Source organism: Gymnoscopelus microlampas, assembly GCF_963454915.1.
Source record: "Gymnoscopelus microlampas genome assembly, chromosome: 10".
Lineage (NCBI taxonomy): Eukaryota > Metazoa > Chordata > Actinopteri > Myctophiformes > Myctophidae > Gymnoscopelus > Gymnoscopelus microlampas.
Window position 1 is genome coordinate 3,358,354 of NC_139947.1, and position 65,928 is coordinate 3,424,281.

Consider the following 65,928-nt stretch of genomic DNA (forward strand, 5'->3'; position numbering starts at 1 on the left):
CTTTAAAGATCTCTGAGATTGGGATGACTTTTTTTTATTTTCTTAAACCATGTGGCCTCCTAATATAGTGCCTCATGCTATTTTTGTTTGTATTGTACTCTGCCATCGGCAGGTTGGCATTTGTAGGTGCCTGCACTTTAACAGTCTCCGAGATTGGGATGACTGGTGTTTACCTATTGTTATAGCCTGTTGTTGAACAGGCTATAGAGCATCGCAGTTCCGCCACTTCCTGGTGCCGGAAGTAAATACTCGATGCATTTTTCCCATTGACTTTTCCAAAAATATTTATATCAATCAATTTAAGCCTAGAATCAAGCTATCCAGGATAGCGGTGAATCATGACCATAAAACCTTTTTTTCTGTGATTTTATTTTATTTTATATGTAATGATATGATATACTATATTTAATAAATACCCTTTGTTTTGCCGTTTTCAAAAAAGTTTTTTCACAGAATCAAACGTTTTATGGTCATGATTCACCGCTATCCTGGATAGCTTGATACTAGGCTTAAATTAATTTATATAAATATTTTTCGAAAGGTCAATGGGAAAAATGCATTGAGTATTTACTTCCGGCACCAGGAAGTGGGCGGGAACTGCTCTATAACAATAGATGTTGAATTGTAAATAAAACAGTACATACCTATCCTGTACAACTTTACTACAGGTTGCAGCATTGCATCAAACAGTCCATGTCTCTGGTCCATCTCTCTCTGTTCTTCTGACCATGTTAATGATCTTTTGGAGGCCATCTCTCTTGATAGCGTAGATCTCTCCCTGTGGTGCTCTGTGGAAATCATCGACAGAATAAAACATTGTTATCATTCATCAAGTAACCTCACATTTAATCAAATTAAACTATTGCAGAGTGCTAACATACGGTGTAAAAGCTTTAATCCACTATAATAGAGACATAAAATGCCTCCGATACATTACAATCTCAGTTTTAAATGTGGTTTAAAAACTATTTTTTTCTTCTTTTCTTTTTTTTTTACACGACAAGAGTGTCTGACACTCTCACACTACAAGACTTGTAGGTCAGAATTAAAGTATTTCTGAGTTTTGCAAAAGCCACTGAGAGCGATCAGTTCAACACTGAATACGTCATAAAGCGTACTGATGAGGTAATAAAACGATACCGATTAATAATGATACATAATCCGCCTTTATTTGACCTCTGTGATAGGAGTGATCATCAAAGTAGGGGCTGCTCAACTACAATTTTATTTTAACTATGGCGTCCAAAAAAACACACACACACACACACACACACACACACACACACACACACACACACACACACACACACACACACACACACACACTGTGTACATGTATCGTATGCAGAACAAACGTATTCAGTCAGTTTAGTGGCACACACACACGCGGCAGGTTAACAACGTGGTATGTCACTCACTGTCTTCTCAATCTCATCCCACGTTACTCTATCTGGGTTAAATGTCCTCTTTGTGTATTCAGGTTGAAAACGACAGACTGACCCTCAAAACGTCCAACTGGTTTAAATTAAACTTTCACTAGAAAACGTCTGTTTACTGTTTAATGGGCGGACTCTAGACTTTACTTGAAGCTCGCTTAGCATTAGCGTTAGTCCACAAAACAAACGGTCTTTGAACTAAATGTGTAAATTCCTCCTGTTTTCACAACTTTACACAAACTGTCGTACAAAGACAATCTCAGCTAGCATTAGCATTAGCCCACAAAACAGTCTTTGAACTTCGTGTGTAAATTCCTCCTGTTTCACAACGTGCCAGCCTGTCACACTTACACAAACAGTCGCACAAAGACACACTCAGACAGAAGTTACACAAAGGTTTGTTCACTGCACACTTCTATTATAACTTCTATTATAACACAGACTTTCTCTGCATCACGTTCGTTCACTCTCTGCTCTGTTGTTGCTAGGTAGATAGATAGTGTTTCAACCCGGACGAGAGAGAAGAACGGACACGGTTCTCGTCCTTCCCTCTATCTCGTCCTGGTTGAAACACTGTCACTGCTATGAGTTCCCCTCAGATTGTTATTTAGCACCATAAATGATGGTTTAGAATCTGAACCGTCAACATGATCTCTATTCTCTACACTATAGAATCTATAGTGTAGAGATCATGTTGATGGTTTAGATTCTAAACCATCATTTATGGTGCTAAATAAGTGTATATAAACAAAAGACACTACCCGAGACCAACAGTAGGGGGCATCAATATACCAACTGGCGTCTAGACAAAGTGGTCGTCAGAAGAACATACCCACAATGCAGTAGTGAAAACAACATGGTGTGTTCACTGGCTGTTGTTGACACTTTAAAATACCATAGATTTATACAAAAGACACTTCAAAAATACAATAGATTTATATTAAAGACACTTTAAAATACCATAGATTTATATAAAAGACACTTTAAAATACCATAGATTTATATTAAGGTAAAATACAAAGACAACTAAAACGTGTCGTTTCTAAACAGTGTCGTCGTTAAGCAGCAGGAGGACGTTTGTTAGCAGCTCAACCACTGAAACAGGTAGCAGGTAAAGATCAACTCATTCATGTTGGGTTTCATTTGTATTTATTGACTCAATATGGAATATAAATCTAATTGCTGCTACTTGCTAGATTGTGATCACATAACCAGTACTCAAAGCAGCTATACATACATTGTTTTGCTACATAATGTTGTTGATTTAACTATTATCATTGTAATGGTTAATCTAAGCAAAGAGGTGCAAACGTCGCTTGTGAGTAGCCTTGGATCAAGAATACGGTCATTGGTCATAATGATATGTCTTGGAGTTATTTCAAAATAGTCTTTGCACTTTTGCACTTTGGGTCCGTACATCTACTTAAACGTTCAGGTTTCAAATATAAAGTGCTTACCTCATGGCCACGGATGTTCCAATTATGTTCAGGCCATCAGAAGTACCCGTATCTTCCGTATTGTTCAATAAAAAGCAATTTAATCCGATCTGTGTCAGATATTCTCCGTATGCTTTCAACTGCGTGGCCCTATCGGTTGGGAGGTGTATTGCACTCTGATAAATTAGAACTATGAGGAAAATGGCCACCGATCAGGATTAAAATGCTTTTTATTGAACAAAACGGAAGATACGGGTACTTCTGAGGGCCCGTATATAATTGTAACTTCCGTGGCCATGGGGTAAGCACTTTATATTTGAAATCTGAACGTTTATGTAGATGTACGGACCCCAAGCGTGAAAGTGCAACGACTATTTTTGAACCTACTCCAAGACTCTCAGATAATATATGAATATACAACAGTCATGTATCAAGGCTAGTACACATGAGTAGGATCTTTACTGTGTCCACAGTAATGTTAATGTGATTGTCAAGTGAATTTAAACATTAAGTGTAAACATTTGTAATGCTGTACAGTGTTGCCAGATTTTGTGAGAGAAACCAACCAGATCTATGAAAACAAGCCTAAAAGGCATATGCAGCAGATATTTTTAAGCAGCCCATCTACAAGTTGTGAACTTGTAGATCTGCTATTTTCTAGAGAATCTTGAAACATTTTAATGGGGGGGGGGAGACAAATTCATATTAATTTTGGGGTTCCTAGCTTGACATGACAGTGTTTGAGAACCACTGGTTTAAATAACATTAGGGAAGCAAGCCCTAATAAGCAACTGGACTTTAGAAACAAGGCCCAAAAACCACAACCCGCAACTACCAATATTTACAAGCGACTTTACAGAAAAACAAGCCCAAAGTCGCTTATAATATTAGCAGACATGGCAACACTGATGGCGACACTGATGCCATTATCACTAGCGTGTCAGGCCTAGAATGACCCATCCAGGTAATGCATGGAATTGAAAATAGTTTCCCTGTCTTGTTCATGGGCTGCTCTATTGCTATTTGTTTTTTTTTTCCCTCATCAGATTCCTTGAAAAAGGCTCTCCGTAACCATCTTTCCATCATCTTTTTTTATTAAATTATTTTAATTTAGAGTAGCCAATTATTTGTACCCTTTCTCCCCAATTTAGTCGTTTTGCCAATTGATTCCTCCCCACACACATTTATATGTTGTCACTGCTGTCGTATCCTACTGACTCACCTGCCAGTGAGGAGCCCCCACCAGGAGGACGTAGAGCCTTCGTCCTACTCCTCCCGCCCAACACTCCCCGCTGACAGGTGCCGCCCCAGCCCGTAGTAGTACGTGCAATGACCAATATCACCCTCCCCGTCAGGCTTCCCTCCCCCGAACATAGGCCAATTGTGTTCGTGTAGAGGCGCCTGACAAAGCCGGTTGCACCACGGTGGATTCAAACCCACAACCTATCTTTCCATCATCTTGACTAGATCTTAACTAAACATTTACACACAGTTTAGGAAGGGGCGAAAGTGCACCGATGGAAATGAAAGGGTTGCACTGGATTCATGACGCAAGACAAAACGAGTATTGTGTGAAATGTTGTTTTATCTTGTGTTCATAATTGTTGGAAGCCAAAATTGTAATTGACAGTAGAATTTGAATAATTAAGCAGCCCAACTTTGATGCCTTCAATCGAGGTCAAATCAAAGGCTGCTTACATGATCAAATACAATTCCCCATCCTTACTTGTGATTGTGAACACAAGTTGTTACTTGGGGATGTATTTTGGGTCACATCCTAGTCTTTGAACTGCACTTATTGGCTACTAGTACTCACCTTATTCACTTTACACCATTATTTGCATAGTTGGAATCACTCTTTTGATACATTTCCCTTGTGTAATCTAAAGTTAAGTGTGATGTCTTCTACACTACTGTATATAAACTGTATATACCATTATCCTTGCATACAACGTTCATATGTTGTTTGACTTTAATAACTGGAGACTTCTGTGCCTAGTCATTAATGTCCTTTTTCAATTCCTTCATTTCAGACCAGTGTGTGGAGTCCAGACTGCAGGTGAAGATGAACTCTCCAGACTCAGCCAGGGACATTTCTATTAAACAGGAGGAACCTGAAGACCACCCACACCTCAGTAAGGTTTATGTGCTTTCTCTTTCTTTCATATTTTCTGTTCTGTTGTAGAGCTGTTACAATAATAACACAGATTTTCAATGGGCCTTTTTCCTCAGCTTTGAGGTTTAACCACTTGAATCCTAGCATCCGTATTCTGGGGAAAACATTCACTGGAATTAACTGATCTTCAAGATCTCTTGCTTGTAGATCAGCTGTTTTTCAGCTTTACTCCCAAATCAAAGCCCACACGGGTTGACACTAAGGTCTCAGAGCATGTTCTACTTGTCCACAGGTCTTGCCCACTTGCCCGAAAAGTAAATCGTCCATTATAAAATGACAGGTAAAATTTGAATTACAGTTCAATTTGACACTTATTTCTTTACTTTCTACTTGTGAATTCTGGGGCTGCGTGATAAAAAATGTCATACCTCAATATTTATGCCAAATATCTAAATAGCTATGAATATGACTATTCGTACTTGTTATACTTGTTATACTACTTATTGTATATATTTAAGTGTAGCAATAGTGAAAACAGCACATTATAGGCCAACAGTGCTCTCATTTTACATTCTACAAACCAGAAGACACATACTTTCCCATAACTTGACAATGTGCTCTTCTTTTGAAGTCCAACTACCGAAAGTCAAGGGTTTACGTTTGTCTGACTTGACACATGCTAAGCTTTGACCTTTCAATAAACAAACGGAGGGACTGGGCTGGCACTGCGGTTTTGAACCTGACATAAGCTGCTTGCTGCATTGTTGTACTTTCACACGTCTGTTAGGGACTAGGGAACCTCAGCACATGTGACAAAAGTCTGTGTTTTTTTTATATCGTGGGTGGGATGCATGCAGCCGATCCCGTGCTCATCTCACGCACACACTCGCCCGTAGTAGAGTTAAATACCGGTAGTCGCAATGTTTTTTCTACTGGGGAAAAAAGGCTTGAATGAGCTGAAATTGAAACAACACTTGTGAACTTGTAGTTTCTCTAGAGTGTCAATTGATAGTAGTAACTTGGCAACGGCCCCCCATCCCCCCTCCCCCCCCCCCCTCTCCCCCTCTCCCCCCCCCCTTCTGTGACGCACGCAACACTGCCTCTCACATGAGCGGACCGCTTTAAATAACTCCCAAAACCCTGCAATACCACATGGTTCCGTGGCGCGCAACGTTAAAGGAGAGAGCCAGACCAAAATAGTATTGCATTTGATGTGCCCATAATCAGTCACCAACATACCTGATGCAGTTGACTTTTTTCATAGAAGCCCCTGTTCTCCGTTCTGCAGCCCCCCCCCTCCGCCTCGTTAAAACATACAGATGAAATGGTTTTATCCTTCAGTTTGACCCAAAGGCTCTCTTTCCATCATCTTGGCTACAGCTAAACATCTCAGTCTAACTGTAACTGAGAATGAGTTTGGGTTATTAGGAAGGGAGTGAAAGTGCACTGATGAAAACTAAAGGATTGCACTGGATTTGTACAAAACACAAGACAAAACGAGTGCAACATTTGAAATTGAATGTGGCACAATATTATTTATTTTTTTTCATATTTTTTTCCCCAGAATTGTAAGAAGCCAAAGTAAAAAAAAGAAACATTGATTAATTGAGGCAGTCCTACTTTGATCACTCCCCCCACAGAGGTCAAATAAAGGCTGCTTATGTGACATATATTCTCCCATCCCTACTTGTGAACATTAGTTGTAACTTGGGGATGTATTTTGGGTCACAACGCAGTGTTTTAACTACACTTCTTTGCACCCTGTGCTTCCTCTGTTTACATTAAACCATTTCGACAACTCATGACACATCAAAGTCTGTATGGCCCTATAGTAATCACTCTGTGCATGGTGCATGTTTGAAGGAACATGAATAACAGATTGTCTACTGTCACCTTATTCACTTCAGGCCATTACTTGCATCGCAGGATCTTTTGACACATTTCCATGCGTAGTATAAAGTTATGCATGATTCCCTAATATGAATCCTATAATCTTTGCACCCAAGATTCATATGTTGGAGAGTTGGGCTTAGGCCATTTTGCCTTAAGCGTCTGCAAATATTATTGTTATTCTTGACACCCCTAGGTCACTGATTAAAACAAAAGGATTGCACTGGATTTGTACAAAACACAATTAAACAAGAGCATCATTGTGAAATTGAATGTGGCACAATATTATTATTACTTTTTAAATATTTTTTTCATAATTGTAAGAAGCCAAAGTAGAAAAAAATAAAATGAACATTGATTAATTGAGCACTCCTACTTTGATCACTCCCCTCACAGAGGTCAAATAAAGGCTCCATAGGTGATTTTTGCCTCTGCCAGCAGGGGGGTTAAAGGAAATATATGAACGTATGCTTTTATATACTGTATATATAACTATATGTTTATCATATATGTGACATATTTGAAAATGGCTCTACATATATATGTAACAAGTTGAGGTGCAAAAGGTCTAAGTACCTGTATCTTCCGTATTGTTCAATAAAAAGCATTTTAATCCGATCGGCGTCCATGTTCAAGTTTTTGGTTTTTTTTTTTGTAATGTATCAAAGTGCAATACCCCTCCCAACCAAGAGGATTGCATAGTTGAAATCATCTGAGAGAATTCGGAGAAAATGGCCGGCGATCAGATTAAAAAGCTTTTTATTGAACAATACGGAAGATACAGGTACTTGGACCTTTTGCGCCTCAACTTGTTACATCCGTGGCTCGGGGGTAAGCACTTTATATTTTAAACGTTTATGTATTAAAGTCCTCATTCAATTCCGTCATTTCAGACCAGTGTGTGGAGGCCAGACTGCAGGCGAAGATGAACTCTCCAGACCCAGTCAGGGACATTTCTATTAAACAGGAGGAACCTGAAGACCATCCACACCTCAGTAAGTTCCATGTGCTCTTTCTTTCTGTCATTCTGTTTTCTTTTCTTTCTGTTGTAGAACTGCCACAATTTATCATTTTCACTAATACATTAACCATTGCATAAATATCTTGACAGTGATAATAATAATGCTGACATGTAGCTATCATTAAATTATCTCTCAAATTCATTGTTATTCATTTGTCTCATTACCGTAACCAAAAGCACACCTCTTTTGCGCAAATGCAATACTAGAGAAAAAACTGTGCCATATAACTTTATTATAGTACAGTCTAGTGGAAAAATACTTTATTGATCAGCGTACATAAATTTGGCGCTGATCGTTAAAATGGTTTCCGAAATCTTTCCTGGACGCACACAGACAGATTTACAGACTCGCAGACCTATTTCTAGACGTGCAGAGAAAATCATTTTACATAGATTTTAAGCTATGACCCAACTTTCACCCGACATTTCAAGCTTTCACGTGTGGAGATGTTTCTGTTTCATGATGTCATGCACTTAACCACATGTTAACCACAAAGACAACACACAAGCCCTTGCAGATGCACAGCCAGAAACTGAGCCCTGTTGGGTGTTTTTGTATACCTGAGTGTACAAATGGAACTTAATTGTCCCTTACATGTCTATTTGGTTCCATTTGTACTCTCCAGAGTTAAATTAATACCATTAAATTAACGCTGGAGGGGTCCCTGTGTACATTTTATATCTGTTATGTGTCATGCAAACAAGCCCCCCAGAAAATTGTGTCCCTGGGCAGTAGGCTACAGCTGCTGTTTTGGAAGGATGATAAACAGACCACTTTTCACATTTTCAACATTTTAGTGGTGAAATAGAACTTGTTTCACACCTACCATACAAATACTAGATTAAAACTGTATTAGAATTGGGTATTATTTCCATACATAGTATACCGATCAAAACACCCAGCGACCAAATAAGTCAGGGCCCGTAAGTCCATTTTTTTTTTTTTTTTTTTTAACTCTTTATTTTCAGAAGTTTTATCAAACAATACATAAAATCAAATAGTACAAAAAACAACAACAGAAAAACAGCAGTAGAAATAAAACATACAGGTAAAAAACAAAAACAGAACAGGAATAAATAAATAATAAAATAATAGAGGTCATGGGACATTTGGTACTAGTAATAATAATAAGACTGAGACATGTTGATAATATTGAAGATCAAATACAAAATACAATATACCACAGGGAGGATACAAACATCATCAAGGATCTGGCTCGCTATCCAAATAGTCCAGCCACTTCCCCCATCTTTTTTCACCCAGCTCCTTTTGGAGCCGCAAAGAGTAGGTCATCTGCTCTAAGAGATGCAATTGTCTCACAGTACTGATGAATAGCCCCATAGTAGGGCAGTTTTTCTGCAACCAGTTCTTTGTAATAGCTTTTTTGCTTGCTGCAAGTAGAATCTTAAACAAGTAAGAGTCATTCTGACTTAGTCCATCCGGGGTTTGTCCAAGATACAAAGATTCAAATGTAGTATTAACACTGAAACCTAGAATCTCTGAGATAAGTGTTGCTACCTCCTCCCAGAAAGGTTGAATTGCAGGACAAGACCAAAAGATATGTGCATGGTCAACCATAGTATCTCCACATTCCCTCCAGCAGTCTAGCTGGTTTCCAGTTTGTTTGGATTTCTGTTTGGGGGTGATAAAGAAGCGGATTTGTTTTTTCCAGCAAAAGTCTCTCCAGGTCAAGGAGTTAGTAGTCGTTGATTGTGTTTCCCATGAGCCTGACCACACTTCATCACTTATGTCAATGCCAAGTTCTTTTTTCCATCGTTGTTTCACATATATCGTAGAGTCCTTATTCAATGACATAATTCCATTGTATAGTTTACTTATAATACCTCTATTACTGCCTGAGTTATAAGCATCAACAAATACAGTTATTATAGTTGGTGTGATCCCCGGATTGGACCTTTTTATTTCTTTCCCGAAAAAATCCCTTAACTGTAGATATCTGAAAAAGTCATGCTTAGCCAGCCCATATGTCTTACTCATATTTTCAAAACTGTCAATATCCCCTTTTTTAATCATTGTACATATGGAGGTGATACCAAGACGAACCCATTGTCTATATCTGCCGTCCAGTAATGCTGGCACGAAGGCAGGATCATATGCTGGCCAGCTTAATAGCTTAGCCTCCTTCTGGAGTTGGAAACGTTTAATCACTTCTAACCATATTTTAAATGAAAAATGTACCCATTGGCTCACTGTCTGAAACATCCCTTTCTCTCCCTCAGTGCAACCTAGTAATGACTGTATTGGTTTATCCATTAAGGATAGCTCTATGTTTTTCCATTTAGCAATATAGGTCGGGTTACACCAATATACAAGGGGTCTCAGCTGTGCTGACAAATAATAATCCCTTAAAGAAGGGAGGGACATGCCTCCTCTCGCCCGGGGCAGCTGTAAGGTAGAAAATTTCACCCGTGGCCTTTTCTTGTCCCAGATAAAGCGTGAAATATGTTTATTCCATTCTCTGAATTGTTTCAAGGGTATTTCTACTGGTAGTGACAAGAAAAGGTATAGTAATCTGGGTAAGATTACCATTTTGACTGCTCTTATTCTACCTCCCAGGTCAAGAGGAAGCATGCTCCATCTACTGAGATCATCATACATTTTCCTAGTTGCACCCCCATAGTTGACATCAAACAGTTGTGACAGATCCTTGGGCAGATTTATACCCAAATATTTGATATGGGGTAAATACCAATTAAAGTTGTATTTTGTGATGCATTCTTGCGTAGGGGTATAATTTAGTGTCAAGACCTGAGTTTTATGTACGTTGAGCACATACCCTGAGTAAAACCCATATGTTTCCAACATTTCCATCAGTACAGGAAGCCCAGAACCTGGGTCCATGATTGTGACCAATACATCGTCCGCGTAAAGGCCTATAGTATATTCCTCTCCCCCAATGGAGATGCCCTTCAATCGGGTCTCTTGTCTTATTGCTTGAGCTAGGGGCTCTATGAAAAAAATTAAGAGGGAGGGGCTACTCGGACAACCCTGCCTGCACCCACGTTTCAGGGCTATAGAGTCAGATAGGCTACCATTTATTTTAATTCTTGCAGTGGGAGAAGAGTAGAGTGTTTGGATACGTTGTATAAAACCTTCACAGAAACCAAATCTATGCATTACCAAATAAAGGAATTCCCAACCTACTGAGTCAAAAGCAGCCTTAGCATCTAGGCTGAGGACAATAGCACTAGTTTTTTCATAATTAATCCGTTCAATAACATGTAGAGCCCTTCGTACATTATCCTGAGTCTGTCTATTTCTTATGAATCCGGTTTGATCCTCATCAATCAGCCACGGCATTATACTTTCCATTCTTTTCGTTAAGATGGAGGCATATAGCTTATAATCCGTGTTTAAAACACTTATGGGTCTATAATTCCCACACTCCATCCTGTCCTTCCCTTCTTTGCGAATCACAGAGATGAATGCTTCATTCCAGGACGGTGGTAGAATACTATCTTTTAACACGTAGTTGAAGCACTTCTCCAGCAGAGGGAGTAATTGCACCCTCATAGATTTGTACCATTCACTAGGAAAACCATCTGTCCCAGGTGATTTATTAGAATTCTGGCCAGAGATAGCATTATCTATTTCCTCTTGTGTTATTGGGGAAATTAGCTCTTTGTTCATTTCTGTGCCAATTGTGGGGAGGTCTAATGATTCCAAAAAATCAACAATAGTACGTTCATCTGCCCGATCTGGTTGGGAGTATAATTTTTTAAAATATGTTTCAAATGCTTTCTGTATGCCATTCATATTGCTAGTGATCTTATTTGTAATTGGGTCTCTAATTTTATATATAGTGTTTTCAGCTTGTTGCTTTTTAAGCCTCCAAGCTAGCAGTCTTGCTGCTTTGGGGCCAGCCTCATAATACCTTTGTTTCATAAACCTTAAATTCTTTTCCACTTCTTCACTAAGTATCTTGTCTATTTCCTGTTTAACATTTCTGATTTGGTGGATTATGGAGGGCTCCTTGTTTTTAACATGTGTTTGTTCCAGCTCCCTCAATTTTTCCTGTAGGTTTGATAATTTGTGGGCTTTGATCTTTTTTATCATGGCTGTTTGGGCAATAATCTTTCCTCTAAGAACACATTTTGCACAATCCCATAAAATACCTGGATTTACATCTCCTCCATCATTATCCTGTAGATATGTAGTTAAATCTGACTCCATTGTTTTTCTAAATGCTGTGTCGTTCAAAAGACTGGTATTCATTCTCCAAAGTGTTTTTCTCCTTCTACCATCCAAATGAAAGGTCAAATATACTCCCGAGTGATCGGAAAGATCTCTCTGGCCTACTTTACACTCCCTTATCCTGTGCAGGTCTCCATTATATATAAATATGTAATCCAGTCTAGTGTGCACAGAGTGCCTTGCACTGAAGAAGGTGTATCCTGGGGTCGATCCATGCATAGCTCGCCATACATCGATCAGCCCCAGGTCCACCAATGCCTTATTTATATGTTTTTCAATAGAGGTCCTCTTTCTTTTCTTATTTGTTGAGTCTGAGTTATGAAGAGTAGCATTTATATCACCTGCAAAAATGAGACTGCCATATGACTCCGATGCAATCAAATTAAATATTTTCCTGAAGAAGGACATAGTACTACCAGGGGGGGCATAAACATTAAACAATGTGACCTCTTTTTGGTCTATTTTCCCCTTTAGTAGAACATATCTTCCCTCCTTATCAATTATTTCAGATATGAATTCAAATCGGATTGAGTTAGAAATCAATATAGCAACCCCTCTCTTTTTACCATTTTTATATGAGGAAAAGAAGGTATTCTTAAAGCCCATTTTTTTTATTTTTTTCGTGTTCTGCATCAGATAGGTGTGTTTCTTGCCAAAAGGCAATATTAACCTTTTCCTTTTTTATTTTTGCTATCATTTTACTCCTCTTAATTGGGCTGTTTAACCCATTTACATCCGTAAGTCCATTTTCAATGAAGAATCGTTCACTTTGTGATACAAGCGCCAAATTTTCCACAAAGTTTCTTCTGGACCTACTTTTTCACAAAAGCCTGTTAGCCATGCAAAAAAAACAATATGGCTGCCATTTTCCAAAATGGCTGCCGGCGAAAGACATTTTATGTGTTTTTTGACCTGGATTGTGATTGGATTTTGATTATTTTGGTATCAACGTATAGTTTTGACTCCCCCCCGCCCCCTCCCCCCGTTAGCCACCCGGGAAAAAAAAATCAATATGGCTGCCATTTTCCAAAAGGGCTTCTGGCGAAAGACATTTTATGAGTATTTTGACCTGGATTGTGATTGAATTTAGATTATGTTGGTATCAACATATAGTCCCCCCCCACTATGTCTGGATCACAAATTGTTCTAATCGTCACATTTGCAGTCACACAGCTGTGTGTACTGAAGGCCAAAGCGGTAGCACTTGCATCTAGCACGACATTCAGTCTTGCACCGGCATTTTATCAGTTGTTCACAAATCTGGGCAATTGGTAGAGTGTCATCCACGCTACTTGCCAAATGTCATCTTCTGCTCGCCATCCCCAGTTGGCAGGGCTCTCTGTATGCATTTGACATACAAGTTGCCTGGCTCCAGACACGGGCAACTTGATAAGTGGCACGCTTCACATGATGTGCAAGAGATGCCCTTGTAGGTGGAATGGCATCATAGGACTCTGCTTCCATGCAAACAGGTACAATCTTGCATCATCAACCCCATCAGCAGTGCTGTTCTTGTCATGCATTGTAATGACAAACTTCTCAAGCGTGCTGAGATCTGCGTCATATGTTAATGGTGGGTATTGACTGAGCTTCTGGATGACATGAGACACTTCAGGCCACACTTGCCGGGTTTGCTATGCTGTCTTTTTGCCTTTTCCACGAAAGGCAGACACATCCACTGAAAGCGTGAAAGATGGATGGATGGATTGTTCAGGGCCTAGATTCTTCACTAAATCGTGAACTGGTAACCAATAACAATAGAGTAGAGTACAATACTGTGCTGTACAATAACAATACAGTACAGTAGAGGACAGTACAGTATTGTGCTGTACTGTACAATAACACTACAGTAAAGTGTTGTAGTGTGTTAGTTTGTCCTGTTTTAAGTGGCTACTTAGGTTTTACTTTACTGTTGTCTCGTTACCTTGTGATTACCGTAATTTTCGCACTATAAGGTGCTCATAGTCACTTTTGTTGGGCTTGTTTTCACAAACCTGCTTGCTTATTTCTCTCGTAAAATCTGGCAACACTCACAGACAACGTCAACGACACACACTAGAGATTCGCGGATCGCGGTTTTAGCCGCGGTTGCCGCAGTTAACCGCGGTTTGGGTGGATTCGGGTCAATCAAATATAATTATGAATTAATATCGGATAAACCGCGGGTGAAATATTGCGGTAAATAAATTAATTACATCTAATATATCTATCCATAAAATAGCTAAATCTCTGCGTGCATGTGTCTGTGTGAGTGTGTAGAGCAGCCTCTGTGCGATGCGATCACAAAATGCATTGATTTAGCCTATGGAATCTCGGTGCGTCTTTTTTCTTTTTTTTAAACCGGTGCTGCGCTGAACATGTTGCGCCGGTGTGCTCTGTATGTTGGATGCCGCATCTATGTTGGATGCCTGTATGTTGGATGCCGCACGGAGTCTGTATGTTGAGTGCAGCAGACCAGTGCGCTCTGTATGTTCAGCGCAGCACCGGTTTAAAAAAAAGAAAAGACGCACCGACATTCCATAGGCTAAATCAATGGTTTTTGTGATCGCATCGCACGGCACAACTAATACTAAAACTAACGGGGAATACCAGAAAATAATAATATTTTGACATACGGAAAAAACGGTTGGTGCGGATATTTAAATTGGATAATATAATTATTGCGGTTGGATAACGGGCGGATAATCAATTTGTACATGCGGATTTGGGTGACGTGAGAGGCCATCCGCGCATCTCTAACACACATACACACACACACACACACACACACACACACACACACACACATACAGATCGCTCGCTCTCTGTGTGTGTCTCTCTCTCTATCTCTGTGCAATAGTCTCAAATAAACAGCCCCCCTTTGAGCACGCTCGCTCACTCTCATTCTCTTTTATAATAATGTTTAACTTAATACAGGACTGGACGGTAGCTATGCGGGGGATCTGTTTGTTGTGGTCAGGTCCACCGACCTTCCATAGCCATGGTGGCTGTAATGTGCTCTCATTGGCTGTAGCGTACATCTCCTCGGAAAGAGGGAATGCACCTTAAGTAGGTAATACCTCATGTTGTACATGGTACATGGAGGATGGAAATGCTTATTTACACTTCAGGAATCCAGTGTTGACTATCATGTTATTCTTCTGCTCCTAGACATCATGCACATGGTTGTGTGTAAAGAGGAGTTTTCTCCTGAACAGGAGAGGAGCCCCAGTCTGCTCCAGGAGGAACCAGAGCCTCCACAGATTAAAGAGGAACAGGAGGAGCTACTTCAAAGACCAGAGGAGCCTGTTGGGTCAATGTTGACATTACTAGCAGTGAAACGTGAAGATGATGATGAAGACATATCTTCACACTGTTCTGAAGTTGAAGTTGAACTTGAATCTGACACTGAAGTCACTGAAGACAGTGATGATTGGGAGGAGACCAGTGGAGGTCAGTCAGTGTTAAACACAGGGACAGGAACTACAATATGTGGTGAAAACTTGGAGTTGGTATGATTGATGACTAAATTGAGGAATAAAAAATTAAGCTGAAAAAAAACGTTTAAATCAGAAATATTAACAAGGAAGCAGTAATGCTTCCAAACAATTGACTTGTTTGATGATGGAAGCTTTCAAGTTGTATTTGTACTCACCATTTCTAACCCCTCTCTCTCTCTCTCTCTCTCTCTCTCTCTCTCTCTCTCTCTCTCTCTCTCTCTCTCTCTCTCTCTCTCTCTCTCTCTCAGAAGTGAGATCCCAGTCTTCGCAGACTCAAATCACCAGCTCCACAACCAGCCAGAAACAAGGAGACACTGATCAACCAAGTTCTTATAGTCATCAACAATTTACCAAGGCTCGAACTCAACCAGAAGAACTAAAGGCTTACATAGACTTCCTGAACTACAGACATCAACCAGATGGAGAAAAACCTTTCCACTGTAAACATTGTGACAAGAGTTTCAGCCGGTCAGAAAACCTCAAGAGACACGAGCGTATCCACACTGGAGAAAAACCTTTCCACTGTAAACATTGTGACAAGAGTTTCACTGATTCAGGTAATCTGAAGAAACACCAGCAGTGTGGACACTGCCATGTCCACACTGGGGAAAAACCTTTCCACTGCAAACATTGTGACAAGAGTTTCAGCCAGTCAGGAACCCTCAAGACACACGAGCGTATCCACACTGGAGAAAAACCTTTCCACTGTAAACATTGTGACAAGAGTTTCACTGATTCAAAGAAACACCAGCAGTGTGGACACTGCCATGTCCACACTGGGGAAAAACCTTTCCACTGCAAACATTGTGACAAGAGTTTCAGCCGGTCAGGAACCCTCAAGACACACGAGCGTATCCACACTGGAGAAAAACCTTTCCACTGTAAACATTGTGACAAGAGTTTCACTAATCTGAAGACACACCAACGTATCCACACTGGAGAAAAACCTTTCCACTGTAAACTGTGTAACAAGAGTTTCAGACAGTCCTGAAGACACATCAGCGTATCCACACTGGGGAAAAACCTTTCCACTGTAAACTGTGTAAAAAGAGTTTCAGACAGTCAGGTGACCTAAAGACACACCAGCGTATCCACACTGGAGAAAAACCTTTCCACTGTAAACTGTGTAAAAAGAGTTTCAGACAGTCAGGTGATCTGAAGACACACCAGCGTATCCACACTGGAGAAAAACCTTTCCACTGTAAACATTGTGACAAGAGTTACAGTCAATCAGGAGACCTGAAGAGACACCAGAGTATCCACACTGTAAAACTCTTTTCACAATGTTAACAGTTTGACAAGAGTTTCAGTCAGTTAAGTGCTCTGAAAAGAGTGCATTCACACCAACGGTGAAAAAAAAAACGTTCCTCTATGGGAAGGGATTAAGAGCGTCTGCTAAATGCCTAAATTGTAAATGGTGTCCGCTAAATTGTAAATAGTCTCTTGGAGACATTTCCCAGCTCTTTTTTTTTTCTTCTTAGAAAGAGAACTTGACATGACACGATTGCAAGTAATAGCTGAAAACTTCCCAAGATGGTGCAACCTGTCCATTGAACTGCATTGAATGGTTCCTCAAGCTATATAAATACATGTTAACCATATCAATTGTATAAGGTAGAACTGTTTTTCTAGACACTTAGTTTTTATAATATGATATAATGTAATCTTGCTGTATTCTATTACATGTCCAATTAATGGGGTATTGTTTGAATTATTTTACCTATTAAATATCAGTTAATTGAGGGAAACCTACTTTGCATGCATTGTTTATCCATTTTGCCAGTAATTATTACACTTAATGGAAGTGCTATGATCATTGCTAAGTCGTATTACATTATTAGGTTGTGATAGAAAATTAAAGCATGTGTGAAGCACAATAGAGCCTGCGTGCACACACACACACACACACGCGCACGCTCTCTCGCTCGCTCTCTCTCTCTCTCTCTCTCTCTCTCTCTCTCTCTCTCACAAAATGTTTCATTATGCTGTATGTATAATAGATTATTATCTGGAAGGTGAAACATAGGCTATGATCTCTTTTTTATTATTACTAACTTTTGGATGTGTGGAAGAAGAAGTAGTCTGGAGGCAGGAATCAAAAGACTCAACTTTAGTGTCACATTAAATGATTATGTAAAAGAGGTGTTATTTTTGTGCAGAAGCTCTCAACATCTGCAGTTACAAGAAGAGTTAAATATAGAAGGGATATAGACGAAAGGAACACAGAACAAGTCAAAACTAAACGGGTACGGTATCCATCTTCAGTAGTATATACATTGTACATTTGCTATCATACATACACAGAGCCATGTCTGCAGACAGAACCGTATATGTAGGGTCTGTTTTTATAACCTCTTGTGGCCCAAAATATTGGCGCACAATATTATGAAATCTAATGATTAGTTACACCATGTTAGGTCAGCCTGACCCAGTGACTTATACAATCAATCTATCGTACAGAACTGTTTCCCAGAACAGACGGTACAATATACACCAAAACTGAGAACTGGATGTCAACAGTTCTGTTTAAAAACAATGTTTCATGCTTTATAATGTAAACCAGTATTTGTGGGGTTATGCGGGAACTCAAGAGTAGTGTGTTGCAACACGGATGAGAGAGAGGGACGGACACGTCTCCAAGTGCCCCTCTAACTCTATGGTCCCTCCTCATAGGGCGGATTGCCCCGCCCCCAGCTATTCATTTCAATGCAATTGCTCAGTGGCGTTTTGAAGTACCCGTAAGTAAGAAATATTGGTTCCATATTGGTTCCGTCGGTCCATGTCCACAACAGCAAAGATTGTTAATTTAGCAAGATACACGATCTCTGGTTTACTTCCCGTTTCTGCGTGACGTAGGTGAACGCCTTTTTAGGAGACAGGAAGCAGCTTGGAGTCTATTGATTCCAATGGGAGAGTGAACGTGAACACGGCTTCTGAACCATTCCTTAGCTCCATGGTCACTGAACTAAATATTGGACCCTATCATCACAAGCCACACAATATGTACAAGATTTTCATACTAAAACGGCTTTTTTTAGAGACACAAATTAGGAGAAAATCTACTTCGTTATCGACCTTTCTCTATCCCAGCAACACACTCTCGCGAGATTTGGGAAGATATCTGAAGAGTACATTATATTACATTACAGTCATTTAGCAGACGCTTTTATCCAAAGCGACTTACAATAAGTGCATTCAACATAGGTAGGGAACAAAACTACTAATCACCAGAAGTCTTAAGTGCATTTCCTGCAAAAGCAAGCAACCAAGAGTATACCTAGCGCCAAGGTAAAAGTGCAATATATCAGCTACCTAACAGATGAGACAAAATAGCAAAATCAAATGAGCACGAGCTAATACAAAAAGTGTATTGACTAAACAAGATCCAATAAAACAGTACAACAATAAAACAAGTTCGTACAACTAGTTAACAAGTAAGCCAGGCAAAGAGGAAGGGTAGTGTTTCCTGAAGAGGTGGGTTTTCAGCCTGCGGCGAAAGATGGGCAGTGACTCTGCTGTCCTGACATCAGTGGGAAGTTCATTCCACCACTGTGGGGCCAGAACAGAAAAAAGTTGTGACCGTGTCGATCGACCAGAAGGACCCTTGGGTGACGAGGCAATCAGTCGCCCCGAGGTGGCAGACCGAAGTGCTCGGGCAGGGGTGTAGGCATCGACCATAGCCCGGAGGTAAGAAGGAGCTGTTCCTTTCACTGCCCTATAGGCTAGCACCAGGGTTTTAAACTGAATGCGAGCCGCTACGGGGAGCCAGTGCAGAGAACGGAGAAGGATAGTTGTGTGGGAGAACTTGGGGCGGTTGAACACCAGACGAGTCGCAGCTTTCTGAACAAGCTCCAGAGGTCTGATGGCAGATGCCGGAGCACCAGCAAGTCCATCTGCAATCTGACGGACGAGACATAGAGGGCTCTGTCTGTCCCTTATATTATATTGTGTTTAATTACGGGGCCAGAGCTCAGCTCTGGACCTGTTTTGTTATTGGCAGTATTCTGTCACTTCTTCTTCTTTTTCTTCTGCCACTTTTCGCAGTTCTGGCTGAACCGTGCTGTCGCTTTTTACGAAACTCGGCCATATGGTAGATGGTCATGAAAAACGATCAAAAAATAATTCTCACAATCTTTCGTCCAAAGGTGGCGCTATAGCACTCAATTGAAAATGCCAACTTTGAACAGGTACAACTCATGCCCTGTTTGACCTACAGCCATGAAACTTGGATACACATATGCGTCTCCTCATGCTGAACAACTTTCACACTCTGACTTTTGACCTCTGACCTTTAGATCTCCCACCATTTTGAATTATATGAAAAACAGTCATTGGCTCCTAACTTCTGCATTTTTTCACTTATGGAAATTCCGCCGCCTAGAAGTTGTCGGCAGAGGTCCAAAGTTCAAGTGTTAAACGTTTCGTGCAGATTGCTCCAAAATCCCAGGATTCCATAGATTTTAACTATTGCAGTTTTATGAAAATTATTCATCTGCCCCTAACACATACATGCAAGACTCACATTTCTTTGAAACGTTGCAGTAATGTAGAGAGTCATTCCAAATATCACTGAAACCAATCTCACTCCAATTGGCCAAAGGGGGGCGCTATAGCAATTTTTTGAAAATGCAAACTTTAAACACGCAAAAGTCATGCCTTGTTTGGCCGAAAGTCGTGAAACTTGCTTACACTTGTGCCTTGACTCATGAGGAACACATCTATCGCTTTGACCAGTAAGCTCCGCCCTTAGATTGTCCGCAATTTTGAGCAGTTTGAAAAACACTTAAACCCAGGATTTTTCAGCTATTTGCGTGAAACTGTATCATCTGTGCGATCTCCTTTTTCACAGTTACTTGTCTGTTGGGCCAATGGCGTCTCCCTTAAATGAATGCCTCACAATCTCAAGGTCGCCAGTTCAAGCCTCACTTGATGCAGACTTAATTTAAGTTGAATTGCATTGGTAAAGATAACCTGAAATGCTTATTTGAGAGTACGTTTTTTTCAACGTATGACATACTTCATTCTGAAAATAGCTAATCTACAATCTCACAACTTTTCATGGTTTGTGAGCTTGTAGATCGGCTACTTTCACTAGTTTTGGTTCTGAGGAAATGTACAATTTCTTCATTGGTAAATGGTTTGTGAACGAGTGATCTTAGTGTTAGTAAAACAGGGGCTTGGTTCATGAAAGAAGGCAAGAGTTTATGATCTTCAACAGACAACATCAGCCTGGACAAAGCTATAGCACTATAGGTAGTGTTGCAGCCTATTAGTCGTGAAGGTTGAGAGTTCGAATCCTGTTAATGGCAATAGGTTGAGATGTCCAATCAAACCATTCTGTTTCCATCTCTCTCTCTCATCAATCTATTGTTTCCATGTCACTCTCTCTCTCTTCAATCTATTCCGTTTCCATGTCTCTCTCCCTCTCTATTCACTGGCCCCGTATTATCGCTGCTTGCAGCTATATTATTATATTAGATTTTAACTCTTATGCTCTGTCCCCATAATGTTCTAAAAACTGATAAACTGAGATTCTATATGTGAATGTAGTAGGCCTACGTGAAATCATTATGGACATTTAAAAGATTAAATAAAATGTGTGTTCCAATGCTCAATAATATAATTTTCTATTATTAACTGTCTTGGTTGATGGGGTATGATTTGGGAATCATGACATTTTGCTAAACATTCATGCTAAACACATTATAGTCTATAGTGGTAAAATATATACCGTATAAATAAAAGGACCTGTTACCATGTTGAGCAGAAACAGGTGCCTTGACTCATGAGGAACACACGTATCGATTTGACCATTAAGCTCCGCCCTTAGATTTTCCGCAATTTTGAGCAGTTTGAAAAATACTTGTTTTTGCCAGTTCTGGCTTAACCGTGCATACGCTTTTTACGAAACTCGGCCATATGGTAGATGCTCATGAAAAACTACCAAGAAATAATTCTCACACTCATTCGTCAAAGGGTGGCGCTATAGCACTCAATTGAAAGTGCCAACTTTGAACAGGTACAACTCATGCCCTGTTTGACCTACAACCATGAAACTTCGATACACACATGCGTCTCTTCATGCCCGACAACTTTTGTGGTCTGACTTTTGACCTTTGACCTTTAGATCGCCCACCATTTTGAATTACATGAAAAACAGCCGTTGGCTCCTAACTTCTGCATTTTTTCACTTATGGAAATTCCGCCGCCTAGAAGTTGTCGGCAGAGGTCCAAAGTTCAAGTGTTAAACGTTTCGTGCAGATTGCTCCAAAATCCCAGGATTCCATAGATTTTAACTATTGCAGTTTTATGAAAATTATTCATCTGCCCCTAACACATACATGCAAGACTCACATTTCTTTGAAACGTTGCAGTAATGTAGAGAGTCATTCCAAATATCACTGAAACCAATCTCACTCCAATTGGCCAAAGGGGGGCGCTATAGCAATTTTTTGAAAATGCAAACTTTAAACAGGCAAAAGTCATGCCTCGTTTGGCCGAAAGTCGTGAAACTTGCTTACACTTGTGCCTTGACTCATGAGGAACACATCTATCGCTTTGACCAGTAAGCTCCGCCCTTAGATTGTCCGCAATTTTGAGCAGTTTGAAAAACACTTAAACCCAGGATTTTTCAGCTATTTGCGTGAAACTGTATCATCTGTGTGATCTCCTTTTTCACAGTTACTTGTCTGTTGGGCCAATGGCGTCTCCCTTAAATGAATGCCTCACAATCTCAAGGTCGCCAGTTCAAGCCTCACTTGATGCAGACTTAATTTAAGTTGAATTGCATTGGTAAAGATAACCTGAAATGCTTATTTGAGAGTACGTTTTTTTCAACGTATGACATACTTCATTCTGAAAATAGCTGATCTACAATCTCACAACTTTTCATGGTTTGTGAGCTTGTAGATCGGCTACTTTCACTAGTTTTGGTTCTGAGGAAATGTACAATTTCTTCATTGGTAAATGGTTTGTGAACGAGTGATCTTAGTGTTAGTAAAACAGGGGCTTGGTTCATGAAAGAAGGCAAGAGTTTATGATCTTCAACAGACAACATCAGCCTGGACAAAGCTATAGCACTATAGGTAGTTGCAGCCTATTAGTCGTGAAGGTTGAGAGTTTGAATCCTGTTAATGGCAATAGGTTGAGATGTCCAATCAAACCATTCTGTTTCCATCTCTCTCTCTCATCAATCTATTGTTTCCATGTCACTCTCTCTCTCTTCAATCTATTCCGTTTCCATGTCTCTCTCCCTCTCTATTCACTGGCCCCGTATTATCGCTGCTTGCAGCTATATTATTATATTAGATTTTAACTCTTATGCTCTGTCCCCATAATGTTCTAAAAACTGATAAACTGAGATTCTATATGTGAATGTAGTAGGCCTACGTGAAATCATTATGGACATTTAAAAGATTAAATAAAATGTGTGTTCCAATGCTCAATAATATAATTTTCTATTATTAACTGTCTTGGTTGATGGGGTATGATTTGGGAATCATGACATTTTGCTAAACATTCATGCTAAACACATTATAGTCTATAGTGGTAAAATATATACCGTATAAATAAAAGGACCTGTTACCATGTTGAGCAGAAACAGGAGCACATCTAGCATGACTGAATAATACGTGTGAGTTTGTGGTGGGAATTTTATGGGTTTCTTTAAAATCATCTTTGCCAATAACAGTGCACTTTCAAACATGTAAAGCATACTTTCTTTAATGAAGAAAATACACAAATACACATCCATCATATGACGTTGTCAGCTAGGGAGGGTGGTGGGATGGTCGGGGGAGAAGCAAACCGCGCCTACTTAGGAGACCATTTGTAGGATTTGTGTACTACTTCGCCTCTAGTGGCTCCAATGGAGATTGTGTATCTTGCTAAATTAACAATCTTTGACAACCATAGTAGACAACGTTGACAACAGTCAGTCAACAGCGTCCAAGCGATCTGCAAGGGACTTTAGATGGAAGTGCCGCCCCTTCATTTCTCTGCCTCCTACGTCAGTTGTTAGTGGATTCTGATTGGTAACTTGACTAAACACACCATATTGTTTTCACTACCCACTGAGCCATAGTCGTCTATTAGACCTCCGTCTAAAACGGGGTTATAATTGGTCTACTGGTGAAAGTTTTTTAGCGGTCTAGGCTTAGCCTAGACGTTGATTAGCTGTTTTTTAATCGTCTATTTATAGATGTCTGTATTATAGACGTCATTTCAACGTCTATAATATAGACGGTCTATAAATAGACGCTTAAAAAACAGCTAATCAACGTCTAAGCCTAGACTGCTAAAAAACTTTCACCAGTAGACCAATTATAACCCCGTTTTAGCCTACCCCTTAGACGTATTTTAGACGTCTAATAGCCCGAAAAATGCTCAGTGGGGTCAGTTGGCGTATTGCTGCCCCCTACTGTTGGTCTCGGGTACTGTCCATTGTTTGTATACAGTAAAGGCGGCTTTCCATATGCATGGCCTCACCCTAACCCACACCACACCACCCACTTGTGCCTTGGTTTCCACCACAATGAAGTGGGTAGAGTGGTGTGTAAGTGGTACTAAACTGGTGCCTAAAAAGTACCCAGTCCTGGGTAGGTCTGAGCTAGGCCAAGCGGGGCCACGTGCACAGGTGATTTGCATTTGTATACAGGACAGTTGGCCACTCACCTACATTACATTGTTAGGCAAAAATTTACATTACAAATGAGTGTGAATGACCAGAGTCTGCTACTCATACCTGTGGATTTGAGCGGGGGTACTTTTGTGTAATGGAAACGGTAGATATTTTGATGCGGTGTGGTGTGGTGTAGTGTGGTGTGGTGCTTAAGCTGCATTGGAAAGGGGGCTTTACAGTACTATGTGACCTTCCAGACCTGTAGACAAGAGAACATCCATCTAGGAGTAAAGCAGTTCATCCAACTAAATCAAATTAAATGATTATAAAAAAATAATTGTTAATCATTAATTTAATAAATTAACCAATTAATAATCAATCCCTATTTTGGACATGTCATTCATTATAGGCAAAATCTTCCCTCTAATGTAAAATCCAAAAATATTGAAAATAGCAGATCTACAAGCTCACAACACGTCACATGTTTTGAGCTTGGTAGATCAGCTATTTTCACAAGTCTTACACAACACTGTTGTGCAACATAATATAACATAGGGCTGATGTCCTTAATCAATTTGTTGGGGAAAAAAAGCATTAAAGAAACAAACTATTACAATTATTTGATTAATCAGAAAAGTAATCTATGAATTGCTTAGAAAGTCATGGATAGTTGCAGCCCTACATCCATCACAGCTTTCATCAGTGCACATTGATGCTGCACAGGTCTGATCACGTCTCATAGAAATGCAGGATACAACATTAACTAACATATACCATGTTACAGGATGCAACATATACCTTGTATTAAACATGTTATTACCCATATCATTTTCAAACTATGTAACTATATCAATATGTCTATGATAAATTCAGACTGTATGATATATTCAGACTGTGACACAGTAAGATTATCACAAGTTATTTCAAAGTTATTGAACCAGCATGTTCTGGGAAACAGGAAACAGTTCAGTAAGATAGATTGATTGTAATGGATGAATTGCAATGGGTCAGGCTGACCTAAAATAGTGTAACTAATCATGAAATGTTATATTACTGTGTGCCAAGATCTAAGGCCACAATCCTTTGTCATCAATCCTGTCTGCAGATATGGCTCTGTTGGTACTGTATATTAACACATGTTATATAGGTTAGCAAAACATCTATTGAGGCACAAACTTGGACACATCATCAGTGTTGTTTCCTGGAGTCACTGGGTGTTTCGGGTCTTGCAACAGACACCCTCCTTCAGGCAACGCGACCGAGGCTGATCAGACCCCAGCCTTGTCCAAGTGGCATGCTACTGCCCCCACTGTCTCTTGGGGGCTTAGGGTAGCAGGTGAGCTGTTGGCAGCAGGTGTTGGCGACACTAGGAGGCTCTGGGCACTGTGGGTTGCCTCCGGGCCTGGCTCCTCCTGCGTCTGACCAGAAGTGACTTCTGTGCGTTGTGTCGTCGTTGGCGCTTTCAGACATCTCATTCTGCCTTGATGGATTTTTAAACCCTCTTGAATGTTGCAGGTTTTACCTCAGTATGTAAGCTTGCTTTGGGCTCTTCCCCTCAGAAGAAGTGGTTTGGGCTGCCAACCCTCTCCATCCCGGGTTGCCGTCTCTCCGGGCGTCCACTGTCTCTCCAGATGTCACCACGCTCTTCGTGGTCGTCACCCACTGGTCACTGTTACTCCCAGAGTATTTCAGTTAACAAAACATCTACTGATGCACAAACTTGGACACATCATCAGTGTTGTTTCCTGGAGTCACTGGTCAACAGTATACTTCTACAGATGCATACAGTTAATCCTAACTGTTTAGTCTTTTTTTTTTGTACTTATGTGTTCCTTTCTTCTGTATTCTTTCTCTATTTTAACTCTTTCTGTAACTAGATGTTGAGAGATTGTACAAAAATAATGTCACCCACTCTTTTACATCTGTAATAATGTGATGTGACATTAAAGTTGATTCTGAATTGTGTCTGCAGACTAAATTCTTCCACGCAACCCAAATAGTAATGTTAAGAGATCATAGCTTATATTTCACTTTCCTGATAATAATCCAATAGCATAGTAATAAAACATCTTGCACGTGTGTGTGTGTGTGTGTGTGTGTGTGTGTGTGTGTGTGTGTGTGTGTGTGTGTGTGTGTGTGTGTGTGTGTGTGTGTGTGCTATAGGGCTTTGCACAGGCTTTAATTTGCTATAGCCTATCACATCACACTCTTAATCATGTAATATGACTTAATAGTGATCATAGTCATTACATTAGGTGTAATTATTAGTCATAAATCATAAAACATACATCCCTCAGTTAACCAGCATATAATTAAAATGATTGAAATGGTTTGATTGCTTGATTGACATACTTAACAGACCTTCATGTGCACTCCATAGTATATCATGTACAGTATACATCTGCTGCTATGTTCACACACCTTTATATCTTACCTCAGGTACTATGTGTAAATATGTAGATCATTTTTTTGCGTCTTTCTGATTCATCTCTCTCCCCTCTTGCCCACCCGCTCCCCCCTCTTCTTCTTCCCTTTAATGATGTCTATGGAAATAAAAGCGACAGAGCTTGCACAAAAACTAATTTCACCCATTTTTTTATTTCTGTAGTGTAAACCTGTTATGTGACAATAAAGCTGATTCTGATTCACATCACAATTTAATAATGTAATACAACACAATAATGATCATAGCTATTTCATTAATTGTAACAATTACTGTCATAATTCATAAAACATATATTATATTAAATAAGAAAAGGTGATTGAAATGGTGCCCCATTCATTGGGCATGTAATAGCACACAGCACAATGACATCAAATCATGATATAAAAACTCATATTCTGGAAAAACAGTCCTACCTTATACAATCAATATGATTTACATGGTCATTTATAACAAATAAATAACACCACAATAATTTGGAATATCTTTAAGTAAAAAAAGAAAGAAAAACGTTACCGTAAACATTAAACTGATTGTAGTAATGTTTTAAAATAAGAAAAACAAAAGAGATGGAGATTGACTCCACAAGATGAGTCTTCCTGGAAACTTCTATTGACAGGAGCATTATTATTTTTTTAACTTGTCAATCCAACTCCCTGACAACATACAGCGGTTTCATGTGATCCTCCCAGTGAGCTGATTTCCCCCCCCCTTTGTGTGAATGCTGATATCTTTTCAGAGCACTTAACTGACTGAAACTCTTCTCACACTGTTAACACTGTGACAAGAGTTTTCTCCAGTGTGGACACGCTGGTGTGTCTTCAGTTGGCGTGACTCACGGAAACTCTTGTCACAATGTTGACAGTGGAAAGGTTTTTCTCCAGTGTGGAGACGCTGGTGTGTCTTCAGGTTACCTGACTGAAAGAAACTTTTGTCACAATGTTTACAATGGAAAGGTTTTTCTCCAGTGTGGACACGCTGGTGTTGCTTCAGGTTACCTGACTTATTGAAACTTTTGTCACAATGTTTACAATGGAAAGGTTTTTCTCCAGTGTGGATAAGCTGGTGTCTCTTCAGGTTACCTGACGCAGTGAAACACTGGTTACAATGTTTACAGTGGTAAGGTTTTATCCCAGCGTGGACACGCTGGTGTCTCTTCAGGATAAATGACTCTCGGAAACTCTTGCCACAATGTTGACAGTGGAAAGGTTTTTCTCCAGTGTGGACACGCTGGTGTATCTTCAGGTCATATGGCCGACTGAAACTCTGGCGACAAATTTTACAATGGAAAGGTTTTTCTCCAGTGTGGACACGCAGGTGTACCTTCAGGGTACCTGGCGCAGTGAAACACTGGTTACAATATTTACAGTGGTAAGGTTTTTCTCTTTGTTTAGGGCTGGTTGTAAAGCTGTTGATTTGCTGTTGGGCTGATGAGGTGATCTGTCCATTACTCAGCATTTGGCGGTAGAGGTCGTTGTGTTTACGCCTGATGTGTTTATGGAGGAAGAGCTGAGATGTGAAGGAGTATGAACACTCAGAACAGGAAAAGAACTGAGTCTGGGAAGACTGGGGCCTCACTCCTGTGAGAGAGAGAGGGGGGCAGAGGGGCGAGAGAGGGAGGAAGATAGAAGGGGAGAGGCTGGTTAAAAATGGTGAGTACAAATACAACTTGAAAGCCGGAGCATTACGGCTTCCCTGTTAATATTTCTGATTTAATTGTATTTCATCGACCCCTTTTATTCCAACTCCCAGTGTTCCCCACCAATGTAAGTCCTGTCCCTGTGTTTAACACTGACTGACCTCCACTGGACTCCTCCCAATCATCACTGTCTTCAGTATGGATACGCTGGTGTTTCTTCAGGTCAGATGACTGAAAGAAACTCTTGTCACAATGTTTGCAGTGGAAAGTTTTTTCCCCAGTGTGGACATTCTGGTGTGTCTTCAAATTACGTGAATCTCTGAAACTCTTATCACAATGTTTACAATGGAAAGCTTTTTCTCCAGTGTGGATACGCTGGTGTTTCTTCAGGGCAGATGGCCTATTGAAACTCTTACCACAATGTTCACATAGGAAAGGTTTTTCTTCAGTGTGGACACACTGGTGTCGCTTCAGGTCAGATGGCTTTTTGAAACTCTTATCACAATGTTTACAATGGACAGCTTTTTCTCGAGTGTGGATAAGCTGGTGCCTCTGGAGACGATATGAAAAGCTGAAACTCTTGTCACACAGTTTACACTGGAAAGCTTTTTCTCCAGTGCGTATACGCTGGTGGGTTTTCAGGTGACTTAACATACTACAATCAAAGAAGTCACTGTCTTCAGTGACTTCAGTGTCCGATTCAAGCTCAACTTCAATTTCAGAACAGTGCGAAGAGATGTCTTCATCCTCTTTTTTCACTGCTAGTAATGTCAACATTGACCCATCAGGCTCCTTTGGTCTTTGAAGTAACTCCTCCTGTTCCTCTTTAATGTGTGGAGGCTCTGGTTCCTCCTGGAGCAGACTGGGGCTGCTCTCCTCTTTACACACAGCCATGTGCAGGATGTCTAGTTGGAGCAGAAAAATAACATGATAGTGAACACTGGATTTCTGCAGTGTAAACAAACAGTTTTGGTATTCCATACAAAAGGATGTATCACCTACTTCAGCTGCATTCCCACTGACAGATCAATAATCTTTCTAGTCACTTGAATCGAGTCATTTTGTTCGCTGGGTGTTGCGATGGGGCAAAAGTGTTAATTTGCATGTTCAACTAATCGCCTCTTCAAGCTGTCAATCACTAAACATATGGAAAGAGTAGACAATTCTAACAAAAGTTTTAATCTAGCAGTTGTATGTGTGAAAATAAGAACGATTCAGCAACTACAAGTTCTATTTCATGAATAAAATATTGATAATTTACAATCAAGCTGTGAAAAACACACACAAAGCGTGTGTTTTTCCTCCTTCCCAGCTGGCAGCTGTAGCCTACTGCCCAGAGACCAAATGTGTTCACATAGTACAGTGTTAAAGGGACTACACCATGAATTTTAACTTTTTCTTCTTTTTGTGTGTTTTTGGTCTCCCCTACCTCTCTTCTATCCCCAAAAATACCCCAGTTTGAACACTCAGGCATTCACAGCAAATCTGGGGATTTCTGTAAATTGGTCTCAAAACAGACCAAACTGATTCTGAACTGATTCTTTTCTTTCTCTTTAAAAAAAAAAAACTTTTTCCACACAGAACCAGGAGATATAGTGGAGCTGCTAAGAGAAAAATCGTTCACTTTGTGATGCAAGCATGAAATTTGGTACATTTACTCTTCAAACCCCACTCTTTTCAAAAATACCGCTGGCCACGCAAAATTCCAAAATGGCGGCCCACAAATCCAAGATGTCTGTCCAAAAGTTAGGTGTTTCCTTTATAACTCGAAATGTATTGATTTTAAGCACCATAAATGCATTAAAGTTGAATATAAATTTGGGCATTGCGGATATTTTGGTACTAAGTACATGTCTGTATCTATTACGGTTCTTGAGGTACAGCATATAGGTACTTTTACAGACTCAGGAGAGTAAGAAATGTGTAACATTGATTGTTAATAAGTGAATATGGTGATATTTGGTGTTATTTTCATAACCTGTTATTTTCAGTAGGGTTATAACATACAATTCTAAATCCAAGATGGCTGCCGTTAACTTGAAGTAATCATATCTTAGCAACTATGATACTTTTTTTTTGGCGTGCATATGTTTTTTGGTCTATGAATCCAATGGGGCCATTGCAGTACAGAATTTAGACATTGATAAAAGTGGATATTTTGGTACCTAGTGCATGTCTATATTATTGCGGTTCTTGAGATACAGCTTATAGGTTCTTTTACGGAACCGGGAGAGCATAAAAAAGAGGTTTGAGTTACACCTCACAGTTGCAACTGCACAGAGCTGTACACATGAGACCCCGTTTATAGCACTTGCACCCTGCCACGACAGCCACATTTACAGCCACATTTGGTAAGCTGTTCGCACGTCTTGGCTATTGGAGAGTTGGCTGTCCAGAAGACCTGCCATTCCTCACCAACCTTCTGCCATCCCCAGTCTGCAGGGTCCTCTACTCCTGGCTGACACTGGGTTGCCTGGGCCCACACACAACCAGCCTGGTAGGCAGTACGCCTGGTGTGTTGGAGCAAAGCTGCTCTGGTTGGTGGGATTGACTCATAAGGCCTCTGCTTTCTGGCAAACATGTCAAACCTGGCCTCATCCACAGTAGCAGCTGTACTGGATCTGTCATATATTAGGATGACAAACCTCTCCAGAATCTGTAGGTCACAATCCTCCACTGTGGGAAATACCCAGTTTGGAGAATACAGGCGAGACCTCTGGGCATATGTCCCATGTCTGCCAAGCAGTTTTCTTGCCTTTGTTGCGGAAGGCTGACACAGTGTCACATCCTGTAAAGGCATGAAAGAATAGCATGCCTTTGACCTTCTCCTGGCCAACAAAATGAAATAGGTCATGCACACTGATCCAGCGCAGGCTCTGACCTTGTCCAAATGCAACCCACATCTGCTGTAGTCCAGCCTCTTGAAGAGCAGCGAAGACACTTAGTGCTAAGATGAGAACATCTGTGTCATTTGCCTTGATCAGGATGGATTGGCTACCATGTTCTGCAGCATGTTTGGCGTGCACAAAGATGCAGCTATCAGCTTCCTCATGAGAGCATTTATCCAGTCCATCAAGACCAGTTTCATGCGTGCTGAGGACAGCAGGTCCCTTTGTGACAATCACAATATTTGGAACGAACATTTGTGCAACCTTGTTGGCAAGAAAGTGATACAACTTGTGCCTCAGGAAGTTATGCCAGTTAGATGGCATAGTGTTCTTATTTGTCACCTTGCGTCTTCCTCCATGGCCACGTTTGGACCTGGTTTCAGCTTTAAGACTCGATGGGCTGTACACATCAAAGACCAGATGTGTCATTGTGTACTTGCTGCTGTACATGTATATCACTGGTAGGAAGTCAAGAGCTGCATAGTCCTCAAATGTCTTGGATATTTTTGGTGGCAGGGCATGGACCAAAGCTGACCCATCTACAATGAGAACATCTGCCTCAGGTTCTTTGTCAACTGGTGGGACATAAGTCTCAAGGATAGAGGACAGCTGAGACTTCTGGCAAGAGTACCAGTCTTCCACCCTTGCTCAACGCAGCAGGAAAGGACTGGTTCTCATGCTGATCTCCCGCAGGTCACATACTCGGCTCTGACAGGAGATGAAAAGCTTTGAGAACAGCTGACAGTCCTCCTTGAGAAGCTTCTGCTTTGAGGGTTCAGCAGAAGAGGAATTCTGTCTGAAGAAGTCAGCTTTGTTTTTCTTGATTGGCTCATAGAAGAAGGATGGATTGTCTTCCAGTGCCTTACAACTAGGTTCAGTTATTATCGGTTAACCTACACCTAGCCCGATCATTCTTCCAATGCCATTTAAGTCCCGTGTGATCTGTACACCATCCGGGTAACTTAAGCCCTTGGCTCGGCTCTCCCGCACTGGCACACCCTTTCGATTCAGGTGCGGCTATCTAACTATATCTACTAACTACCAACTATGTTTTACTAGCTAATGGATATGGGGCAGTCAGACAGCATTTGGGACACTAAACTAAACTATACTATTACAACTACAAGGCTAATAAAACATTAATCTAAATCAGCCGACACTGAACCCCATGCTGAGTTACACAGCAGTGATGTCACCAGTGTGCCCTGGTTGTGTGCTGACATTCACTCTATTGCATTTGTAAGATTTTATCAATGTCTAAATTCTGTACTGCAATGGCCCCATTTGAACACATAGACCAAAATGTGCCACATGTGCACACCAAAAAGAAAGTTTCATAGTTGTTAAGAGTTGTTAAGTTGTTTTAGTTTTTGATTTAGAATGTTATGTTACAGCCCTACTGAAAACAGGTTATGAAAATAACATTTTCATTTTGGCATATTTACTTAACAACAATCAGTGTTACAAATGTATTGCTCTCCCGAGTCTGTAAAAGTACCTATATGGTGTATCTCAAGAACCATAATAGATACATACATGTACTTGGTACCAAAATATCCGCAATGCCCAAATTTATATTCACCTTTAATACATTTATGGTGCTTAAAATCAATACATTTCGAGTTATAAAGGAAAAACCTAACTTTTGGACGGACATCTTGGATTTGTGGGCCGCCATTTTGGAATTTTGCGTGGCCAGCGGTATTTTTGAAAAGAGTGGGGTTTGAAGAGTAAATGTACCAAATTTCATGCTTGCATCACAAAGTGAACGATTCTTGCTATATTCTGCAGTTAGCTGCTGCACTAATAACATGCATACAAACTGGCTCAATAGCGCCCCGTGCCAAACAGGACAATGTGGTATTGCAGGTGAAAGTGCTTTATAAGCCAGAGAGAAGTTAGTTGGAATGAGTATATCTGAGGCTTGATTTAGGCTCAAACCTTTTGAAAAACGCTTGAGGGACATAAACAATATGATATTAAATATATATATATATATTTTTTTTAATTCATGGTGTAGTCCCTTTAATTTAACTCTGGAGTGTACAAATGGAACCAAGTGGACATGTAAGGGACCGTTTGGTTACATCTTCTCAGGTACACAAAAACACCCACAACTTCTCAGTTGCTGGCTGTGCGTCTACAAGGGCTTGTGTGTTGTCTTTGCTGTGTTATTTAGTCCCCCCAGGAATCCGGAGAAAAAGTCTTGATTCCACGGAGAGCAAGTCTTGATTCCGCGGAGAGCAATTATGGATTTTTTACATTACAGATATGTTTTTTACATCACCAAGTTCGCACGGGTCTGCTCTCCAATTTAATCCGATGATCTAAGCTGTGTGATGTATACATTTTAAGTTAAGGCCATTAATATGAACCCATGTCTCTCTTCACTCTAGCAATCAGTACACCTGGTGTTAGCTAGCTTGTCAGTCATTGACTGCTCAGTGGTGCTGTAAAGTAACTAAGTATATTTACTCAAGTACTATGCAAGTGCTTACAATGCACAGTTTAATTTTGAGGTACTTTTATTTTCCTTTCCATTTTTGTTACTTCTACTCCACTACAATTACAGCATATGACAGCTTTAGTCACTTGTTACTTTGCAGATTTGATTATTAATACAAAACCTACAGTAACCACACACAGCCGATCTACAATGTGATGCTTTACAAGCTTGTAGATCTGCTATTTTCTGAAAATGTAAGTACTTTTACTTTGGTACTCACAGTATATTTTAATGCTAAAACGTGTGTGTATTTCAAGCTCCAAACCCCCCCCCCCCCCCCCCCCCACATACACACACACCATACTCCACCGCCCCCCACCACCTACACCACATGACATACCCCTCCCTCTGTCATACTATTTGGAAAAAGCCGATCTTCTTGTGTTCTGCACTGAGCCTTGTATTCCGCGGACAGCTTTAAAATCCACGGACGGCCTTGAAATTTGCAGTAATATCCGCGATCGCGGAATCGCGGATTCCTGGGGGAACTAGTTATTGGTTCCCGGAAGAGTAAATTTGGCCATAGGCCAAGCCATTACAGAACAGGTACATAAAAAAATACCACCAAAGTGAAAAAAGCGGCACTCCAAAATAATAGATGCAAGACAGGCTCAGATACGCGTTCTTCTATAGATAACGCTAATGCGTTTGGTATAGAACAGGGTTTGTCTGTATGTATTGTGGAGTCTCGCTAGGAGACCGCCTGACAGGTAGGCACCTCACCGTGGAGAGACAGTGGGAGAGAGACAGAGAGAGGCTCAACAGTCAGCGCAGCAGCCTGGGCCGCGTCATCGAGGGGCGTTACCTGCCAATCTCCCTCATGAATCAGCCCCAACTTATTGCACCTGCGAGGACGGGCTAGGTGGGGCACCAAACTACAAAAGCAGCCACTCTGTCTCAGTCTCTCACTGGCTCTTCTGGTGAACGGATGGGTGGTCAGGCAGTAAGCGAATACTCCACTATGTCCCTCACAATTGTAATTGCTGGTGAAATAGATGCCCTTAATTGGGTTTGTACCCTGCCTTCTGTGTCTTGGCCTTGATCAGTATCCCACATATGGTGGAGAATACGGGTAATACTGATCCACACCAAAACCCACAAGATGGAGCACGCAACCACTTTAACGGCACTAGTAAAAAGCGAAACTGACTTGCAGACAGACGGTACAAAAATGAATAGACAGAATTGCCAGAGATAAGTAAGTAAGTAAGTACATTTTATTTAAATAGCACATTTCACAGAGAAAAACTCACAAAGTGCTTTACATACAATGCAAATACAATAATTAAAAACAATAACAGCAGCAAAAACAATAACAGCAACAAAAACAGCATACATACTACAAAGGAGAAAAAAGAAGTCAAGGGAAATCCGCGAAAGCCTGTCTAAACAGAAATGTTTTTAAGTGGTTCTTAAAAATGCCCACAGAGGAGCTACAGCCTGGAAGGCTCTGTCACCTCTGGTTATAAAGTTGGTTCGAGGGATGATGATGTAGCCAGTACTCACGCACCATGGGAGGTGCTCACTAAATTGTCACCAGAAGATGATATTGAAGCGTATACCCTATTACGCACAGTGCACAGCTGGCTGACGAGTGGAGGAGAGACCCCCGTGATCGACCGACTAGTGATTGACCGATGTATTCGTTCCTTGCCGCCTGACGCCCGAAGATACGCCTCACAAGTGAGCACGAATTCACTGGAGAACCACCTAGTGAGCGTGGACATGATGAGGGCAGACGCAGCCGAGGCCCCCGGCGAGGAGAAGGCCAGCCGCGACCGGAGGAGGGCGCCCCCACCGAACCCGTCCGCCGCCCGAACCGAAGCCGCCGTCGCCGAGGGGCCCACCCGGGGCCCACAGCACCGGCGCTGCTACGTCTGTGGCCAAGCGGACCACATCCTGGGCCTGCCCGGGTCGAGACCGCTGCCAGCTTTGACGCCGCCCGCCCCTGCCTGCACACCGGGACCGGACACCGACACCACGCCCGCCTGCCGGTGAAGATCGGGGGCACCGACACCCATGCCCTCCTTAACTCGGGGAGCGCGGTGACGCTCATGCGCCCTGACCTCGCGGGAAAGCTCGGCGCCACCACCGTCCCGGTGACCTGCGTGCACGGCGACGTGCGCCACTATCCAGTGATGCAGCTCCGCATCCAGACGCCGAGGGGCGTTGTGCCGAACCTGCCTGTGCCGCTGCTGATCGGGGCCGATTGTGTCCTGTTCGCCCGCTACTGGGACCCTGGCCTACGAAGTGGAACACCCCGCCGCCACCGGGCCCACTCCACGCCTGCCCGGCGTTCCGACCCACCTCCCCCGACGGAGTGAGCGGCACGTCCCCCGAAGAGGACAGGACCGAGGAGACAGAGGAGAGGCCACCGACGAGGACCCGGACCCCTTCGCCGAGTTCCCGAGCGCCGAACCGACTGAACCCCTGAGGGCAGGCGAGTTCGCCACGGCGCAGTGGACTGATCCAAATTTGGACATGGCGCGCCAGAATGTCGCCACCATCAAAGGCAAGAACTGTGACGGGGTGAGTGCACTGAATCCCCCGTTCTTGTTAAAAAGGGACTGTTGTATAGAGGGGTGCTAGACAAGGGGGGGATATGATTGAACAATTGCTGGTGCCTAAAACGTATACGTCACGAGTGTTGTACTTAGGCCACACGCACCAGCCGGGGGCCCACCTGGGTGTGCAAAAGACATATGAGCGTATTTTGGCCCGCTTCCCCCTGTCAGGTGACAAGAAGGTCAGTTGGCTCTCACGCATTGAAGGAAGCATGAGCTCGGCCCTGCGCTCCCTGGCTGTGGGGGACTGGTGTAGGGCTGGTGTAGCGCCCAGGATCACTTAGGAAATTGGCACCGGGTGAAAAAAAATGGGTTACAAAAATCACAGGATAAAAAAATAAAAAAAGAAAAGAAAAGGAAGCAAAATACAGTCTTTTTCAGTTATAAGTTAAACAAGGAGTGGATGGAGCTGCAAATCTTCAGATAATGATATCTTGGGTTCTAAAAAAAATAAAAATAGATTGCACTCAATGAGTTAAAAGTGAAATGCATACGTACCTCAGTCTACCACCCCCAAACCGATGGTCTGGTGGAAGGTTCAACCAGACGCTAAACAAAATGTTTAAAAAATGTATTGATGTTGACGGGAAAGACTGGGACCAGTTGATCCCGTATGTGCTCTTTACCATCAGGGAGGTGCCGCAGGTGTCCACGGGGTTCTCGCCATTTGAATTGGTGTACGGCCGGAGACCCCGTGGACAACTCGATATCGCCAAGGAAGCCTGGGAGTGCCAGCCTTCCCCCCACCGCAGCGTTGTGGAGCATGTGGACCGCCTCCAGGCCCGGGCGAAGAAGATATGGCCTCTGGTGCGCGAACACATGGAGAAGACCCAACGAGACCAGGCCCGCACCTACAACCACGGCGTGACGCTCCGTGAGTTCCAGGTGGGGGAGAAAGCTAGTCCCCAGCAGCGAGTGCAAATTCCTGGCGAAATGGCAAGGACCGTATGAAGTGGTGGAAAAGATGGGGCCCGTGGACTACAAAGTGAGCCAGCCCGGCCGGCGAAAAGGCCATATACCACATGAACATTTTAAAAAGATGGAACACAGCCCAGCCGCTGCCCATGCCGGCCTTGTTGGCCACCGTCTCCCCGCAGAGCCTGCCCCCGGTCCCCATCGGAGACGACCTCTCCCCCGCCCAGACCCAGGAGATCAAGGACCTGCTGGGGCGGAGTCGGGATATCTTCTCCGAGGTCCCCGGACGGACCACCGGCATACGCCACGACATGTGCACCGACCCCGGGAAGGTGGTGCGTCAACGCCCGTATCGTATTCCCAAGGCCAGACGTGGGGCCATAAAGGAGGAAGTGACCAAGATGTTGGAGCTCGGGGTCATAGAAGAGTCCTACAGCCCCTGGTCGAGTCCAATTGTAGTGCCGAAACCCGACGGGACCCTGCGGTTCTGCAATGATTTTCGATGGCTAAATGACGTCTCCACCTTCGACGTGTATCCGATGCCCCGGGTGGACGAGCTCATCGAGCGCCTCGGACCGGCCCGGGTTCGTCAACACCCTCGACCTGACCAAGGGCTACTGGCAGGTGCCTCTGACGGACCGGGCCAAGGCGAAGACGGCCTTCTCCACGCCCGATGGCCTTTTCCAGTACACTGCCGTTCGGAGTGCATGGCGTGCCAGCCACCTTCCAGCGGCTGATGGATCGAGTGCTGCGGCCGCACCGCGCCTACCTAGATGATATCGTAATCCACTGCCCCAGCTGGACCCTCCACCTGCAGCACCTCCACGCCATACTGGACGCCCTCAGATGAGCCGGGCTGACCGCAAACGCAAAGAAATGCCGCATCGGCTTGACGGAGACCGACTACCTCGGCTTCGCCATGGGGAGAGGATGTGTGAGACCGCAGAGAGCGCAAGGTGGAGCGCATCCGAGACTGGAAAAATTAAGCGAATACTCCACTATGTCCCTCACAATTGTAATTGCTGGTGAAATGTAGAACTAAAAGACTGTCTCTTTTACTTCATAGGCAACCTGTGGAACGATGTAAAGCAATGCTGAATTATGATGCATGGAAACCCCAAATACTCACCAATACTTACCTTATGATTTAAACGCATGAACAATGCTCTGTGAAGCCCGATTCTGAAATAAACGCCCGTAATTGGGTTTGTACCCTGCCTTCTGTGTCTTGGCCTTGAGCAGTATCCCACAGTATGTACAGTATGTATTTCCCCTCAAAAGTAGACCAATCACATCTCCTGCCGTTAAGTGCATGACATCATGAAACAGAAACATCTCCACACATGAAAGCTTGAAATGTCGGGTGAAAGTTGGGTCGTAGTTTAAAATCTATGTATAATATTTTTCATGGCGTGGCTCTGTACGTCTGGAAATAGGTCAGCGAGTCTGCGAATCAGTCTGTCTGTGTATCCGGGACGAATCTCACAAACCGTTTTGACGATCAGCGCCAAATTGCTGCACACTGATAAAGGAAGTATTTTTCCACTTCTGATAGAATCAGTACAATGTACAATGTGTACAATTATTTTTGGTTATGTTATTTTGTTACGGTTTATTATTATCAGTCAAGATATTTTTGCAATGGTTTTTGTACAGTGAAAATGTTATATTGTTGCACTTCTACAACAGAGCAGAACAGAACACAATGTCAGACATGTGAAACTTACTGAGTGGGTGGTCTTCAGGTTCCTCGTGTTTAATAGAAATGTCCCTGGCTGAGTCTGGAGAGTTCATCTTCACCTGCAGTCTGGACTCCACACACTGCTCTGAATGAAGGAATTGAATAAAGACTTTAATAACTGCAGACCTAGTGGTGTCAAGAATAACAGTAATATTTGCAGAAGGTAAAGGCAATATGGCCTAAGCCCAACTCATTACCATATGAATCTTGGGTGCAAGATTATAGGATTTATATATTAGGGGAGAAATCATTTGTAATGTAAGATTACATAAAGAAGAATGTGTCAAAAGATGGACTCCTGCAATGCAAATAATGGTCTAAAGTGAATAAGGTGAAAGTAGCCAATCTGTTTCTTTATGTTTCTGCAACCAGACAGGATGAGCAATTTTTTTGATCATCGGGATATTATCATTGCATGGTATAGTTTGTCATAATTATTTCTTAGTAAAATTAGATATAGTGACAGTCCTACAACAGAACAGAGAAAAAAAAGGGGGGGGGGAAAGTTCATCTTAACCTGCAGTCTGGACTCCACACACTGGCCTGAAATGAAGGAATTGAATAAGGACTTTAAAGATGGGGTTCCATGGTTCTTTTCCCCCTAAAACATAGTCATTGGGTATTATTATTGTACTAGAGATTCGGGCCACTTACACCTACGTCACACTGCCCATCTGACCAATATGTCTGAGTCATAGTGTTGGGGGTTTGTCAGAGAAACCGTTGTACCTGTCTGTCTGTGTCCCTTTTGTGACCATATATGGAGATGTCTGTTTATGTCTATCTACCTGTGTCGCTTTTGTGACCATATATGGAGATCCCTGATGTCATCAGTATATGCCCATACTTTGGAAAGCCCTTATATGGGCATATTGGTTGGATCGGCAGTTCTGGACAACTGGATATCTGAACTACTCGAGAAGCCGAGTTTGAAGTCGCTCGGTCCCATATATGCATATGACCATATATGGGCATAGTGGTCGGATCTGTGGGTCCCACGGCAAAATGCAGAAAATGTATGGCATAAAAATCAGTGTAACCAGACTTTAAACCTACCGTATATACGTAGGTGATCTGAAAATAGCAGAACTAAAAGAGACACATTGTGAGCTAGATCAGACTTGTTTTCTTTTTTTTTCTTTCTTTTTTTTACAACTTTTACTTTAAACTGGAAGATAATGGGATGAGCAAGTACAACATGATTCTTGCAGTATTATCCTTCAGGTTGTTGAGTACAATATTTCTGGTTTAAGAAAACAGACAACTACATTATATTACTACAGTATGTACTAAGGCCGGCGTTACCGGGCTAAGTTAACGGCGGACTCTTATCGCGCGATAAAAAAATTACCGCCGTTAATCTATTCTCAAAGGTGGGTCTGGGAGCCAAGTACATTAGCTTTACTCTGTGTCTGTGTGTGTGTGTGTGCGTGTGTGCGTGTGTGCGTGTGTGCGTGTGTGTGTGTGTGTGTGTGTGTGTGTGTGTGTGTGTGTGTGTGTGTGTGTGTGTAAGTGTGTGTGTAAGTGTGTAAGTGTGTGTCCGCGCCCGAGCGGGGGGGGGGGGGAGGGGGGGACTCTGCATGTAGCGTTGATTTCAACTTGTTGAAAGTGTGTGTGTGTGTGTGTGTGTGTGTGTGTGTGTGGGTGTGGGTGTGTGTGCGCGCGCGAGCGATGTGTTTGTGTGACGAGCATACATGCGTGTGTCAGACTGCTCCTCCTACCTGCTGCTTAGAGTTAGAGGAGCTGCACTCCCTCGCCTCTCATTGAAAATGAATGTCCTTAATGTAACAAGCTGCCTAAAGCCTTCTGTATGAAAAGCTTGACTGTTTATGTCCATTCGTCGGATTGACGTTCGTTTTATTGAACTCAGTGATTTTACGCGACTTGTCTTTCACTTAGAATCAAATGTCCGTCAAGTCAAACGAGAGTAACACTTGATTCCGGACGGTTGGCCTTCAAAATAAGAGCGTGTGTCCCGTTTTACTTTAGGTCAGAGAAATTCAAAATAAGAGTGCACTGACTTGCTTTTTTTCTTTAAGAAGAAGAATACTCAGTTTTCATTGTTGCTACACTTAGAATATCAAATAAAAAGTCAAAAGTGTGAACCAAAAAAATAGGATACTTAAAGTTAAGAGTGATACTGACTTGTTATAGAAGTTTTTTGAAGAATGCTTAGTTTTCAATGTTGCTACACTTAGAATATCAAATAACAACTGTGGGAACCCAATAGCACTTAAATAGTGATATTGACAGTTTTTTTTTAAATAATTTGACGTTGCAACACTTAAAATATAGAATATGACATTTTAACGGTAATATCGTATATCGTATCGATATCGCAATATTTGATGGACTCATGGTGTAATGGGCTACCTGGCCTGAGAAACGTAAGGAGGAAAGAAAAAGCAAGGCCTTACTTCTGGTCATTATTTGGGTAGAACACACATATTTTGAATGCCTTCGGCAGACTTCAAATGAACCATTTTAATCTAGATTAATCTAGATTAACTCCAGGATTGCAGATAGATTAATCTAGATTAAAAAAATTAATCTATGCCCACCTCTAGTATGTACATAGTAATATGGTTGGAAGCTAAACTGTTAATTTGCAGCCCATGAATAAGACAGGGAAACTATTTTCAATGCCATACATTACATGGATGGTCACTCTCTCTGACACACTATTATGGCAAATGTTTAGTTGGTAAGGATTCAGTGTCTGGTGCATGAAGACATGGAGCTCTAACTTCATTTAACAAAATTAACATTACTGTGGACAGAGTAGAGATCCTGCTGATTTACAAGCTCGTTTACACCTCATTGCTTATATGGAGATTAACCACAGTAATGCTATAACACACTGATGTTACTGTAGAGTTACAATGATAATAGTGACGTCAACAACAACAAGCTACACATGTATATCAATGTCTTATTGCTGCTGCTGTGGAGCTATAGGCTTAGACTCTCGTAGATGTATTTTATCGATGTTGACAGTTTTTATCTCTACGAGAGTCTTAGCTACCACTCTCCTAGATTGGCCTGGAATGTAAGCTCCAAAGCCTGTACTTCTCCAAACGTGTACAAATGCAAGTCATAGGTGCTTATCCGGTTGGCCCAAATGTTAACTCGGTGTTCGACCTGTTTGTGCAACGTATTAGTCCATATACTTTAACAAAGAAGTGTTTTAATCCCGTTTGTGGCCGAGCGCCATTTTTTTTACATTGAGTGTAATTCCGGCTTTCACCGGATGCGCCCCCTCAATAACGCCCATTGGTAACTTCCGACAGAATCGTCCACAAACGGGATTAAAACACATCTTTATTGAAAAATATGGACTAATACATTGCACAAACAAGCCGGACACCGAGTTAACATTTGGGGCAAGCGGGTAATCACCTTACATTTTGCATTTGTACATGGTTGGAGAAATACGGGCTTTACTGGCTTTACATTCCAGGACAATCTGGGATATTATGAAGCTATTGTTTGTGTTTATAATCACTTTATAACAAGCAAATTAACAGCTGAGTAACTAGATTTATGTTCCAACTTAAATTAATGAATAAAGACAAATAGATTAAACAAGACACGATTCGTTCATCTTAAATGATAAACAGATGAAACCCAACATGAATGAGTTGATCTTTACCTGCTGTGTTTCAGTGGTTGAGCTGCTAACAAACGTCCTCCTGCTGCTTAACGACGACACTGTTTAGAAACGACACGTTTTTGTTGTCTTATTTGACTTTAATATAAATCTATGGTATTTTAAAGTGTCTTTTATATAAATCTATGGTATTTTATAGTGTCAACAACAGTCAGTCAACACCACCATGTTGTTTTCACTACTGCATTGTGGGTATGTTCTTCTTCTGACAACCACTTTGTCTAGACGCCAGTTGGTGTATTGATGCCCCCTACTGTTGGTCTCGGGTAGTGTCAATTCTATTCCCCAAAGACAAAGATTGTTAATTTAGCACATCATTGGTTCTCAAAGTGGGGTCCAAGGACCCCCAGGGGTACTTGAGGGGGTTCCAGGGGGTCCCCAGCTAAATGATGGACAGGGAGTCAGGGACCAAATGGACCTAGCCTGGGACCAGACGAATCTGCGAGTGCAAAAAAAAATTGCACAGTGATATATAGCTACGCCAGGCTAAAATGGACCCTTATGGGTCTGTAACTCAGAGAGTGTACAAATGGAACCAAATGGACCCGTTAATCACTGTTAGAATTAAATTAACAGTGATTTTACAATATAAATTGCGGTCCAAGTGATAGAAATGCCATTAAATGGGGCCCGTAGCCCTAATGCATGTCAAACTGGGGGTCCTTGAAATTAAAATGGTTGAAATCACTGCTAGAGAGCCGTAAAAATCTTCTATTATGGGGGTCCCTGGCTTATCTTTTCAAGTGGGGGTCCGCGGTCTAATAAGTGTCTATTTGGGGGTCCTTGACACGAAAAAGTTTGAGAACCACTGATTTAGCAAGATACACAACCTCCATTGGAGCCACTAGAGGCGAAGTAGTACACAAATCCTACAAATGGTCTCCTAAGTAGGCGTGGTTTTCTTCTCCCCCGCCTCTCCAAACCAAGCCCCCAGAGTTGCTGAGAAACATTGAAGCCGCCACCCCAGTGGCCAAAGCTGGAACTGCAGGCGGGGAGAAATACATGCACGAGCAACATACCGAGATTTATTTATATATATAGATATAAATATGTAAACATATTATACATAAATACATATGCATTTACATATAAATAGGCATCTCGAGTGTATTTAATAAATATCTCGCGTTCAATCCTTGACACACAGGCTGCCGTAGAACGCAAAAAGGACACTAGTGCGCATGCTCATAACTCTATGGTGTGTCCAAAAACGACTCAATAATTCTACTTCCGGCAGGCTTTCGGGTGCTTCAAAACGCCAGTGGCCCAATTCCAAACTCCGCCCTAAGCCCTCAAGCCCTGCACCATCATTAGCTTAAGGTAAGTCAGCTGGTAAGTGCCTGAGTGTGGGAGGGTTTAAGGGCTCCAAAAGGGTACAAAAGCAATGGAACAGCCCTTTGTGACGTCCCACGTTACCTTGACGACAGATGACAACGTTGCCGTGACAACCAAAGATGCGACTGACACTTGCCTCCCTGGGCCTCTTAATTCTGCATTTATTTCTCGGCCAGCGACGTCGCAGAAGAAAGGTCAACATTGTTCCACTCCTTTTGCACACACTTGCTCGTGAACATGGACAACAGGTAATTGCTAAATAATGATTAGATACATTTATTTTAAAACCAGCATTAATGATAGGTTAAGTGATATTGAATGGTTAAAAGGTTAAAGCACTATATTCTGAAAGTAATCACTGCTTTAGAGTGTTTGTTCAGTATAAAATGTAATGATTCAGATAAAAGTTTGAACTAAAAATACATTTTCTTTGTTATAAGAATAACGCACATACACACACACATTTTCATTCATTCATGTTCATTTTGGCATTCCAGCGCCCACCATACACCATGCTGAACATCCATGTTAAAATACTAAGGGTGTATCTGGATCCAGAAAGGAGCATGAAGCCTGAGTTCAGGCTCTCCAGGCAGGCCTTCACCAGTCTGCTCAGAATACTCCATCAGGAGAGAGACCATGGCTGGGGCCAGCACCTGGAAATACTGATGTTCACCTACTGGCTAGCACATGGGTTGTCTTACAAGGTCACTTCAGACGCCTTTGACATCCCAAAAACCACAGTCTTTAGAGCAATCCACAATACAGCAAAAGCAATAAGAGAGGCCAAAAGCAAGAGTAATTCACTTCCTACCTCCACACAGCTTGGGAGAAGTTGGCCAAGGCTTTGCCAGACTGGTACGATATCACTCATTCAACAGGGCTGTGGGGGCAATTGGCTGTCATATCCGTATCAAACCACCAAAAAACAATGAAAAAATGCTATTACAACTACAAAGGTTTCCACTCCATCCAGCTCCAGGCCATCTGCGACTCCGAAGCGAGATTTCTGGACATTTTTGTAGGATACCCCGGTTCTGCCCATGACACACGCATTCTGAGAAATAGCCCGGTTTATGTCCAGTCATTATACCCACCACCTGTTTTTTTTATTTCCACACAAAAAGCCATTTGATGGGCCAATGCAGGACCGCTTTAACAAAATGCATGGCAGGGCACGATGTGTTGTTGAGCACGCATTTGGCCAAATGAAGACATGCTGGCGGACCACCTTCCTCAAGGCCCTGGAGGTCCGACCAGCCTTTGCCTCGGAGGTTGCCTTGTCATGCGCATTCTTGCACAACATCTGCCTGGACAACGGGGATGTTCCAGATGAGGAGCCTGAGGAGGAGGAACCTGACGAGCCTGGTCTCCCTCCACTTGACCCAGGGGGCAGAGAGAGCAGTGGGAAGCAACTCCGAAACCGCCTCTGTCAACAGCTCTCTGCACCCCAGCAGCTACACGCCGTTTTGGCAGACCACGATTATGCGAATATTAGATTTTTTTCCTTTTTGAATTAAAAGAGCAACCACTAATATAATTTACCTTTTTATGAAGAAAATTAGTTACATTTTTGGACAAATTTATGTTAGGGTTTGAAATAAAGCTCAAACAATTGCATTTACTGCCCTCTTGTGATTTGTTTATGATGGATAGGCAAGCTTCATACTCAGGACTGACCTTCAAGCACATTTCACAGCAGACATAACACAGCAATCATATGCATGTTCACGTTTTTTTATTTCAAAGAAAGAAAGTATTGCCATTTCACAGAAATGTGATGCATTTAAAGTAAAAAAATATATTTTGCCTTAATGGACGCGCCGGCCCTATCCGGTTGAGCACTTCAAAATAAGAGTACATACAATGGAGAGCATATGTTAACACCCCCACTTGATCTCACATTGGATAGATTTTTTTTTTCAATGAAAATAAAAATACAATAAATCAAATGTAGCCCCCACAGTCAAATTAGCCAGAACCAGCGTGCAACAGACCTGCCAGTCGGACTCAGCCCTATTGGCATGACTGGTAACACATTGGACTGGCGAGTGGGAGCCTCGGGTTGTAGCGCTCCTTTAGCAGCCCTGCTTCTACATTTCGGCGTTCTTCGCCATTTTTTTTTTCTTCACGCCGTTTGGTGCCCCCCCAAGGTTGGTGCCCTGTGCTTCAGCACCCGTTGGATAAGCCACCACTGGGCGAGTGGGAGCCTCGGGTTCAATCCCAGCTCACTGCGTTCCACTACTCAAACTTAAATACAATAATACACTTCAAAATGTGTATGTTACTCTCCAAACATAAATCTTTCAAAACTTTTCAACTTAAACTTTGTAGCTGGTTTGGTCATAACATCATCAGAACATGTGTTCTGTAGGACAATACTCGAGAACCATTTTCCCATCATTAACTATATTTTAATTTTAATTATATTTTATGTCAACGTGCTTTGACCTTTGTCTCTGTACAGGATTTTTAGCTAAAGCTATTGTACCTTGATTGTCCTCATAAATCTTTGGCTGCATGTAATGAAATCCATCAATACCTCGTAACAGTTGAACCAAATACAAACACTCTTGTAGGGTTGCTGCTAAAGCCATGTACTCTGCTTCACAAGTAGAGAGTACTACAGTTGGTTGCTTCTTAGATCTCCACGAAATCAAAGGACCATCTTGGTTTAAGCTGACACAATAACCACTAGTGCTACGTCTGTCACTTGCATCTTCTGCCCAGTTTGCATCACTGAATGCTTGCAATCCTAGTTGCTCGTCACTCTTTCTGTAGCATAACTGCTTATCAATGGTGCCATTTCCTCATCCATTGCACTAGACCATTCTTTTGAGTTAGGTGATGTTACAGCTTCCCCGAATGTAAGGGGTACATTAGACATTAATCTGTAACAGTGGTCTACATTCATCTGAACCTAGTCTTCACTTTCATTAGTTACATAGTCTCTCAAATAGGCTGGTCTCACTCTAGATGGGTAACGTTCGGGCTGATGTTTAGCCTCATCTGTCTGTACCTGGCTCTCCTGAGGTGTAGCTACAACAGGCTCGTGAACCTGCTCTTGAACCTGTTCTGGTGGTAGGAGTGGGTGATTTTTACTAGACCCATTAGCCCATCTCGGTACCTCGAAAACATCATCATCAACTGACCTGTCTGTCTGTGTCTGTCACTCTGCAATGGATGGGATCACACACTTAATCAACCTGTGCTTTTGCACTTTACCACTGTTGGGATAGTAAACCAAATAGGCTGGGCTATTTTTGTCATAACCAACAAAAATCCCTTTGTGCATCAAGTTTCTTCTTCTCCTGTTTGTAGGCATAACACTGCATGACCCAAACGTATGCATCCTAGACTGATTTGGTCGTTTTCCTGTCAGCATAAAATAAGGTGTCTGTTTTGTGCGGTTGCTAAAGCAACGGTTTCTAATAATAGCAGCTGTCTGTACTGCGTAGGTCCATAGCCCTTTCGGTAACTGGCTTTCTATTAACATACACCTTGCCATGTCAAATAAGGTACGGCAGTTTCTCTCTGCTGTGCCATTCTGATGTGGCGAATATGGAGCAGATGTCTCATGTTTGATACCATTTCTGCTGAGTAATGACTGGTAGTTATTACACATGAAAGTCTTACGCATTGTCAGACCTGATGTGTTTAACCTTCCCATAAGGGGCTGTATCTGCAAGGAATTTCTCAGTAGCTTGTACAGCATCACCTTTGTTTTTCAGAAAGTACACAAATACTGCACTCTTGAATAATCATCAGTGAATGATATTGCATATTTATGGCCATCTTTAGATGCTGGGTCTACTGGCCCTGCCAAATCAGTGTGTACCAATTCCAGAGCTGCTTTGGCTCTTGACATCTGGCTCCCTGCTCCTAGTTTGAACAAACTTTCCTTCAGTGCATACATCACATTGCAAAACAGATTTGTCATTTTTATCATTGATTGTCATTCCTTCAACACCACTTGGTAGTTTTTGAATATCACCATAATTGCAATGACCTAGGATCTCATGCCATGTCTGCATATTGTCACACGCTTTACACTGGTCATCATCACAATCATTGTTCACTGTGTTCAAATAGTACAGTCTGTTGTACACATGGATGTTGAATTGTGTACCATCTCTGTACTTCAGAACATTTTTACCTTTCGTGAAGATGACAGTGGCACCTCTGGTGGTTGCTACTTGCACAGAAAAGATGTCCTGTGGATATGTGGGGATGTACAACGCCTGTGTCAAGGTGGTTGTGTGGTGTTGCCCCCTGCTGTCGATCAGGATAACCTCAGCATCTCCTCTGCGCTCTGCCACTCCATTGCATCTCGTACCGTCAGCCAACTCCATGCAGTGTGTCTTTGACTGAAATCTGTCGTCGAACGTCGTGAACTTTGTGATGTCTGTGATGATGTGGGAAGTCGCTCCTGTGTCGACCATCAGACTTGTCTGCTTGACACGACGTCCTTGCTGAATCCCGGCATCACAGTCATCACTCGCTCGGAATGAATACTCGCTACCGCCGTCCTCCTCCGACACTCTGCACGCATCTCGCCGTTGCTGTCTCCTTCTGCAGGCAGCGTAACGGTGTGTGGAACTCCGACAGTGGTTACACCACTGCTGCTCGCTGCATATTTTAGCTAGGTGCCCCCTCACGCCGTATCTGTAGGACACCACATCACTGCTCCCAGCTCCTCGCCGGTCACCTGCACTCGTCCGTTGTACAGTCGGTTGCACCTGGGTCCTCATTACGTTGCCGCCCGATGCTGCTGCTCTGCACATCTTCTCAGTGTCCTCGAAACTCCTGAGCTTAGTCTTTAACTCGGAAAAGGGCACTGGCTCCTCACTTTGTGATACATGTATTGCAAATGGTTTGAAAGTATCTATTTAGCACCATAAATGATGGTGTAGAATCTAAACCGTCAACATGATCCAATCTTTAGATCATAAACAGGAAACATTGTTTTCTACAAAACTAAATTAAACTCCCAATAAATTATAATGTACCATTCATTTCACAGTGTATGGAAACAAAATGTAGGACTTTTAATGGTTACTGTGCTTCAGTCGTGTTGAGCTGCTAATAAAATGTCATCCTCCTGCTGCTTAGTAACGACACTGTTTAGAAACGACACGTTTTAGTTTTCTTTGTATTTTAAACCACAGTTTTAAACTGTCAACAACACATTGTGTTCTTCTGACCACTTTGTCTAGACGCCAGTTGGCTTAATGCTGCCCCCCACTGTTGGTCTCGGGTATGGTCCATTGTATGTGACCTTCCAGACCTGTAGACAAGAGAACATCCATCTAGCAGTGCATCGGTTAATCCAACTAATCAATTTAAATGTTTGTAAAACATAATTGATCATAATTCAACCGATTCATATCGATCCCTATGTTGGGCATGACATATAGCATAACGTGTCACGATACGATGCGTTTTGAGCTTGTAGATCAGCTATTTTCAAAGTCTTGCACGACACCATTGTGCAACATGGTAAAAACCAGACCTGATGTCAGTAATCAATTTGTTAATATACAAACAAACTTTTTTAGATCCATTTGAAAAGTAATCTATAGATGAATCGCTAAGAAAATCATGGATAGTTGCAGCTCTACATCCATCACAGCTTTCATCACTGCACAGTGATGCTGCACAGGTCTAACCACGTGTCATAGAAATGCAGGATGGATACAACATATACCAACAATGTTCCAAACAATTAAGAGTTTAGATATTGCATCAGAAAGAAACATGAAAACAATTCTGTAAAGGATCTACACCATGAATTTAAAAAAAAAATGTAATATTTAATATCATATTGTTTATGTCCCTCAAACGTTTTTCATAAGGTTTGAGCCTAAATCAAGCCTCAGATATACTCATTCAACTAACTTCTCTCTGGTTTATAAAGAACTTTCACCTGCAATACCACATTGTCCTGATTTGCACGTGGCGCTATTGAGCCTTTTTGTATACATGTTATCTCCTGGTTCTGTGTGGAAAAAGTTTTTTTTTTTTAAAGAAAAAGAAAAAAAAGAATCAGTTCAGAATCAGTTTGGTCTGTTTTGAGACCAATTTACATAAAACCCCAGATATGCTGTGAAAGCCCGAGTGCTCAAACTGGGGTATTTTTGGGGATAGAAGAGAGGTAGGAGAGACCAAAAACACACAAAAAAGGAAAAGTTCAAATTCATGGGTAACCGCCTTCCATTCCGACATCCCACTACTCCGACTACGTGGCTTCCGCGTGCGGTTAGGGTTAGGTATAGGGTTAGTAACCGTCGGAAAGGCAACATGTCGGAAAGCCAACATGTAACCAAATTCATGGTGTAGTCCCTTAAGATGGATCGATTGTAAAGGATGAATTGCACTGGGTCAGGCTGACCTAAATGGGGTAACTAATCATGAGATTTCATATTATTGTGTGACAAGTTGTAGGGAGACGAGAAGGTACAAAATCAGCCCCACAATCCTATGTTGTCAGTCCGGAATGCAGACATATTGGTAGCCTATATTGACAAATGTATACATACTTTTAGAGACATATTGTTGTTCCTTCCCATTTATTTTGTATACTTGTTCTTTTTTCCCATCTTCTATATTTCTCTTTTTAACTCTTTCTGTAACTGCAGCAGATGTTGAGAGCTTGTACTGTACACAAATATTTCATATTCTAATTAGTCTGATTAGACTTATAGCATAATAACTTAACATCGTGCACGTGTATATGTGTATTTGTGTGCGTGCCCGCTATATTGCTTTTCACAGAATTTCATTGTCATCCCATCACACTTTAATGATGTTATACAACTTAATAGCGATCATAGCCATTCCAATGCAATGCGAGTGCGGACTAGCTAACACCAACTCATTTCTCCTGAATCGCTTCCTTCCACACCCTCCTGTCTAACGTCACGGTCTTGAGCTCTGAAGTCTTGTCAGCTCAGCTGTCGTGCCGCAGTGTATCTATGTGTAGGTGGTACGCCTCTTTCCTGGGTTGGCTCCCACAGTGTCATTCCAGTAAGCGTAAGAATGACTGTCATAATTAATGAAAAAAAGATCATGCAAAGTTGCCACTCATTTAACTGATATTTAATAAGAAAACATATTTAAATGGTGCTCCATTGGGCAAGTAATGGAACACAGCAAAATTATATTAAATCATATTCTACCAAAGTTCTACCATATACAATGTATATTACATGGTTTACACATGGTCATGTATAATGTAATAATTTGACCACAGTAATGGCATCCTCTAGCTAAACATAAATCAACAATAATGGTTACTGCCAATGTAATACTTAAGACTAATTGTTGTAAGAATTTAAAAGCAGAAGACAGTCAACCTCTGGAAAAGTTGGGGAATGTCCCCAAAGGACATATCCTAATGAAGACCTCCGTTTAAGGAGCAACATAATTCTCCATAATCTCCATAATATTTTTTCTTGTCTATCCAATTCCCTGCCAACATACAGCTGTTTAATTTGATCCTCCCAGTAAACGTATTTATAGTGGAAAGTTTTATCCAGTGGTGTGAATTCACTGGTGTCTTTTCAGAGCACTTAATTGACTGGAAAAGAGTTGTCTCCAGTGTCGACACGCTGGTGTGTCTTCAGGTGACCTGACTGACTGAAACTCCTGTTACACCATTTAGAGTGGAATGTTTTTCTCCAGTGTGGATAAGCTGATGTGTCTTCAGGTTACTTGAGTCAGTGAAACTCTTGTCCCATGTTTAGAGTGGAATACATTGGATACACAGGACCTCAATGGAAACAAGCCCTGGGCTTATTAGGATTTAGCATTGTTTTGTTAAATCTGTACCACCGTCACATGCTTTTGCAAACTGTTTATTATGTATTCACTCAATCAATAAAGTGGTAATGTTTTTCTCCAGTGTGGACACGCTTCTGTCTATTCAGGTCATTTGATGGACTGAAACTCTTGTCATGATTTGTACAGGGGAAAGGTTTTTCTCCGGTGTGGATACGCTGAAGTGTCTTCAAGTGATATGAGTGACTGAACAGCAATGTTTACAGTGGAAAGGTTTTTCTTCGGTGTAGTAATGCTGGTGTCTCCTCAGGTCACCTATCATATTGAAACGTTTGTCACAATGTTTAGAGTGGAAACGTTAACCTCCAGTGGGGACACGTTGGTGTCTGTTAAACTCACCTGATTTATTTTCCTCCGGTGTGGGTACGCTGGTGTTTCTTCAGGTTAGATGACTGAATGAAACTCTTGTCACAATGTTTGCAGTGGAAAGGTTTTTCTCCAGTGTGGATAAACTGGTGTCGCTTCAGGTCAGATGACCCATTGAAACTCTTATCACAATGTTTGCAGTGGAAAAGTTTTTCTCCAGTGTGGACAAGCTGGTGTATCTTGAGATGATATGAACGGCTGAAACTCTTGTTACACAGTTTACACTGGAAAGGTTTTTCTCCAGTGTGGATACGCTGGTGTCGCTTCAGGTCAGATGAGTCATTGAAACTCTTATCACAATGTTTGCAGTGGAAAGGTTTTTCTCCGGTGTGGATACGCATATGTCGCTTAAGGTCACATGACTGAATGAAACTCTTGTCACAATGTTTGCAGTGGAAAGGTTTTTCTCCAGTGTGGACATGCTGGTGTATCTTCAAATTACGTGAATCTGTGAAACTCTTACCACAATGTTTGCAGTGGAAAGGTTTTTCCCCAGTGTGGATAAGCTGGTGTCGCTTCAGGTCAGATGACCAATTGAAACTCTTATCACAAGGTTTACAGTGGAAACGTTTTTCTCCAGTGTGTATACGATGGTGGGTTTTCAGGTGACTTGACTTTCGGAAACTCTTATCACAATGTTTGCAGTGGAAAGGTTTTTCTCCAGTGTGGACAAGCTGGTGTATCTTGAGATGATTTGAACGGCTGAAACTCTTGTTACACAGTTTACACTGGAAAGGTTTTTCCCCAGTGTGGATACGCTGGTGTTGCTTCAGGTCAGATGACTCATTGAAACTCTTATCACAATGTTTGCAGTGGAATGTTTTTTCTCCCGTGTGGGTACGCTGGTGTTTCTTCAGACTAGATGACTGAATGAAACTCTTGTCACAATGTTTGCAGTGGAAAGGTTTTTCTCCAGTGTGGATACGCTGGTGAGTTTTCAATTGACTTGAAGTATTTAAACTCTTACCACAATGTTCACATAGAAAAGGTTTTTCTCCAGTGTGGAGACGCTGGTGTGTCTTCAAGACCGATGACTGAGTGAAACTCATCTTACACAGTTTACAGTGGAAAGGTTTTTCTCCAGTGTGGACTCGCTGGTGTCGCTTTAGGTCAGATGGCTTATTGAAACTCTTATCACAATGTTTACAATGGAAAGGTTTTTCTCCAGTCTGGATACGCTGGTGCCTCTTGAGACGATATGAACAGCTGAAACTCTCATCACTGTCTTCAGTGACTTCAGTGTTAGATTCAAGCTCACCATCAACTTCAGAGCAGTGTGAAGAGATGTCTTCATCAACTTCACGTTTCACTGCTAATAATGTCAACATTGATCCAACAGGCTCCTCTGGTCTTTGAAGTAGCTCCTCCTGTTCCTTTCTAATCTGTGGAGGCTCTGGTTCCTCCTGGAGCAGACTGGGGCTCCTCTCCTGTTCAGGAGAAACCTCCTCTTCACACACAACCATGTGCTGGATGTCTAGGAGCAGAAAAATAACATGATAGTCAACACTGGATTCCTAAAATGTAAATCTATTTTTGTATCTTCTATGTTCCATGTACAAAGCTATTGCCTACTAAGACTGACCAAACAGTTACTAAATACAAATCTGTCTGTGTCGGGTGTGGACTGCATACTTGCAAAGAAAATAAATCCAAGGCACTCAGTCTTTGATGAAAAATATGTATTAAGGATTTATTTGGAGCAAGGCAACAATATGACCAACGCGTATCGACCTGAAAGGTCTTCATCGGGGTCTGTTTCTGGGGCTAATTTCACAAACCATTGTACCGATCAGCACCAAATGTCTTGTGCATGCTGCCAGTAGACCAAGCAAGTATTTTCCTAATCTAATATTATCTAATGTGCTGCAAGTCACGGTCATGTTTCAGTTTCTTACAGATTATTAAAGTGCAGCCTGTAAGTTTTCTAAAATGTAATTGTTAATGTATTGTTTATAACATAATTAATAATGCACTATTCGGCCATCCTCTTTGTCCAGATTCAACAGAGTAGCACTGCCCTCTAGTATCTAGCATAGGCTGATGGATCATAGCTGTTTGAAAGACTACTTGACACGTTTTAATATTTATTTGGAGTGTCCGCCCTGGGATTGGAGGGTCCAAGTTCAATCCCCCGGCCGGGCTATACCAAAGACTATAAAAATGGGACCCAACGTCTCCCTGCTTTAGCCTGCGTCTGTCAATCACAGGGACGCTGATTGGCTCTTCCACTTTTTGTTTTTTTGTAAAACACACACCCAGTGCTTGGGGGCAGACCACTCTGCAGAAGACATAATCATTATGTAGCTGCAGCTATAACTTGTAATTTAGTTTTCGCCAAGATTTATTTTATTTTGACAATCGGTCCAGAAGTTTTATGACAGCTTCCGGGGGGGCCGTTCAAAGTCCCTAGAAGGGTCTTTAACGTGCGTCAGGGGGTGAGGGATGTCTTGCGTTCTTTATGGACACATGCAAGCTCACGTTATATCAGTTGGAATTATGACGTTTAGGCGTCGTACACCTATTCATCCACTACATGGCAGTTGCGAGCTATTAAGTGTTTGGAAAAGTGTTCACATGTCCGCTTATTATAAGCGACTTTGGGCTTATTTTTCTGTAAAGTTGCTTGTAAACAAACATTGGTGGTTGCGGTTTTATTTGGGCTTGTTTCTAAAGTGTAGTTGCTTATTTGGGCCAATTATTATTTAAACCAGTGATTCTCAAATATATATTGTAGATCTGCTATTTTCATGTGATGTGGCCTAGTCGATTCTTTTGGGCTTGTTTTCATAGACCTGGTACCTTATTTCTCTCACAAAACCTGGGAACAGCGCTATGAAGCTAGCATTGTAGCATCTAGCCAAAACAACGCAATACAAGACACAAACTAGTCCACAAACTAGACAAAAACAATGGCTGTCTACAAAACGTGAGTTTCGACCCCTACTGCACTTATTTGTGTGTATGTTTAGGGAATGGCTGGGTTCATTTTGTCACGGACCGTGGATCGACGGGCCGGGTGTTGGTCTAAGTAATTAAGTACATTTACTCAAGTACTTCCACCAACGTGGGTCTTTTTTTGGAGAAAGAGGGCCCGAGGAAAACATGTTTCAGTTGTTGTTATTCTTTTAGGTTCCTGGACGCTTCATTCTCTTCACTGCAATATGCAGCCAGTGAGGTAATTTCATTTCTCAAGTGTGTTTTCTTTTTATGTGTTGTATATGCGTTACATGTTTGTCATTATAATCGTTGTTTATTTTTTGTCTTGTACAGTTTTGACGTGGGTGAATTGAGCCGAAAGAGTGCTTAATAAAAACCATCAGTGAGGAAACCATTTGACCTCGTTTGTGAAGGGAGTGACATATTATGTGAATCCCCACGACCAGGATGGTTTACCAGGCTTTCCCTGCTTGGCACTCAGACTGAAGGTTTGGACAGGGATAAGTCCCTGTGAAATATTCGCGTCTTGTCCAGGGGTTGTACTTCAGGGTTGTAGTTGCTTTTAAAGCCCAGACTCTCTGGAATCCCCTCCCTCTAGAGATCAGGCTCGCAGAGTCTGTGCACCGGTTCAAATCCCTCCTGAAAACTCACCTTTATAAAACTGCTTTTATTCCCCAAATGTTTTAACCTACTGTGTCCTACTGCACTGCTGCATAATGTTTTTTTCTTGTTGTTGTTGTTGTATTTTTTGGCTCCATCTCTGTTATGGTGTGTTTTTTGTGATTTTCTGTGAAGCACTTTGTGACTTTGTTTTGAAAGGTGCTATATAAATAAATCTTTATTAATATTATTACCCAGGGATTGACACTTAAGTCTCAGGCACTAGCCCGTCAGGCAAGTACAGGTCAAGTTCTACTTGACCAAAGATCATGCCCACTTGCCCGAAAAGTTAATCAAATTAATGTTAAATCCAATCGAAAACTGCCGAGTGGCGACAGTCACTTTGAAAGTGAATGAGCACAATTTCTAGTTGAAAAACGTTAGCATTATTTGTTCTTTCATCAATAACCAATAATATTTAATGAAGACGGTTGCTTCCCCATTCAAACGCACTTGCCCGTCGGGCAACCTGAAAGCAAACTCTGCTTGCCCAAAGGTTTTATTTACTTGCCACGGGCAGTCGTAGATGCTTTGGGTCTACGGCCACTCTGTAGAAAAATGTGGTGCAGTTTTTCTTTTGTATTGCAAATTTAATTATGCCTATGCATAATTATTGATTGTTTGATTGATTGATTGAATACTAAAATGTAAATAGCACGAAGGTACAGTGTAAGTGTCGGGGACACTTGCTGGTTTTAACTTCAATTATTTTTGGTTTGAAGTTGATTGTTATTTTGGGATACCTTTATTTTGACACTTCCTGTACATTGGGTTTACCTTTTATTTTGAAACGTCCTGTCACCGCACCGGCACGCACTTAAACCAGCTCGCTTCACACACCCCCATGCTTTCACACTCAGTCAGTGACGCCAGAGAGAGACGGCGTGTGTGTGTCCCTAGCAGAGCAACACGGTATGTTTGTTGGAAATGCCTCATACATTATTTCGGTAAATGTTGAACCCAGACATGTGTAGCTTCAGGGTACTGAGCAGTCTGCATTTTCAACACTGTGATCAGTGTTGACATGCAACTATTATGATGGGTGACGATGAATGACGGTTCCAGGTGGCATTCAAACAGCTTGTTAGCCCCTCGATAGCCGGAGCAAGGTATAGGATTGTTTGTTTTGGGTTTTCATTTGTTTTTTACTTTGGGCTTAATTACTTTTGTTTGTTTTGTTTGGGTCTATGATACTTTGGTTATGGTGCATTTTGCTTTATGTCTGCTTGGGTTTCTATGTTAAATGACTTTACTTATATTGAATTAATGAATTACAATCGACTATAATGTATTTTATTGTTGAATTATACTGAAGTGATTAATTCAAATGCACTGCTTTTATTGTTGGATAAAACTATGAAATATTTGATACGTTTGTAAAAGTATTTATTCTCTATTTTTTCATAGTTTTCACGGTGTTGATCCATGCTTCCAAGAAAAATAAAAACACCCGTTGAAACCAATCCACTTCATTCTTTACATCGAGGGCGCTTACATACAGTAAAACATTTAGGCCAAAAGGATAACACAAAAAATCCTGGGGACTTATAATATCCCATAATATCCAGGTATTATCATTGTCATGATGATATTTTTTGCCAGGATTATCATATAGTTAAAATACGTACTGGGGTGTGGGTGGTCTTCAGGTTCCTCCTGTTGAATAGAAATGTCCCTGGCTGAGTCTGGAGAGTTCATCTTCACCTGCAGTCTGGACTCCACACACTGGTCTGAAATGAACAAAATGAATCATGACTTTTAATGAAGACAGTGGTGTCAAGGATAACCATTTGCAGAATGTAAAGGCAAAATGGCCTACGCCAACTGATGGATATTTTTATATTAATCATTTGTCTAGTGCCATAACTGGCCCAATGCCAATGTATAAAATGTCTAAATATGCCATCATATCCTATTTTAGCGTGTCACTGATTATCTCTGGAGGAATACAATAACAGCTCATTGGAGTTAACTTGACCATCTATGACAAAGCAACAACACCTCCAGCGACGCCGGTCAGAGCTGAGGTCAACGTGTTGTTTGAGACATTTAGTTTGTCCAACAAAAACTGTCACACCATCAGCTTGCCATCTTCTCTCTCAACCTACGAGCAGGCTCCTCATGGCCAGCTGTCATCGTCAGAGCTGATAACAACTTCATTTGTGTATAACTATTGTGATCATTGACTGTTTAGTCAGAGAGATATTTTGCTGTACGGTGCCTTGTGTATTGATTCTCCCTCTTAATACAATGTCAACTTTTTAATTTGAGAACTAGCCTGTGTCTGTCTTTGATTTCGCCTCATCCTTTTTACACTGGGTTTTAATTAACATAGAGCAGGATTTACGACCCTTATCAGCTCTACTATCAGCTCCATCACCAACTTTACAAAATATTAATCTTGGGTTCAAAGATTGTGGGATTTATATATTAGGGAAGAAATCATACTTAATTTAAACATTACACAAGGGAAATAAATGTATTAAAAGATGGACTCCTGCAATGCAAATAATGGTCTAAAGTAAATAAGGTGAAAGTTGCCATTCTCTTTTTATTTTTTCTGCTGCCATGCATTCCATCCTTCTACACCACCAGCAATTAGCAGCCCCAACCTTGTGTGAAATGTAACTATTTTGACTTGACAGCGGCGCTAGGAGATAGGTCATGGGGACACTCGGTTAGGGTTCATCTTCCAGGGAACATGCCTACGCAGAGCCAGTTACATAGCTATCTGTCCATCCGACTTTGAGACATCTTGTGTGCGAGTGGCCTAAAGGCGGAGCATTTGGGCACCAGAAACAGAAAGATTGATCCTTGCTGGCTGCATTAAAGCAGTGGTTCTCAAACTTTTTCAGGTCAAGTACCCCTAAATGAATGCGGATTTGGCCACGGACCCCCATCTGAAAAGATTTTCAGATGTGCTGTTAAAAATGTAAAAAATTATTCAAACATTTTCAAAGAATGTCACGATATTTTTTTAAGTAACCAATGTATGTAGGGCCCTGGGGGTCCCCGGACCCCACTTTAAGAACCCCTGCATTGGACCACAGACCACCATAACTCTGAGAGTGTACAAATGGAACCAAATGGACCCGTAAGGGTCCATTTGGTTCCATTTGTTCACTCTCAGAGTTACAGAAACATAAGGGTCCATTTGGTTCCATTTGTTCACTTTTGGCTCCATTTGATCTCGTCTCCCCTAGAAAACCCAAATAACCCGAAAAGGTGTCATTGCGTGCTTAATGTCCTCAACGTCACGCATCCATCAAGCTTTGAACTGAGCCGATTGGACCTTCCGTTCCAGAGATAATGGCCAAAACATCTTGAAAATGGCCAGTTTCACCGGTTTTCGATCGCCGATTGGGGGGGGGGGGGGGGGGGGGAGGGGCAAGAACTTTGAGAACCATGGCATTAAAGGACTATTTACTGTGACTGTGGACAGTGGAAAAGGCCACATGACCAGAAACAATCATCCAGATTATGGATGTGTATAACTGACCAATCACTAAATAAAACATTCTACTGTTGAATAATAATGGTAACACTACAGATTCCTACCGCTACCAACTTCCCCTACTTTTTCTGTAAATACATATTTTTCTGCTTCTGGAGCTTTTACCTTCTACCGTAATGTAATGTATGTAGGTTATTTCTTACTTATGAGTTGAGTACAATGCACCACAATGGAAACAAGCCCCCCGGAGCTTTTTGTGTTATTATTTTCTGACTGTACTACATCTACTGTAATAGAAATCTCGTTAATAAAGTAATCAATCAATCAATAAAACTCTTCATTATTTAGCTGTAAATTTCTTTGTTATAAAATAACAACAGAGGAAAAGAGACAAGTTATATCTTTGTTATAAGAAAGTTACTATAAGTGTAACTACCTGTAAATATAACAGTACATACCTATCCTGTACAACTTTACTACAGGTTGTAATTAAAACAGTACATACCTATCCTGTACAACTTTACTACAGGTTGCAGCATTGCATCAAACAGTCCATGTCTCTGGTCCATCTCTCTCTGTTCCTCTGACCATGTTAATGATCTTTTGGAGGCCATCTCTCTTGATAGCGTAGATCTGTCCCTGTGGTGCTCTGTGGAAATCATCGACAGAATAAAACATTGTTATCATTCATCAACCTCACATTTAATCAAATTAAACTATTGGAGAGTGCTGACATACGGTGTAAAAAGCTTTAATCCACTATATAGACATAAAATGCCTCCATTACAATCTCAGTTTTAAATATAGTTTAAAAACTTTTTTTTTCTTCTTTTCTTTTTTTTTTACACTACAAGACTGTCTGACACACTCTCACACAACAAGACTTGTAGGCCAGAATTAAAGTATTTCTGAGTTTCGCAAATGCCACTCTAGCGATCAGTTCAACGCTGAATACGTCATAAACCGGGGTGCTCCTTCCATTCCGACATCTCGCCACTCCGACTAGTGGCTTCCGCGTGCGGTTAGGGTTAGGGTTAGGGTTAGGTATAGGGTTCGTTAACGTCGGAAAGGCGAAACGCACCCCATAAACCGTACTGATGAGCTAATAAAACTATACCGATTAACCTATACTGCCTCCCCCTGGTCAGCCGGGGCGCCTGATGGAGGAGAAGGGAACTGGTTGGAATAACGTGTTCCTTCCACGCGCTATGTCCAACCAGGGAAACTCCCCCCTGTCGGGTGATAAGAAGCGGCCTGCTTGCTCCTCATGCATTGAAGGAGGCATGAGCTTCAGCTTGGGCTCTCCCTAGGCTGGCAGAGGGTAGGTAGTGCCCAGGATTACATAGGCAATTGGCACTGGGTGAAAAAATGTGGGTTACAAAATCGTGGGGTAAAAATTATTAAGAAAAAAAAAAAAAGACTATACCGATTAATAATATTATATTATATTATATTTGACCTCTGTGATAGGAGTGATCAAAGTAGGGGCTGCTCAACTACAATTTTATTTTAACTATGGCTTCCAAAAAATGGGAGAACACAACACAAAACACACACACCCAGTGTGTGTGTGTGTGTGTGTGTGTGTGTGTGTGTGTGTGTGTGTGTGTGTGTGTGTGTGTGTGTGTGTGTGTGTGTGTGTGTGTGTGTGCCCCAGCCAGTGAAGGTAATTAAGCTGTACACACACACACACACACACACACACACACAGTTTAGCGGCAGGCTAACGACGTGGCATTTCACTCACTAGCTTAGCATTAGCGTTAGCCCAAAACAAACAAAGTCTTCGTGTGTAAATTCCTCCTGTTTAACGTGTCAGCCTGTCACACTTTACACAAATAGTCGCACAAAGACACACTCAGACAGAAGTTACACAAAGGTTTGTTCACTGCAGTGCACACTTCTATTATAACACAGACTTTCTCTGCATCACGTTCGTTCACTCTCTGCTCTGTTGTTGGTGGATAGTGGGTTTCAACCCGGACGAGAGAAAAGAACGGACACGGTCCTTCTCTCTATCTCGTCCGGGTTGAAACACTGTCACTGTTGTGAGTTCCTAACTGTAGTATACAACCCCAGCAAGTAGTCTTAGATATTTACGATGAGGCCGACAAAATGGCCAGAGTGGCGCTGTTTTACCCTGCGCCGACCTGCGGTGTCAGAAAGAATTTATTTTAACGCAAGTGAATGGGTTTTTTGACAAACTTTAGACTAGATTTTCTTACTGTAATAAAAATTCTCATAAATTCTATATGCTTCCAGTCGCTAGTTTAAAGTCTCCTTTCAATCATCAGGATATGCGTTTTGCTAAATTATGGTCCTATTTATTATAAAATTGACGATAAAGTAGGCTATTCTCTAGGAGGGACAGGATGATTTGATTGACAAGCTACACAACCAATAGCATTCATTCCCCGCCCCCCGCTCTTGATTGACAAGCTACCCAACCAATAATGGTCTGGTCTCATTCTGACGCGTATTGAAAGATGGCGGACCTACAGTCTTGGTACAATCGGCTTCATTTTCGGTCTGTGGAAAGCAGCGGAGTGGGTTTGTCCATCTCATTTATACAGTCTATGATACAACCCTGGTAGACGTATTTATGATTCTGACGTTTTCAATCTACGAGAGTTGTAGGGTTCACGCCCCATGGAGACATGGACTTTCTGCACTATGCCCCTCGGTAACCAGACATTTCGCCCTAAATCCATTTCGCCCGTGTTTTTGAGCGGACATTTCGCCCACCCCCAGACATTTCGCCCAGACGTTTCGCCCACCCCAGACGTTTCGCCCATACATTTCGCCCACCCCCAGACATTTCGCCCAGACATTTCGCCCGACATTCATTATAAATATATAATCAATCAGTTGTGCGAGATTCATTATAAATGGCTTTATTTAAGAGGGGAATTTTCAGTCATCCGTGGACTACTTTTTTTCGCCGATAAAGTATAGTTTTGGACCATGACGGAGGCGCGCCGACTCAGCAGACCTTGAGGCTGAGGAGTTGCGCCCGAGCGCCTCCAGGCGCGAGTGCCCGCAACGACCAGCCGATGGTCTGCTAGTCGACTACGCGCCGTCCGAGTTATGTACCGATAGGGACAGAATCGTAAATATTTTTCGTGGGGACTGCGTTTGCCCCACTGACTGCGTCTCTCACACACACACACACACACACACACACACACACACACACACACACACACACACACACACACACACACACACACACACACACACACACAGAGAGAGAGAGAGCTTTTATCTAACCCTAACCCTCTCTCATTCTCTCACACAGACGGTCAGCTAGCTTCACTATATATTATTAACTGTAGCGGGCGAAATGTCCGCGAAATGGGCGAAATGTCTGGGCGAAATGTCCGACTTTTTGGGCGAACTGCGAAATGGGCGAAATGACTGGTATTCATTTATGATTCTGAAGTTTTCAATCTACGAGAGTTGTAGGGTTCACGCCCCATGGAGACATGGACTTTCTGCACTATGCCCCGTAGACACTCCAAACATGTACAAATTGAAAATAAAGGTGCTTACCTCAAAGCCCCAAATGTTAACTGTCTCTACGCGGTAGTAGTTTAATGTAATAATCCATATCTTTCAATAAAGAAGTGTTTTAATGCCGTCTGTGGCCGATTCTGTCGGAAGTTCCCAATGGGCAGTAATGACGGGGCGCATCCGGTGAAACCCGGAATTACACTAAATGTAAACAGGAAGTAAACGAGGGTGAAAAAATGGCGTTCGGCCACAGACGGCATTAAAACACTTTTTTATTGAAAGATATGGATTATTACATTAAACTACTACCCCGTAGAGACAGTTAACATGTGGAGCTTGGGGGTAAGCAGCTTTATTTTCAATTTGTACATGTTTGGAGTAGGCTATCTGAGGGGCAGAATACCAGTCATTTCGCCCATTTCGCAGTTCGCCCAAAAAGTCGGACATTTCGCCCAGACATTTCGCCCAAAAAGTTGGACATTTCGCCCGCTACAGTTAATAATATATAGTGAAGCTAGCTGGCCGTTTGTGTGAGAGAATGAGAGAGGGTTAGATAAAAGCTCTCTCTGTGTGTGTGTGTGTGTGTGTGTGTGTGTGTGTGTGTGTGTGTGTGTGTGTGTGTGAGAGAGACGCAGTCAGTGGGGCAAACGCAGTCCCCACGAAAAATATTTACGATTCTGTCCCTATCGGTACATAACTCGGACGGCGCGTAGTCGACTAGCAGACCATCGGCTGGTCGTTGCGGGCACTCGTGCCTGGAGGCGCTCGGGCGCAACTCCTCAGCCTCAAGGTCTGCTGAGTCGGCGCGCCTCCGTCATGGTCCAAAACCAGGGCCGTGCTTTGCTGTAGGCAAGGCTCGGCAGCCGCCTGGGCCACATCACAGGCAGGGGGCCCCATGAAAAAAAACATTTTTTTTTTTTTTTTTATACATAGAAATAAACAGCTTTCCAATCCATTCCAGGCCTTTAAAAAACAGACAACATGGGCCCCCAAACAGTCAGGATGGGGCCCAATGAGATCTCCTCAAATTATTATTTAAAATATATAAATAAACAGCTTTCCAATCCATTCCAGGCCTTTAAAAAACAGACAGCATGGGCCCCCAAACAGTCAAACTTTCAAAAGTATGGGGCCCAGGTGAAGCAGTTTTGTCGTGGCATTTTTTTTAAATGGGGTCAGTCATGGGGCCCCCTCCTGATTTTGTACATAGTGGTATATATTTTTTCCTCTGTATTCTTATGTTGATTTTTGAACTGTTTGGTTGCTACTATATATGTCTATGAAATTAATTCAAGGACCCCAAGGGAAACAAGCCCGCAAGGACTTTTTTGGCCGGACCTTTTAGACAAAAGCATTATGAATGTAACTGTGTTGTTTTACATTCTTTTGCCTAATAAAAATTTCAATCAATGTGGGCCGCTGGGCCACTGGGCCGCTGGGCCAGTGGGCCACTGGGCCACCAAAAAATATATTATTTTGTTCCTGTTTTAGGATTATCACGGTCATTTCCGGGTTGCGCGGCCCAATTATTAGTTACGGTAATGTTTGGACTGGGATGCTTTTCAGTAAAAGTGGTGGTATTAAGGACGTGTGTTTGTATGTGCCTCGACGGAGTGGGGCGGTGAGTATCTGCTATCTGCGCGCCGGTTTGGTGGGCCGGTCTGGGCCAAAATGCCAGGGCTGAATTTTGGTCCCAGTCTGGCCCTGCCCCCCCCCCCCCCCCCCAAACTGTTTACTGTACATATTTTTTGTTTTTCTTACCTTTAAACTGTTTATATGATTCTGTTTATATGGTGCTGCATAGTAGTGTATAAATGTCTGTCATTTATGAATTGAGAATCAAGCCGAAAGGCTTCTTTGGGTTTTTCATCCTTCTTAGTTGACCTTTTATTTTGAACTGGTACTTCCATGTACTTTTTCTCTCTGCAAACTTCTAAATAAAGTATTCAATCAATCAATCAATCAAACTTCAGCCCTATATACATTTCGGCCATTTGAAAATAGACGATCTACAAGCTCACAATGCGTCGCGATGCGAGTCATGCGACACATTGTGAGCTTGTAGATCGGCTATTTTCAAAAGAGTTTTAAACATTTTATACATTTGAAAACTTGTGAAATGGGACATGCTGCATAATGAGTTCTTTTACTTTTGGTACTTTAAGTACATTTTGATACCAATCCTTTTGTACTTTTACTCAAGTGAATTTTTAATTCCAGACTTTTACTTATTATTATTTCTACATTGCAGTATTGGTACTTTTACTTAAGTAAAACATTTGAGTACCTTTTCCACCACTGGTGTCTAAAGTGCAAAGGGAATGTAGTATCTGATGTGTGTACGCACGCATGCAGGTTTTTGTTTGTGTCTAAAGTGCGACAGCGACAGTGTGTGTGTGTGTGTGTGTGTGTGTGTGTGTGTGTGTGTGTGTGTGTGTGTGTGTGTGTGTGTGTGTGTGTGTGTGTGTGTGTGTGTGTGTGTATGGTGTGTGGTCTTGTGCGTGTGCTTATTTGTGTGTTTTGTGCAGAGCGCTGCAGGGTGATGGAGGTGAACTTCGCTCTGGTGTTCAGTAATGGAGTCTCTCAGCACAGCAGATAGACGCGCAGCCACACTGACAGCCGTGCAGACCCTCCTATGGCTCCTCTTGTGTATCCCATACTGCACCGGGGCTCCTACAGGTAGGCTGAGGAACACGTCGTCTTCTTCATCTTCTTCTTCTTCTTCCAGTTGCCACACTTCGTAGAGGGGTTCAAAGTCCAAGGCTCTATACAGGGGGAAAAAACAAAAAAACAATATCACCAATAGGCTCTATGCACAGCAGCCATATTATCACTTCCTTCACAGGTGTTACCAATGATACTAATGAAGGCTCTGTTCCATTTAGTGTAGCACAGTGGTTCTCAGATTTTTCAATTTCCACGGCCCCCATAACTCTGAGAGTAAGGGTCCATTTGGTTCCATTTGTACACTCTCAGAGTTACACATCCGCAAGGGGCCATTTGGAAACCCCTTAAGGAACCATGAGGGTCCCTGGACCCACATTTTAGACCCACTAGTGTAACAGAGTGTTTCCAGTGAGCCAACATGCACAATATCAGCACCCTGACTCTGTTTGACCAGAATGGAACAGAGCCTGGTTGCGATTAACCACTACATCTCCCACTACATCTCAGAGGCAAATATTGTACTTTAACTACACTACAATTATTTGAAAACTTTAGTTACTAGTTACTTATTATAAAA

At 41.8% G+C, this 65,928-nt stretch overlaps 2 protein-coding genes across 2 annotated transcripts; both read right to left on the reverse strand.

The window, feature by feature from the left end:
• Nucleotides 1-27,039: 27,039 nt before the first annotated feature.
• On the reverse strand, nt 27,040-39,936 carry LOC311054408 (uncharacterized protein). The gene is made up of 5 exons (XM_084070362.1): nt 39,565-39,936; nt 39,428-39,453; nt 38,897-38,995; nt 28,458-29,201; nt 27,040-28,237 (listed from the first exon to the last, which is right to left on the reverse strand). Exons 3-5 carry the CDS (start codon nt 38,961-38,963, stop codon nt 27,402-27,404), a joined length of 1,647 nt encoding a protein of 548 aa, XP_083926488.1. The 5' UTR covers nt 38,964-38,995; nt 39,428-39,453; nt 39,565-39,936; the 3' UTR covers nt 27,040-27,401.
• An 11,248-nt stretch (nt 39,937-51,184) lies between these two features.
• Nucleotides 51,185-59,776, reverse strand: LOC311053010 (uncharacterized protein). The gene is made up of 3 exons (XM_084068359.1): nt 59,677-59,776; nt 57,346-57,447; nt 51,185-53,594 (listed from the first exon to the last, which is right to left on the reverse strand). The coding sequence occupies exons 1-3, from the start codon at nt 59,738-59,740 to the stop codon at nt 52,099-52,101; spliced, it is 1,662 nt and encodes a 553-aa protein (XP_083924485.1). The 5' UTR covers nt 59,741-59,776; the 3' UTR covers nt 51,185-52,098.
• Between the last annotated feature and the right edge of the window lie 6,152 nt (nt 59,777-65,928).

What these genes read in the sequence shown, in the direction of transcription:
- LOC311053010 (XM_084068359.1), bottom strand. Translation starts at nt 59,740, where the DNA reads ATGGACCAGAGACATGGACTGTTTGATGCAATGCTGCAACCTGTAGTA. An exon ending in AGTAAAGTTGTACAGGATAG is followed by an intron (nt 57,448 to 59,676) that starts GTATGTACTGTT and finishes TGTTCATTTCAG; the next exon opens with ACCAGTGTGTGGAGTCCAGA. An exon ending in TGAAGACCACCCACACCCCA is followed by an intron (nt 53,595 to 57,345) that starts GTACGTATTTTA and finishes TTCTGCTCCTAG; the next exon opens with ACATCCAGCACATGGTTGTG.
- LOC311054408 (XM_084070362.1), bottom strand. Translation starts at nt 38,963, where the DNA reads ATGAACTCTCCAGACTCAGCCAGGGACATTTCTATTAAACACGAGGAA. An exon ending in ACCTGAAGACCACCCACTCA is followed by an intron (nt 29,202 to 38,896) that starts GTAAGTTTCACA and finishes TGCTCCAACTAG; the next exon opens with ACATCCTGCACATGGCTGTG. An exon ending in TTGGGAGGAGTCCAGTGGAG is followed by an intron (nt 28,238 to 28,457) that starts GTCAGTCAGTGT and finishes TCTCTCTCACAG; the next exon opens with GAGTGAGGCCCCAGTCTTCC.